The following is a 72,089-nucleotide window of genomic DNA, read 5'->3' as shown; positions in this document are numbered from 1 at the left end:
TGTAGATAGCTCCACACACAGCCCCCTGTAGATAGCTCCACACACAGCCCCCCAGTAGATTGCTCCACACACAGCCCCCTGTAGGTAGCGCCACACATAGCCCCCCAGTAGATTGCTCCACACACAGCCCCTGTAGGTAGCGCAACACAACCCCCTTATACTTTGTGCTACATTGCCGCCAGAGCGGAGAGCGGTACAGGTAGCCAGCCCTACTGCTGCCACTCTCCGCTCTGCTTTGATGTCACTCACCGCAGGGCGCCTGTCAGCAGCGATCAGCTGTTTTGATACAGCTGCAGCGCCCAGCGGGACATTTTGCAGGCCGCCCGGGACGGCGGGAGCCAAAGATGAGAAATAGTATAGAAGTATGCAATAACTCCTCAGACACAATCAATTATTCTCCAAGGATGCAATAACTCCTCAGACACGAGTGATTCTTCTCCAAGGATGCAATAACTCCTCAGACACGAGCGATTCTCCTCCAAAGATGCAATAACTCCTCAGACACAAGCGATTCACCTCCAAGTATGCCATAACTCCTCAGATACGAGCGATTCTTCTCCAAGTATGCAATAACTCCTCAGATACGAGCGATTCTCCTCCAAGGATGCCATAACTCCTCAGACACAAGCAATTCTTCTCCAATTATGCAATAACTCCTCAGACACGAGCGATTCTCCTCCAAGGATGCAATAACTCCTCAGACATGAGCGATTCTTCTCCAAGGATGCAATAACTCCTCAGACACGATCAATTATTCTCCAAGTATGCCATAACTACTCAGACACAAGCGATTCTTCTCCAAGTATGCCATAACCCCTCAGACACAAGCGATTCTTCTCCAAGTATGCCATAACCCCTCAGACACAAGCGATTCCCCTCCAAGTCTGCAATAACCCCTCAGACACAAGCGATTCTTCTCCAAGTATGCCATAACCCCTCAGACACAAGCGATTCTTCTCCAAGTATGCAATAACTCCTCAGACACAAGCGATTCTCCTCCAAGTATGCAATAACTCCTCAGACAGGAGCGATTCTTCTCCAAGGATGCTATAACCCCTCAGACACAAGCGATTCTCCTCCAAGTATGCAATAACTCCTCAGACACAAGCGATTCTCCTCCAAGTATGCTATAACCCCTCAGACACAAGCGATTCTCCTCCAAGTATGCAATAGCTCCTCAGACACAAGTGATTCACCTCTAAGTATGCCATAACTCCTCAGACACGAGCGATTCTTCTCCAAGGATGCCATAACTCCTCAGACACAAGCGATTCTTCTCCAAGGATGCCATAACTCCTCAGACACAAGCGATTCCTCTCCAAGTATGCCATAACTCCTCAGACACAAGCGAATCTTCTCCAAGTATGCCATAACTCCTCAGACATAAGCGATTCTTCTCCAAGGATGCCATAACTCCTCAGCACGAGTGATTCTTCTCCAAGTATGCCATAACCCTTCAGACACAAGCAATTCTTCTCCAAGTATGCCATAACTCCTCAGCACGAGCGATTCTTCTCCAAGTATGCCATAACCCTTCAGACACAAGCGATTCTCCTCCAAGTATGCAATAACTCCTCAGACACTATCAATTCTCCTCCAAGGATGCAATAACCCCTCAGACATGATCAATTCTCCTCCAAGTATGCCATAATTCCTCAGACACGAGTGATTCTTCTCCATGTATGTGATTACCCCTCAGACACAAGCGATTATCCTCTAAGTTTTCAATAACCCCTCTGAGAGGTTTTTGCATATTTGGAGGAGAATTGTTTGCTCCTGAGGGGCCATTGCATGTTTTGAGGACAATTGCTCATGTCTGAGGGGTTGTTGCATATTTTAACCACTTAATACTGAATCACACGCATGTACGTTATTTGCGTCCGTTAGTTGCCACAAAATCCCGTACATACACGTCGTTTTGATCAAGTGGGCACAGAAGCTGATGTGGGCACAGCTTCTGTGATAGCCGTGCTTCCTCTGAAACGGCCGGGATCGAACATAACTAATTTCCCGGTTGTTTAACATATTAAATGCCGTGGTCAATAGCGACTGCAGAATTTAAGTGGTGGACACATGGAGGGGACTCCCTCTGTTACCCTTTGGCGGCCCGCGAATGTGATGCCTGAAAGGTTTCTGCCTCAGTTTTACACTGAGAGACAATAATACTAAGTATACCACAGATCAAAAGATCACATTGTGAAATCCCCTAGTGGAACTACATTTCCTTTAAATAAAGTCAAATTAAGTTTATTTAAAAAAAGTATTCACATAACATAAATGTAATATCATGTTTTCCATTAAAAAAGGTTTTATTTTGTAAGAGTGTAAAAAAATAAAATAATGATACAATCAATAAAGTTGCTAGTTATTTAATGCCGTACAAAAAAGACACAAAAACAGGTCTCTGTCAGGGTCTCAAACACAGAACCTGCATTGTGGAGGAAGAAGGCCGGGATCCCACATAGCATAAAGGCTGCAGAATTCCCGCAACGAAATTCTGCGTGAAAAATCTGCTGCATTTACAGTAGCCTCAAAGTGGATGAGATATTGAACAACTTTTGTTGCATTTTTTTTACATCGAATTCAAAGGGGAGGTAAAAGTCCCAAAATTAGCAAATGTTGCAATTTTTGCCGTGGAAATGCTGGGATTCCGCCACAAATATCGCAAATCTGAAAAAAGCAACAACTTTTTTAATTTAAATTTAATAAAAAGTCTATACCCCTGGCATTGTAATAGCGACGGCTCATTTTTCCTCCTGGCTGTTCTCCGTGAAGTCTAGCTTCCGGTGATGATGTTTCAGCCTATGTGATTGCTGCATCATCACAGGAGGCCGGGTTGCACGGAGAACAGAGAGATGCGTCACTTTGACGAAGCCAGCGAATATAAGTAAGGCTATGTTCACACTGAGTATTTTGCAGGCAGAATTTCTGCCTCAAATTTCCGTTTGGAAGTTTGAGGCAGATTTTCCTCTCCCTGCACGCCGATTTTCACTGCGTTTTTCGCTGCATTTTTCGCCCGCGGCCATTGGGCGCTGCGGCCATAAAACGCTGCAAAATACGCTTTCTCTGCCTCCCATTGAAGTCAATGGGAGGTCAGAGGCGGAAACGCCCGAAGATAGGGCATGTCGCTTTTTTCTCCCGCGGGAGAAAACCGCCCCCGCCTCCCATTGAAATCGACGGGAGGCATTTTCGGGCCATTTTTGACTAGCTATTTGGCGCGGTTTCCGCGTCAAAAACCTCGTCAAAATACTCTGTGTGAACTTAGCCCAATAGCTTTTTTTTTTCCAAAGGCGATTGCAGCCGAAAATCTGCACCACAATTTGGTGCAGATTTTCATCCAGAATTCCCCGCGGGCTCTATGTCGGATACGCTGCATACTTTTATGCAGCGTATCTGACTTGTGAGAACATACCCTTATAAAATGAACCACAGTCTGCGCACTTTCTATGGGACGATTTTCTCTGCCTAAAATCTTGCATAGTTTTCTTCTTCACAGACGTAATGTACTGGTATATATAGATATAAATATTCATATAGATACTGTATATCTCTATATGCCGTACATTATAGGTAGAAAAATATTGAAAAGTGCAATAATCAATTTTTTTTTATATACTGTACATATTATTAAATAAAGGTCACAAATCACTCAGATTTGAATGAATTATTGGTTGCTGTGCTTGACTGAGAAAATGTGCCAATCACAGTCCAGCTTAAGACGAGCCCACAGAAACTGACCAATGGAATGAATGAGTTGCAGCGCATATTAATTAGGCAAACTTTCATGGATGTAATGACTTTTTTGAACATTTACTTATATAGATGAGATTTTATTTAAAGGCTATGTACACCTTTGGAAGCAATTATTATTATTATTATTATTATTATTTTATTAATTGTATGTATTTTGTATTTTTTAGCAACTTGTGAATTGACTTTTATTAAAAAAAATGTTTACTTTTGCGATACATCTTCTATGTATCCTGTATACAAAGAACCTGTATTGTTCTCTCTCAGCCGATTCCATCAGTTCATGAGTTCCGCTAAACTGATGGTTCGGCTGAGAGCATTAAAATGTCTAGAAAAGGGGGGTGGCTTAGCAGGAAAGGGGGCGTGGTTTAAAATGTGCCAAAATGCACCAACGAAAACTAAGTCAAGCAAGAGTTGGTATAAGTAAGACAAAAGTGTCTGGCAAGATGCCCCAAATTTATCATACAGCATGCCCGCACTGTGCTAAATTTGGCGTATCTTCAGACTCCTGGTCTTAGTTTGTGCTGTCTAAGATTTACGTGTGTAAGGCACGAATTAAGGGAGATCATTCTCCACTTTCAAAAGGGAATTTACTATATTTTTTAAAATCTTCCAGTTCAGTCTCCAATGCAGATATGAATGAGGCCTAAAAAATGCCCTAAAAATGTGCAATGTGCAATAGTAGAAGCCTTATATACTGTGGCACAGAGCCAGCGCCTTATCTGTGGTCTGTTTACCAGAGCCCTAAACTCAGATGAATTAAGTAGTCCGAGTAACGTGATCCTTCAGCTGAAAGTTGACTCTGTGCATAGGGTTCATCTTTCTGTCCCTGCGTCCCGCTGTACTTGCACTTAACAGAATCATTTTGTGATTAATACAAATGAAATGCCTGGGTCATAGTCTGTTTGTCTTTTACTTTCCTTTATGATTTCTATTTCCATTATCATTTGTTTTAGTTTTTTTTGCACAAGTCAGTACTACAAGTAAATAGATGAAACTTTGTTAAAAGAAACAAAAATGTTGTACCCTGTTATCTAGTTGATATAAAAGATGTTCAGAAACCCCCTCAGTCACCCAAAAAACTTATCAAGTGTAAAACTGTTAAAGGGGTATTCTGAGTTATTCCAAAAAGTGTCAGGAGTAAGAGGGATGCATTAAAATAAAATGGAGCCATTACTCACCTTACAGATCCCCAGCGTCCATGCGTCGCCACTGCTCCGTCCTTCCCGCCGCTGTTTATTGACTTAGCTGTAGCAGTGACATGCCCGTATAACCACATGTGATCGCTGCAGCCAATCACTGGCCTCAGCAATCCTGTGCCGTATACCCACTCAGACCAGTGATTGGCTGCATGTCATCGCTGCAGCCATCTCAATAAACAGCAGTGGGGAGGACCAGAGAGGCGGCACTGGAACGCCGGGGATCTAGGAGGTGAGCAATGGCTCTTTTATTTTTCTTATGTATCCCTCCTACTCCTGCCACTTTTTAAAATAACTCGAAAAACCACTATAAGGCTCTATTCACATTTCGTTTTTCTCCACATTGAAGGTATACATCACGAGTACTACCTGACCTATACCTCCAACATGTCCACAGGCCCCCATGAACCCAATGTTTGCTAAAAGTGTGTCATACGCTTTTCGCTTACGCTGGCTGGTATGCATTGGCATACCTTTTTTTCACTCTATAGGAAAGCATAGTCTACCACGCTTTCCTATGCAGATGGACACAGTAGAAAATCGCTTTTTTTACATAAGCTCAAAGCGAGATATGAACAGAACCTTATACCAGATAGGAGAGGGAGGAGGGAGATGCAGATGCATCTTCTCACTCAGTGTTTGAAGGGGGAGCAGCAGTGAAAGACATCTGATTGGTTGGAGAACACAGCAAAGCCCGCTCACTCAGCAAGAACGGAGAGAGAAAATGTGCATTTACAGAATTCAGCAGAAATAAGGAAAAAGATCCAAAATCTGGAGGTTACATGCAACATTTCTGTCTGCACTTCGTCTCATACATATTTTGGTCTGTAAAATGTGATATGAAACAAAGTAAAGAAACATTAAACAGTCTTTTTTACCAATGTTTTAATATTTAAAAAAAAAGAAAATCCAAGTGTTTCAAATATATTTAATATAAGGAAAGATGATTTATATTGTTATTAGATTATTTGGATGGTGTCATTTTGGCACCTCCTAATAGATGGCTTCCCTTACAAGACTAGGTGGTTTTTATATTGAATGTAATTTTTATTTTATTTGAAGATAAGATATCTTGGAACAGATAAGATTCTTCAGGCTAAATTGTTTGTCTGTATTTAAAGGAATAACTTATTAAGGGGGTTCACCCAAAAAGACCATATCCCTTTCTATGGACGTCATAGAAAAGTGGTCCCCTGCTCATGATTCACTGCGACATTCTGCCAGGAGATGCAGCCATGATCTTCATTGTATGTGCATATCAAGCACTCTATAAAGCCTTTCACTCTGGAAATCAGTAGTTGTCGAACATTATGGACTTCTTCCTACCAGTGTCTATGACATATCAGAAGACCACTTGACAGGATGTGAAGGCTGAGATCTGTCAGCCATAGGAAGGAGAACTGGAGAAAACGAAGGGGATCTGCCCAGCAGACTCATCTCCTCAAGCCTGGAGTTCTACAAATACCACCTTCAGATAGGGCTGCATGAACATAGTGACAAGCTCCCTTTCGGGTGAAGCCATATGTAGTGGCTGAAGTTCGGCCGAAATCCAGCTTGATATCTTGATAACTATGAGTCCGGTGTATTCTTTCAATGCTCCTATAAGTCAAATGGCCAGTATTTTGAGGTCTGTTTGGGCTAATATGAGTGTGGACCTGTCACTGTAATATACTGCCATAACATATGTGGAAGATCTGTTTTAACTTTTTGCTAGGCAAAGGCCAAAACTGTTCAGACAAGAGGTTGGGGCTTGTAAGTGAAAATATGGAACTCGACTGGTGTTACTGTAGTGCAATAGAATGTTTGGTTCTGGAACCCATCACTGGATTCTGGATCTTTTGTTAAAGGGTAACTAAACTTTTAAAAACTTTTGACATGTCATAGTGATATGTTTTAAGTTTTAAGCAGTGGGGGTCCAAGCATCGAGACCCCCACGATCGCTAAAACAAAGCAGCAGAAGCACTCGGTTTGGCACTGTGCCGCTTTGTTTCTGATCGCTTTTTCTTGGAAAGTCGAGCAAGCAGTGTACAGGCTCAATGGAACGTCGAGGGGGGCGTACACCACTCGCTCAGCTTTCCAAGCAAAGACGTTCAGAAACTAAGCGGCATAGCACTCACCCGAGCGATTCTGCTGCTTTGTTTTAGTGATTGTGGGGGTTTCAGTGTTCGGACCCCCCCACCGATCAAGATTTCTGACATGTCACTATGACATGTCAAACGTTTTCTAAAAGTTTAGTTAACATTTAAGTGTTTACTGATATTTTTTACTGTCTCTCTCCCATGGTGCAGTTAGTTCACTGAGGTCTAAGCAACTTTTTAATATGAAATCTTAATCTTCTGCCATCCATATCTATCCTGCCTAGAACATAAAGAGGATAAACAACCAATAACAAATCCGTTGACTAAATATAATAAATAAGACAACTTATGAGTGCAGTATTTTTGTGGAAGGCTGTGACCTGTCCATGGGTAAGGACAGAACTTCCTATATCAGGGAGGTTTCAGAAGGAGAATAGAAATAAGACCAAATATAAAACCCTATCAGAACGGAGTTGGGTTATAATAATGGGGACTGAAGCTCCATATGAAGCCAGGTTCCTGCATCCAGCTTGTTTCATAAGGTTAGGGTTTCTTTTTAAGATATATTATAAACACATTCTACCCACACATGTCTGAGATTCATCAGCTGTGAAGGATCAGGCCCCATACACTCATGTTCAAAGCAAGAGGTCCATTAATATATCCAAGTTATGGAGAACCACCTGATCCACGTGGAAGGGTCACTTGATACAAGCAAGTCTTTACTACATCTTCGATTGAGCTTCTATACCAAATAAGAAATGTCAGTTCCTATATCGTGTTGTAAAAAAAAAAAAAAGAATCCCATAGGCCTAATACATGATGTCCTCCGCAGTTACATTTGCCTCCTCGGTCTTTGTCTTAAATTTAGGAAGTCGTATCGTACTCGCTGCCATAAGCAGCATGTTAAAAGCATGAGTCGCTCCACTTGCAACACACAACCAGAAAGAGTCTTCATAATGTTCTTCAAGAATGACGATTCTGAAGACGTTTTCACGGAAGTTTGCAATCCTCTCTGTAAGTCGGTGGAGTTGGACAGCAGCAATAAAGCTGGTGACTGCAAATACAATGAACAGACCTGCAATACAAAGTGCAGTATTAGTAATTAACATACTACTATTACTACTAATATAATAGCAATAATACTATTAATAATAATAATACAGTAGTGATAATAATATTACCTTCAATATTACCTTCAATGAGCAGTTTCTGGTAAGACTAGGTGACAACCAATATGGCCACCACTGCCGCTCCCACTAGGCAGCTCACCCAGCAATTATATGGGGGCAGGGCATGTACCAGAACATAACCAGGCAGAATTGCCATTTATGAGTCTTAGAAAGCTGGATGGCAATCCCTATGGGTGCTCTAAAGGTAGACACATTCTCGCCCAACTTTCCCAGAAACGGATATAACTGGCTGATTAAAACTTAAAGGGGTTTTCTCCCAATTGACATTTATCAGCTATCCACAGGATAGGTGACAAATATGTGATCGCTGGGGGCCCCACCACTGGGACCCCTAGACCGGGTGTCCTATTCCTTCTCACTGCATGACCAAAGGGGGAGAATTTTGAATCAAGCGGTGGTCGAGCATATGCGGTGGTGCTCCATTCAAAGTCTATGGGATTTTCAATCACTCCCATAGGCATTAAATGGAGCAGTAGAGCGCATGTTCGACTGCCGCTGTATTAAAAATTCTCCTCACTAGGACCCCCGTTCTAGTGATCTGTGGGGATCCCAGTGGGGGGCCTCCCAGTGATCAGGCATTTATCATCTATCCTGTGGATAGATGATAAATGTCAAATATGGGAAAACTACTTTAATAACTTGCAGAATAGGATGCCCAAAGACTTATATTTTCTGGTGATTTTTATAATTTTAGGGACAAATGATGTTTAACGTCAGATAGATTCTATATGTAAAGCTGACTATAGATGTACATATATCCTGTGCATTTACACAAATGACTGATGTGCTCACAGTAATTAAACATCGGTTTCATACAACTGAACATAATTTCCACTAGTTGCAAAATCAGATATACAGTATTTCCAACACGTTTTGGTTCCTGGTCTTTATTTCTATTGAAGCTATTGAAGTGGTGTTAAACCAATTCATTCAGACTGTAACAAAATATTTCTATAATTTCACGCTATATGGCAAATAATTTGCGGACACCTGACCATCACACCTTTGTGAACTTGTTGGACATCCCCTTCCAAAACCATGCATGTTAAAATGGTGTTAAGCCCCCTTTTACAGCCTCCACTTTTCTTTTTACAATATTTTGGATTGTGTCTGTGGGAATTTCTGCCCATTCAGCCAAAAGAGCATTTGTGAGGTCAGACACTGATGGAGGAGAGGGCCTGGCTCACAATCTCCATTCTAGTTCATTCCAAAGGTGTTGGATCGGGTTAAGTTCAGGGCTCTGTGCGGGCCAGTCAAGTTCTTCTACACCATACTCCTCACACCATGTCTTTATGGACCTCGCTTAGTGAACTGGAGCAGGAAAGGGCTGAACCCCAAACTGTTCCCACAAACTTGTAAGCTACAATTGTCCAAAATGTCTTTGTATTCTGTATCATTAACATTACTCTTCACTGGAAATAAGGGGCCTAAGCCTGAAAAACAGCCCTATATCATTATCCCTCCTCCACCAAACTTTACAGTCAGGCAGGTAACGTTCTCCTGGCATTCGCAAACCCAGAGCTGTCCATCAGACTGCCATATACTAAAAAGTGATTTATCACTCCAGAGAACACGTTTCCAGTGCTCCAGAGTCCAGTGGTGGCGTGCTTTACACTGCTCTGGCTGCCGCTTGGCATTGTGCATAGTGATCTTAGGCTTGTGTGCAGCTGCTCGACTATGGAAACCTATTTCATAAAAATCCTGATGTGTTATTCTTGCGCTGTCACTTCAAGAGGCATTAGTAAGTGATGCAACAGTAGATAGACGATTTTATTAACGCGCCCTACTCAGTGAGTTTGCATGGTCTACCACTTTGTGGCTGAGCTGTTATTACACTTAGATGCATCCACTTCACAATAATAGCACTTACAGGTGACTGGGGCAGATCTAGCAATTAAGAATTTTCACAAACTCACTCGTGGCAACGGTGGCATCCTATGACAGTGCCACGTTTATTGTCACTGATCTCTTCATTATGACTCTTACTACTACCAATGTTTGCCTAAGGACATTGCATGACGGTGTGCTTGATTTTATTCAGCTGTTTACAATGGTTGGGGCTGAGCCACCTTAACTCAGTAATTAGGAGAGGTGCCCATATACTTTTGGCCATGTAGGATATGTTGATGTTTAAGAATAAACCTTCCAGTGAAGAATATATATTGCAATGTTTGTCCTATCAATGTTAAGCCCAAGTGGAGTTCATTGACAATCTAATGTGTATTGGGGCCTCATGATTGTCCCGGAACAGCAGATGTTGGTGGTGATGTCAATCAGGCATATTGGATTTTAATAGGTCTTGTTGACAACCTCTGTTGCAGTTGTGATGCCACCTATCTTGGTTCACACACTCCTTCTAGGGGAGAATAGCTCTGAAAATGGCAACCATTGTAGCATACTAGAATTGGTTTCAGAAAATACTAACAATAGAACCCCATTGAAGTCATAGGTTGTACAGAACTGTAATACGACCATGTGCATGAGCCCTAAAAGGAAAGAATGATCCAGAAATCTCAGGTCAAAAGTTAAAGTTCCCAACCTCCGTGTAGGCAGATAGATGAATATTGCACTTCATAAATTCTTCTTTCCTTGACAGATGACAATAATGTTCTTAAAAGGTGCTCCATCTTTGTAGTGCAATAAAATACCAGTATTAAGGTATGTTCACACACAGTGACCAAAAACGTCTGAAAATACGGAGCTGTTTTCAGGCAAAAACAGCTCCTGATTTTCAGACGTTTTTGTAGCAACTCGCGTTTTTCGCAGAGTATTTTACGGCCGTTTTTGGAGCTGTTTTTCAATGGAGTCAATGAAAAACGGCTTCAAAAACGTCCCAAGAAGTGTCCTGCACTTCTTTTGACGAGCCGTCATTTTATGCGCCGTATTTTGACAGCGACGCGTAAAATAAAGGCTCGTGGGTACAGAACATCGTAATTCCCATTGAAAGCAATGGGCAGATGTTTGTAGGCATATTAAGGGTGCCCGAATTACGTCTGAAAACACTGCGTGTGAACATACCCTAAATGTACAAGTATGTATAAACCTATAGGCGGGCTAGCAATCTGTCAATTTGCAATAATTACCTTTGCCCCCTGAACAGTGGTGCACATAGAAGAGAGGGGGACCTTACAGCAAAGATCAAAATGGTCTCTCCATTATGGTGCAGAGTGTTGCCAAGGACAGAAGGACCTGGCGTTTTCCCCAACAAACCCTTTTCATGACCCATGGGCCAACTTTTCCCCTTTGTTTGGTAACAATGCAATTCCTCTGGAGAGGGGCCCTGCACAGGTTCTCGCCACCCAAAAGCAATAGGGATATGACCAACCAGGCCTGGCCTCTTCTCCCAAAGGGCCCGATAGCAGCCACAAGATATGGCACTATGGTATATATGCCCCTGAAAATATAATGTGGTCTTATGGATTTACCTGCAATGAAATTCCAGAGACATATACCTGCAGGACCCTTAATGGACCGATATGGGACTCTCAGTGCATTATATATACAGAATCCAAAACTGATCAGAGCAAAAGAAATGGCTGCACAGAGGAAGAGGATAATGATGACATGGAGAGCGGTGTTCAGTGTTTTCACCATGTCTGGAAATACTGTAAGTAGAAAACATAACGTTGTTAATATATGACTGGTATTATAATCATTTCTATATAGAAACTACAGTAAAAAAACGCTAATGTTAAACAAAAAAAATACATTTTGGGAAGCCAAAATAAATCCATTTAAAACATTTGGATTTACTGTACTTGTGGGGCTGGTGATATAATAAATATATAGTCTACTTGAACAAAATGGACCTATAGATAAAGTGAAGTGCTGCTAAAATATTAAATAAATATTAAAAGGGTTCTCCCATCTTATACATCAATGGCATATCACTATTTTTACCCGCACATTGGAGCTCCTGCCCAAGGGAACTGAAGCATGCCCTATTCAAGTGAATGGGGCATGCAGCAGTACCTTGCACAGCCGGGTGGGCCGGGAGCACCGATGTACAGGGAAAAACAGTGAAAAGGATGTTGTGGCCCCTTGTTCTTAGCATTGGATAGAGTCCCAACCCCTAGCGATCATGAAGTGATGGCATATCCTAGCGAGATACCATCACTTTATAAGATGGGAATAACCCTTTAAAGTTAATTAATCACAGTTAACAACTCTAAGACTTCCTCAGTTTCACAAGTCCACTGTCTCAGGATGACCCTCAGTCAACCAAATTGCTTGCACATGCTCTCATCATCTCAGACCTAAACTACTTCAACATCCTCTTATGTAACTTCCCATCTAACATTCTTTCACCCAGGGCCGGGCTTAGGATAGATGGCACTCCATGCGAAATTTTATTTTGGCGCCCCATCCCATCATAAAAAAAAATGCCCCATAAAAAGTATAATGCCCACACAGTATAATGCCCTTTTTAGTGCCCCCACACAGTATAATGCCCTTATAGAGCCCCCATACAGTATAATGCCCCCACACAGTATAATGACCCCTTAGTGCCCCACACAGAATATTGCCCCACACAGTATAATGCCCTTTTATTGCCCCCCACACAGTATAATGCCCCCACACAGTATAATGACCCTTTAGTGCCCAACAGAATATTGCCCCACACAGTATAATGCCCCTTTATTGCCCCACACAGTATAATGCCCCTTTAGTGCCTCCCACATAGTATAATGCCCCCATAGCTGCCCCATACAGTATAATAATATTTAATAATATAATATATTAGAACCCCTTTAAAGACATAGTATTTTGTCCTCTAGGTGTGGCCACACAATATAATGCCCCCTAAGTGCCACACATGGTATATTTCCCCCTTTAGTGCCTCTACACAGTGTAATGTCCCCTTATTGGCCCCCACATTGTTTACTGCCCCCCCCACAGTGTATTGTCCCCCCTCCTCTTGGTGCCTCACACAGCCCACCTTGTAGATAGTGTGCCCCCCTGTAGATTGTGCCATACAGCCCCCTTGTAGGTTCTGCCATACAACCCCCCTGTAAATATTGCCATACAGCCCACCTCTCCCTTGTAGACTGTGCCCCCACCTCCACCATGTAGATTGTGCCATACAGCCCCCCAACTCCCCCTTGTAGATAGTGCCATACAGCGCCCCACCTCCTCCTTGTCGGCAATGCCCCCACCTCCCCCTTGTAGATAGTGCCATACAGCCCACCCACATTGTAGACTGTGCCCCCACCTCCGCCGTGTAGATAAAGCCATACAGCCCCCCACCTCCCCCTTGTAGGTTAGTGCCATACAGCCCGCCTCCCCTTTGTAGACTGTGCTTCCACCTCCACCGTGTAGATAGTGCCATACAACCCCCATCTCCCCCTTGTAGATAGTGCCATACAGCCCATCTCCCCTTGTAGATAGTGCCCCCACCTCCGCCTTGTAAACAGTGCCATACAGCCATCCACCCCCATGTAGACAGTGCCATACAGCCTCCCACCTCCTCCTTGTAGACAGTGCCATAAAGCCCCCACCTCCCCTTGTAGACAGTGCCATAGAGCCCTCACCTCCGCTTGTAGACAGTGCTACACAGCCCCCAACTCCCCCTTGTAGACAGTGACATACAGCCCCCCACCTCCTCCTTGTAGGGAGTGACATACAGCCCCCCACCTCCCCATTGTAGACAGTGCCATACAGCCCCCCACCTCACCATTGTAGATAGTGCCATACAGCCCCCACCTGCCCCTTGTAGACAGTGCCCCCACCTCCCCTTGTAGATAGTGCCATACAGCACCCCATCTGCACCTTGTAAACATTGCCCCCACCTCCCCCTTGTAGATACTGCCATACAGCCCCCCACTTCCCCCTTGTAGATAGTGCTATACAGTGCCCCATTTTCCCCTTGTAGACAGCGCCATAAAGCCCCCCACCTCCCCCTTGTAGATAGCGCCATACAGCCCCCACCTCCCGCTTGTAGACAGCACCATTCAGCTCCCACCTCCCCCTTGTAGACAGCACCATACAGCCCCCCACCTCCCCCTTGTAGACAGCGCCATACAGCCCCCCACTTCCCCCTTGTAGACAGCACCATACTGCCCCCACTTGTAGACAGTCCCATAGAGCCCCCCACCACCCTCTTGTAGAAAGTGCTCCCAACACCCCCTTGTAGACTGTGTCCCCTTAACAAATAAAACAAAAACCCTATACTCACCTAGGCCCACGATGAACGGAGCTACTTTACAACGCCGACGGGATCCTTGCGTATGCCGGCGGGATTCAGTGACATCATTACGCCGGCCTGCGCATTTATCCCATGAAAGCTGGGGCATCAACATTTTCTTCAGGCTCCCAAGACCTCTCCTCAGGACAAAAACCCTTCAAAACCACTAGGTAAAAGGTTTTCCCTCCTACTCTCTTGTAGTCCAGGATCTCCTTGACCTCGAAGATGTCAGAAGAACCGCTGGGAGCAGTTGCTAAGCCAAGAGACTTACTGTACTGGTTAAGGACCACAGGCTTCAGGAGGGCAACATGGAAGGAATTGGGAGTAGGGAGTAGGAGGTAGACATAGCTTGAATGACACAGAGTTGATCTGTTGCAGGACTTCAAAGGGATCAAGAAATCTAGGAGTGAATTTGTAGATGGGAATTTACAGACAAATATTTCTTGAAGATAACCAAACCTTAATTCTGGGAAGAAACTGAGGAGGAGGCCTTCTCTTCGTATCGGCATATTTCTTCATGCAATTCACTGCCTTCGGCATCGAAGACTTGGTGTGCTGCCAGACCTGAAGAAAACTTCCGAAATAAATACTAGCTGTAGAAACTTGAGATGTAGCCGGTACAGGAAGAGGGACACGTGGATGTTGGCTGTAAAATATATTTTAAAGTCCAGGGTGTGCTGTGATTGGTCTGGGGCAATATTCTTGGTGCGCGCACTGGCACTTTACGACCGGGGATGAGCACGCCGCACACCCTACGGGCACCAGCCAAAGGAGAGAGCAATGTACACCGGCGTCCCTGGGGAAGGTGACGCCGGCTGAAGTTCACAGTCTTGCGGTCGCGGCAGCAGGTAAGAGGGAGATGCCGGAGATCAGCGACCGCGGGCTTTACAGTAATGGGGAAAAAACAAAAAGTTGAGCATTGATATTGAGTTTTTGAGGGTTTCCACTAGATTTTGGAATATAGTTGCAGAGATTGGCATCCATGCAGCTACAAGAGGTTTAGAGAAATTTGGCTCTGATGTTTTTGGTCATAAGGTCTGGTTTACAGTCATCTTTCAAATTGATCCCAAAGGTGTTTAATTGTGTTGAGCTCATGACTATGCATCTTCTTCCAAGCTTGTCAAACCAATTTTTATGATCTTCCTTTCATGCTGAAACAAGAAAGGGCCTTCTCCAAACTGTTGCCACAAAATTCCAAAGAATGTTATTGTATCCTCTAGTATAAGGCCGGGTTCCCACGTAGCGATAGCGCTGCAGAATTCCAACAACGGAGTTCTGTGCAGAAACCTCTGAAAATCTGTAGGTGCAAATATACTTTGCTATAACCATTGTTTAACACTATATCCGCAGGGTGTGCTGTGATTGGTCTGGGGCAATATTCTTGGTGCGCGCACTGGCACTTTACGACCGGGGATGAGCACGCCGCACACCCTACGGGCACCAGCCAAAGGAGAGAGCAATGTACACCGGCGTCCCTGGGGAAGGTGACGCCGGCTGAAGTTCACAGTCTTGCGGTCGCGGCAGCAGGTAAGAGGGAGATGCCGGAGATCAGCGACCGCGGGCTTTACAGTAATGGGGAAAAAACAAAAAGTTGAGCATTGATATTGAGTTTTTGAGGGTTTCCACTAGATTTTGGAATATAGTTGCAGAGATTGGCATCCATGCAGCTACAAGAGGTTTAGAGAAATTTGGCTCTGATGTTTTTGGTCATAAGGTCTGGTTTACAGTCATCTTTCAAATTGATCCCAAAGGTGTTTAATTGTGTTGAGCTCATGACTGTGCATCTTCTTCCAAGCTTGTCAAACCAATTTTTATGATCTTCCTTTCATGCTGAAACAAGAAAGGGCCTTCTCCAAACTGTTGCCACAAAATTCCAAAGAATGTTATTGTATCCTCTAGTATAAGGCCGGGTTCCCACGTAGCGTTAGCGCTGCAGAATTCCAACAACGGAGTTCTGTGCAGAAACCTCTGAAAATCTGTAGGTGCAAATATACTTTGCTATAACCATTGTTTAACACTATATCCGCAGGTGAAACTGCAGCAGAAAAACCGCAGCGTTTCTACAGAAAAATGCACTATTTGGTGTGAATTTTTTTTGACAGATCTTCCAGCGTTTTTCTTGAGATTCTGCTGCAGATTTTCTTTTGCCGAAAATCTGCAGTGTATCCTGTTTGTGGGGACATAACCGTAAGGCCAGATTCCCACGGGTCGGATCCGACCTGGAAGCTGCAGTACATTCTGTCCAAAAAACCGCACTACGTTATGGTGCAGTTTGTTAGCTGGTATTTCCGTTGCGGAAAGCAGCAGTAGAAAAAAAAAAGTTTATACTTACCGCGGCCGTTGTCCCTCCTTTGACGTGCGGTCCGGCCTCCCTAGATGATGTTGCAGCCCATGTGATGACTGCCGCATGTAATTGGCTGCAATGGTCACATGGGATGAAAATTCATTCCAAGAGGCTGGACTGGAGGAAGAAGCAGGGAGTTCTGGAATTGTGATTTTTGCGGCATATACGTGATTTTGTTCATGAGCAAAATCAATAAAGATTTGTAAAGTCAAAATATAAAGGAAGTAGTAGGGAGTGGCTGCAGTTCTGAGGGGCTTGGCAGGGGGAGGCACTGTTTGTCACATGATCTGGGTAATTTCCCATATATGGTTGCAAAAACGTATACATTTAAAGTATGCAAATGTACACATACATCATCTATACGTTATTCATTGACTTCAATACAAAGTAAAACGTATACATTTGTCATCCGTTTTTGAAAAGTACTGAAAACCGTAGTAAACGACACTTTTTAGGGCTTTAAAAAAAGAAAAAAGGATAGGATGTAAGTGCACAAAACGTATGCACAAACTGCTCTATTGGGGCATCCGTCATCTCCATAGGAATCAATGTACTTTCTGTGGGACACGTTTTCACGCTTTTTTTTATGTCAAAACGTGCACGCCAGACGTACAGTATAAACTAGATGTGAACTGAGCCTTATAGTTTACAGTAGTGACTGAGAGAGCTGCATGGAAACCTATTAATGATGTAAGAATTGGAGGTTTGATGGATGAGTCACACTTTCCCAGGTTTATTAGATGCCATGACATTTCTTTCCTTTCACAGTGCCAAATCCTGTGCACAATAAGGGTATGTTCACACGCAGAGTCAAAAACGTCTAAAAATACGGAGCTGTTTTCAAGGGAAAACAGCTCCTGATTTTCAGACATTTTTTGTGCCATTCGCGATTTTCGCTGCGTTTTTCGCTGTGTTTTTTATGGCCGTTTTTGGAGCTTTTTTCACTAGAGTCTATTGGAAAACGGCTCAAAAAAACGTCCCAAGAAGTGTCCTGCACTTCTTTTTAGCGTCTGTTTTTTTACACGTAAAAAAAACTCTGCGAAAAACGCTCCGTCGGAACAGAACGCCGTTTTGCCATTGAAATCAATGGGCAGATGTTTGGAGGCGTTCTGCTTCCGATTTTTCAGCCGTTTTTCTAGTGTTTACGGCCCGAAAAACGGCCGAAAATAGGCCGTGTGAACATACCCTAACAGTAAGATAAATGGCATCTTCATAGTAGAGGGGGCAAAAGCTATCAATTTGGGGCTCAGTATGATAGGCTTAAACATCCTATACCTTATCAGCGGGCCCTATAGCCATCATTTTTTTTTATGGGTACCTGTTCATTTTGGCATTGATATTGATCACTCAATAACTATTTCCTTTTTTAAATAATCAAGTTAATTTAGAAGGAATTTGATCACGTGACTCATACAAATGTAAAAGTGAATAATATAATTAAAATAATCTAAAAGACTGAGTATTATCTATAAAAGGCTCTGTTCATATAAGCGCCATCACAGCTATGACATACATACATACATTTTCAAACCGATCCCAACTAAACCTGACGGATCCCATTGACTTATAATGGGGTCTGTCAGGTTCCTGTTCCTGTTCTCTTTTTTCAGACCAAGAACACAACTGCAGAAACTTGCATAAAAAAAAGGAAAAAAAGGTAACCTGATGGAACGGAGAACAAATACTTAAACCAGGGCTATTTGTGAAGCTGGAATAACATTGTGTATAGCAGATATGGACAACCTGTAGTTTAGGTCATCACATGGTACCCATTTTGCTTTTCAGAGGCCTCCCTCAATTCAGCCACAATCATGAGATAAGTAATAGAATACTTTTTCACGTTTGAGGTCCCAGAGTGATGGCACATACAGAAATGTGGGTTATCCTCTGTAAAAAGTCGAAATTTCACCATCTCTACGGATGGCATGATCTCTCTGTCTTAGAAGAAGTTATCATACCACCTTCTACTTATCCGTCTTTCTTATGTGGCGGGTGGACTATGGGCCCCAAGGTATTTGGGCCCAGTAGTGTTACCTTGCAACCTCTATAACAACACCACAGGCGATCATTATCGGTCTGGACCTGTCACTTCTGTAGGAGACCAAGATAACTGATTGAACAACTTGAGCTCTGTTCACATCTGCGTCCTGCTTTCTGTTTATAACAGAGACCAGGATTTGGGTCCGGATCTGCCGCGTGACGGATACTACCCAACGAGCCTCACTGACTTATCACAGGGTCCTCCGGGTTCTGCCAAGTTGTCCATCGTTTTGACGGTAGAACTAGTGCAGCATTGGATGCAGCATTTTTTTTTCCTGTCAACTTTGACGGCGCCTCCAACACAAATGTGAACTTCTATTATTTTCTTAATTTCAATGTTACATCATTTAAAAACTAGCTAACAAAAGGACATAAATATATAAACAACAATAAAGCACATTCTTATAAGTACACAATAAATATTTACTCACTTTTGAACGTGAACCTTCGTTTCCCCAATCCACATTGGCGCACTTTGCCCCCCTGGAAAAGTCCGTAGTAGATATCCCCAATAAACTTAACCAGCTCTGGATCTGAGGCATTGACCAAATCAACTCCCGTCTGACACAGTGTCTTCCCAGTCATCCATTTTTGAGTCGCCATGGCAACAATGATCAGCAAGAATGACACGAAACTTAGCGCAGAAGCCAAAGAGAATATCGTTTTCTTGAAGCACCCAGGCATTATAATGTGTTCATGAAATCATACCTGGCACTGCCATGCAGCAATAACCCTGCCTACTACCACTCACACATCTCTGTGGACGCACATCCGTGGAATATGCCATCTTTAGCGTTGTGTTACTTGGCCTGAAAACGTGGCTCAGGGATGATATGCAGTAATCCTTGTCACACGGGCGGCATGCATCTTGCAATGAAGATCTTCAGCAGAGTGTAACCGTGGTGTAGGTTGAATCCTAGAGGCAGTAATCCTATCTCCAGGGCTGTGCTAGTGTTTCATCAGACGCTGTATTGTCTCCTCTGTAAATACTCACGTGACAATTGCCATACAGCAGCACCAGATCAACGTTTCTTACTGTATTTCTTCTTTAGAACATACTGAGGGAAGTTCACATGAATATTGAAATATTTTCTATAGTTTTTATGACTTAGTCTTGAAGGGTTATTCCTAACTTATCCACAGGATATGCCATAAATGTCTGATAGACGCAGATATGCGCCGCTCCCACACAGACAAAAACGAAGCTCGTTCACAGAGCGAAATCCGGCGCCATTTTCATGTGGACCGGAAGCCGCTGCCGGACAGTAAGATGACGACTTCCGGCCGCGGCTTCCGGCCATATGTTCAGACGCAAGGAATAGGAGCGTAGACCAGCGGAGGCAGCGGCGGCTTGGGGTAATTTATGTTCGTGTATGTGATGTGTGTATTATGTTCGTGTGATACTGTCTGCTAAGCCCTGTATCTAATCCTCCTAACTGTGCAGTCGCTCAGAAAATGGCGGCACACAGTGTAGAAGGTTTGAAGATTCAAACCTTTCCTTCTCCTTGCACTAGCCAGAAGAAGGGAGGGGGGATTGTGTGAGGACACTAGAGCAAGTGTGTCCTCCCCAAATTTGCAGCATAAATCAATGAGGTTGCTTTACCACATTGACCATGCTGGAATTTTGGGAACTGCTCCCTCTAGTGGCCAGCACATAGAAATGGTATAAATTAGAATCTAATTTATAATATTTCCTGACTTGTGAAAAAATTTAAAAAAATTAAAACAATGTGTAATCACTCAAATACAAATTGTTTAACTGAAAAAAATAAAATAATTTCTAGCGACACATTCCCTTTAAAGGGGCTCTGTGTTCGCAACATTTAGTATTTTTTAAAGGGGATACGCCCAAGATTTCCATCTGGATTTGCAGGGGAAAAATCTGCAGCGTGTTCCAGTTGCAGCAAAGTGGATGAGATTTTAACAAATCTCATCTACACGCTGCAGAAAAAATCAGTGTGGAAAACAACATGCGGTACGGATTTAGGCTGGGTTCACACGACCTATTTTCAGACGTAAACGAGGCGTATTATGCCTCGTTTTACGTCTGAAAATAGGGCTACAATACGTCGGCAAACATCTGCCCATTCATTTGAATGGGTTTGCTGACGTACTGTGCAGACGACCTGTCATTTACGCGTCGTCGTTTGACAGCTGTCAAACGACGACGCGTAAAAATACAGCCTCGTCAAAAGAAGTGCAGGAAACTTCTATACATTATATGCAGGACACTTCTTTCAGACGTAATTTGAGCCGTTCTTCATTGAACTCAATGAAGAGCAGCTCAAAATTTACGGCTGTCAGAGAAGCCTCGCAAAATGCGAGGAGGAGCATTTACGTCTGAAACGAGGCAGGTGTTTTCTCCTGAAAACAGTCTGTCTTTTCAGACGTAAAAGCCTGCTATCGTGTGCACATACCCTTAATCCACAGCATGTCAATTGATGTTGCAGATTTTTTAACCGTGGCTTTTAGCCTTTTGTAATGCATAATAAAATCTGCATGTCTACAAAATCACTGTGAAATTTGCGGCTAAATCTGCAACAGATTTTTTTGTCTCCGAAAAATACTTAATTCTACTGGCCTTTCCTGATAAATGGATAACGTGAATGTCGCCCCTTAAACACCATACGGTTTGTTTTAATCTAAATAAATACTGTGCTGATTCATTTCATAACATATTCTAAGGCTTCTTTCACATCTGCATCGGGACTCCATTCATGGGTTCCGTCGGACCGTTCCGTCAGGGGAACATATGAACGGAATCCAAACTGAAAACAAACGGAAACCATAGTTTTCCATTTGCATCACTATTGATTTCAATGGTGACAGATCCGGTGCTAATGGTTTGTGTTTGTCACCGTTGTGTAAGGGCTCCATTGTTTGGACGGAATCAATAGCGCAGTTGACTACAGTGATGGTGATGGTTTCCTATGGTTTCCGTTTGTTTCAGTTTGGATTCTGTTCATGGGTTCCCCTGACGGAAAGGTCCGACAGAACCCATGAACAGGGTCCCAACGCAGATGTGAACGAAGCCTTATAGAGGTCTTGGTGCATAGTTCTTTATGCAGCTCACATTGAATTCAATAATAATTCTGTAAGATAATAAGCTCCCTCTAGTGGTGGCTGCAGATATCATTTAAAGGAGTTCTCTTAAGAAACCAACCCTTTTTTAGATGGAAACCAGCTTTTCGAACCTCCGAAATGTAATGCAATGCATGGACGAGCTGGGTCTGCCAGAGCAGGAGCTGCTATTATAGAGTGGCTCTCCGTTCTGGCACATAATGAGGGGTCTCGAGTGGAAGACCGCCCACTATGACGTCTTTATGTCCCAATAGAGCATTTGGAAAGGGATTGACATCACTAATAAAGCTGCGTTACAACCCCTGTGTGAGCAGAAAAACAAATAGAACTAAAAGAGAATTTCTAACAACTTGTCAGTTCATTATGTGAATGATATGTTGGTGACAGAAGGCATCTGCTCTGTGCGGGTCGTTTTCATACAAAGTGTTGGCTAAGGGATTACAGCACGCAGCTGCATCGGTCTTAGCGGGGCTGTCATTATATAGAAATTCCCGGTATGTACGTACGGTCTTTTCCTTGTCACTTATACCTTTTTCTGCCACTAAAACACTAATTTTAAAGAAGAACCATCACAGCAAAACAGTGCGACAACCCAGTGTCATCACTTGTGTAAGTCGTCGGGGCAGTGTATTAGTGAATCCACTGTTATCCCTCCAAGAAAATGTATGAATAAATTGACAACTAGGGGGTTACAAGTTGGGGGTGTGTCCCTACACAGACTGACAATGTCCAATCAGTGCTGAGTGAGACTGTGTATGGACACGCCCATTTGACAATCTATTCATACATTTCTAAGAGGGATAACGTAGGAACAGCACAAAATCACCATTTTTTTTTTGCAGGTCGAATTGTAGTTTTTTATGGCACCATGTATGATACCATATAATGCACTGAGAAACTTCTAATAATTATTTTGTGGGGTGAAATAAAAAAAAAAACAGCAACTCCTCAATAGTTTTTTGGGTTTCATTTTTAGAGAGTTGGCCCTGCAGTAAAAATGGCATGTTAACTTTATTCTGTGGGTCAATACCATTACGGCGATACCAAATTTATATATATATTATTTTGTATTACACAATAAAAACAATTTGTAGAAAAAAACTAAAAAAACTTGTGCTGCCATACATTGAGACCTATTTTTTTTTCCGTCGATGGAGCGGTGTAAGGCCTTTTTTTAGCACTGGGTGAGCTGTAGCTTTTATTTTTACCATTTTAGAGCACATGCGATTTTTTTTATCACATTTTGTTCCATTATTTTGGGGAGGTAAGGTAATAAAAAAACAGCAATTCTGACTTTTTTTTTTTATGGCGTTTACCCTGCAGCTTAAATAAAAATTGTTGTAATAGTTCAGACTTTTATGGAAGTGGCGATACCATTTTTGTTTATATTTTTATCTTTTATATTACTTTAGGGGGAAAAGCCTTTTTTTTTTTTAACATGCGATCATTAGATTTCTGGTACAATACACTGCGTTGGGGGGAGGGGAGATGGTCACCACTGACTGTGGCATCTAAGCAGTTAAACGTCTCTGAGTTACCTAGGATCCCGGCCATAATATGCAACTGACACCGGCGGCGTATGGAGCACAGCCAGTGAGGCTTCTTAAAGAGGCTCTGTCACCACTTTATAAGTGGCCTATCTTGTACATGATGTGATCGGCGCTGCAATGTAGATTACAGTAGTGTTTTTTTATTTAGAAAAACGATCATTTTTGACGGAGTTATGACCTATTTTAGCTTTATGCTAATGACTTTCTTAATGAAGTGTATGATGCTGACCAATCAGCGACCAATCAGCGTCATACACTTCTCCCCATTCATCTCCACAACGCCCACGTGGTCAAAAAGTGAAAACACACCCAGTTGGGCATTAAGAAAGTCATTAGCATAAAGCTAAAATAGGTCATAACTCCGTCAAAAATGATTGTTTTTCTAAATAAAAAACACTACTGTAATCTACATTACAGCGCCGATCACATCATGTACAATGTAGGGCACTTATAATGTGGTGACAGAGCATCTTTAACCCCCCCTCCCCCCACCGATTATACGGTAACCTGAAAAAATTCTCTGGTGCAGAGCAATGGCAAATATGTGTACATTGTAGCATATGATGACGCTATAGTGCTGAAAATAAAGACCCCAGTTGAATTTTATATGTATTTCCCTCTCTTATGATATTTTATATTGATGGCATATCCTTAGGATAGGTTATCAATATCAGATCGGTGGGGGGTCCGAACTCCTGGAACCCTTGCCGTTCAGCTGATTGAAGGGGCCACGGCGACAAATGTCCTCCTTATAGCTTACCAGGCACAGCGCTGTACACATCTGTAGTGGCTGTGCCTGGGATTGCAGTTCTGCTCCCTCACATATGTTCAGCCACTTTGCCACTCATTGTCTGCCTGCCGTACGCCTCAACTTACAGAGTGGGGTTCGGGGGAGACCTGTTCTCCTGATCAGACATTTATATGGATATGCTATAATTGTCTAACCCCTTAGGCTACATTCACACGACAGTGAAAAAAGGCAGTTCTATGGGTGTATTCACATGGTCGTTTTTTTAACGGCCCGTGAATATTGGCTGTCAAAAAAATAGGACATGTCCAATTTTTGGCCGTTTTCATGGCCAGGCGGCTCCCATGGAAGTCAATGGATCAGTTTTTACTGGCCGTTTTTCGGGAAACAATCCTTCTAACGGCCGGTAAAAACTGATCCTGGCCGAGGACTCCCCGCACACAGCGCTAATTTGAGCGCTGAGCCCGGGGAAGCCCTTGACATTACTGTCTATATAAGGACAGTGAAGTCAGGGCTTTCAACAATGAAATCCCTGGACAGAGCATCGCAAGATCTCTAGCCAGGGACTCCAGTCTTGTAGATAGTACCCCTTCATGTAGCACACTGCGGCCTGAAGATAGCAACCCCCCATCCCCCATAGATAGTGCCAGTGTAGCTCCCTGTAGGAGGGAGCGGAATCCCCGGTGGCCAGACCCTGCCCTGGCAGGGGATTCCGCTCCTGGAGAAGACCCCAGCGTCACTATTCATATATGGACAGTGACGTCAAGGGGTTACTCCTGGAGCAGAATCCACAGCCCGCTCTGGCAGGGGATTCCACTCTCCTGACGGCACTGTCCATATATGAGAGCCTACACAGAGCGTCTGGTAGACGCCAAATCCTCCGCACATGACACCTCTTCAAATCAGTTAAGCGGTTGTGACAAATGCCTGGGATAGGCCGAAACGTCTAAAAATATCGCCTGTTATAACTGTATTACTCCTACCAAGAGAAGACATATCTTGAAAATTAAAATCTTTGGAAATTTTGAAAAGAAGAAAAAAACAATCCTTCTCATAATTTATTTTCATACCTGAGTGCTTGGGTTATCTTCTTTGTACAAATTGTGGGTTGACCAGACCCGAACCCCTATAGCACCTTAATATTTCAGCAAGGAGTGCAGTCCATCATTTCTTTTACATATATGGACAGAGACGTCAGGGGCTCCTCTATGGGCGGAATCCCTGGCCAGAGGAATTCTGCTCCTACAGTGAGCTAAAGTGGCGCTATCTACGGGGGAGGGGGGTGGTATCTACCAGGCAGTGGCGGATTAAGTAGACCATGGGCCCTGGGCTGTTACCCAAACTTGGGCCCCCCTTCCTCACCGCCGCCCTGCCGTAACTATTTTTAACACTACTTTTTTGGGCAAGCATTAACAGTGTTACGATTTCCCTTGTCACAGCGCGGTGTCCTTACATACTGACAGTATCACACTGTGCAAGGACACAACCTCCTGACAAGGGGAATTGTCTATCAGTCCTGGACTGCAGAAAGACTTTTTGTGAAATACAAGGATTCCTATAATAAACATGTCAGGAGAGGTGACAGATTCTCTATAAATCTAGTGACTCACAGGTGACGACGTCTCAGATTCTAGTAGTTTTTTTCCTCTTTTCTTCTCCATCCGGTCCAGCGCTCATGACGACTTCTCCCGGCCATGACTCATTTCTGCAGAATTTGCCACTCAGACGTCTCCTCACTTTTCCAACATTTCCACACCTATAAACGAAAATAAAGTTATCATGGTGCGACATACTGTGCCCCTAAATATAATAGCACCAAACACTGCGCGCCTGAATATAATAATACCACACACTGTAAAACACCACATACACACAGCCCCCTGTACACAGTGCAACACACAGCCCCTGTAGATATTACACACCCCCATAGATATCGCCATACACAGCCCCCTCTATATATCACACATCCCCCTGTAGAGAGTGTTACACACAGCCCCATATAGATAGTGCCATACAGCCCTCCCCCTCTTGTAAATAGCACCAAAAAGCCCCCCCTATAAAGAGCGCCACACACATACCACTGTGGATAGCACTACACAGCCCCCCCTTGTATATAGTGCCACACAGCGCTCCCCCTTGTATATAGTGCCACAAGGTTATGTACACATTTAAAAACTTTATATCATAATTTTATATATATATATATATATATATATATATATATATATTTTAGTATGTGTGTGATTGATTGATTTTATTAAAAAATATTTTCACTTTTTGAGATACAGCTGCTTTGTATCCTGTATCCATCAGGCCAGCAGGACTGACAGGATCAGTGACACGCAGGATCCACCTCAAATCTATCACATCTAAGATTATAATTTAGCGCAAGGCCCGTTTCACTGATCCCGTCAGTCCTGCTGACCTGACGGATACAGGATACAAAGCAGCTGTATCTCAAAAAGTGAAAATATTTTTTAACAAAACGGAATTACAAAGTTGCACCAAACACACATTTTTATAAAAAAAAAAAAAAACGACGTGATTTTTGCAACGTTTTTTTCCGTAGACAATGCAGGTTTCCTTTTTTATCGTTTTTATGCACACTTTTTTGCTATTTTAGAATTTTTATTCATAAAGTTTGAAAATAATAGTAAAAAAAATAAGCTTTTTTACGTTTCAGCTATTTTTTTTGGTAATAACATAGTTTTACCCTAAAATAGACCTTTTATTTGTAATCGTCATTGTTTACCGTAAATTTTAATATATTACATGTCTATATTAGAGTAATTGGGTCGGCGCTAGCGTTACAACAATGTTTGGCGGGAGGGGGAACGTTTTTTTTTGGGGTGGGTATTTTATGTGTATTTATTATTTCATTTTTTTTTGCACTTTACTTTATTATTTTTTATTACTATGGTCTGTTCCTCAAAGGTCAAAAAAGACCTTTGGGGAACTTTATATATTTTTTTTCTTTCTTTTACACCATGTTTTTCCACTGTAACTGGAGCTGCACAGCAGCCCCAGTTACAGGGGAAATCAGCCCTCTCATAGTGACGATTGTCACTAATAGGGCTGTGCTGGGTCTAGTAAGACCCAGCAGCAGTATGTTAGTAACGGCACCCGGCGATCATGTGACCAGTCACATGATCACCGGGAGGAATAGAGACAGCGCCGCTGCTGCTGTCTCTATTCCTATACACAGCGTTCATTGAACGCTGTGTAAGAAGACATCGGAGAAGACAGAAGCAGCGAAAGCTGCTTCTGTCTTCTCCTCAGGGTCCCCGGCAGTCACTGACAGCCGGAGACCCGACATTCAGCTGCCGAATCGCGCGGGCAGCAAGTTAAAACCCGAGCCGTAGAAAGTCTATGGCTCGGGTTTTAAGGACCCGTCCCTGACCGCTGGCCGTAAAAATACAGCCAGCGGTCGGGAACCAGTTGGGCAGGAGGATAAGCCGACTAACCTCAGCGCCGGTGAACGCCCGCCCGGGTCTTCTCTTGCAGCTTTAGAGCAACAGAACAGCCGTCCGTTGCTGTTCTGTTACTCATGGCGGCGCCCACACTTGTCAGGGAGGCGTGTCCTACCCCTTTCCCGGCCAATTCCCTGCTCCTCCCCTCCTCATCTTCGGAAGTTAGCAGCGCTGAATAGGTTTGTACGATAATGTGCGGTTCGGGCTGCCATGGGCCCCCTGGGAGCCTCGGGCCCCGGGCGGCCGCCCGAATCGCCCATATGATAATCCGCCACTGCTACAAGGGGGTGTGCTATCTACAGCGGGTGTGCTATATACAGGGGGAGTGGTGCTATATGGGGGGTGTGGCACTATTTACAGGGGACACTGTGACGCTATCTACAATGGCACTATGGCACTATCTACATGGGACACTTGCGCTATTTACATGGGCACTATGACACTATGAGGGCACTGCCACTTTATATGTGGGCACTATGTCACTTTATATGTGGGCACTATGTCACTTTATATGTGGGCACTATGGTACTATGTGGGCACTATCTCTAGTGTGCACTGTGGCACTATGTTGGCACTGGTACTTTATATGTGGGCACTGTGGCACTATCTACAGGGACATTGCAGCACTACCTACATCGGCACTGTTGTGTTTTTAGGGGGTTGCGACAAAAAAAAAACTGACAAATGAAATCCATCCTTTTTTTTAATGGCCATGAAAAACGGATGGCAAACAGATGACAAACGGCCATAAAAACGGACAGACGGACTGGAAATTGATTGAAATTCAGAGACACACTGATGCAAAACGGCCATGAAAAACTGACAGTTGATCAGTTTTTAATGGCCATTTTGCATAAGTGTGTCTCAAAATTTTCATCCATTTCCAGTCCGTCTGCCTGTCTTAATGGCCGTTAAAAAAACGGATGGATTTAATTTGTTGGTTTTATTGTCCAAACCCCCTGAAAACCCCATAGTTCCCATGTAGATAGTGCTGCAATGTCCCTGTAGATAGTGCCACAGTGACCACTGTAGATAGTGCCCACATAGTGCCACAGTGCCCACTGCAGATAGTGCCACAGTGCCCACATATAAAGTGCCAGTGCCCTCATAGTGTCACAGTGCCCACGTAGATAGCATAACACTGTCCCCTGTAGTGTCAAACCCCCATATAGTGCCACAGTGCCCATGTAGATAGCGCTACACCCCTGTAGATAGCACCAACCTCCCCTGTAGATAGCACCCCCCCCACACTGTAGCTAGCACCCCCCCCCACTGTAGATAGCACCACCCCTCACTGTAGATAGCACCCCCACATGTACATAGCACCCCCACATGTAGATTGCGGGGCCCCCTGTAGATAGCGCCACTGTAGCTCCCTGTAGGTGCGGAATCCCTCTGGCCGGGGATTTTACTCCTAGAGGGAGCCCCTGATGTCAGGGGCTTCTCCAGTAGCGGAATCCCCTGGCCAGAACGTCGGCCGAGGATTCCACTCCTACAGGGAGCTACAGTGGCGCTATCTGGGGGGGGGGAGAGTGCCATCTACGGTGGGGGGGCGCTATCTACAGGGGGGTGCTATCTACCGGGGGGGGTTAGAGGGAGACAGGAGTCCCTGGCCAGAGATTTTGCGATGCTCTGGGCGGAGACTCCACAGTTAAAAGCCCGACATAAAGTAGCGCTGTGTGCATGGAGTCCTCGGAGAGGATCAGTTTTTACCGGCTGATAAAAGGATTGATTCCTAAAAAGCGGCCGGTAAAAACTGATCCATTGACTTCTATGGGAGCCATGGGGCCGTCAAAACGGGCAAATATGGGACATCTTATTTTTTGACGGCCAGTTTTCACGGGCCGTTATATAACACGACCGTGTGAATACACCCATAGAATTCTATTGTTCTGAAAACTGCCATTTTTCACTATCGTCTGAATGTAGCCTAAGGGCTCATTCAGATGAGCGTAATACTCGTCCGTGTGCTGTCCGTTCAAATAATTGACAGCACACGGACCCATTAATTTCAATGAGGCTATTCAGACATGCGTGAGTTTTCACGCAGCGAGTGTCTGTTGCGTGAAACTCACTGCATGTCCAATATTGGGGCGTTTTTGCGCACCTTGTCGTCCATTGAAGTCTATGGGTGCGTGAAAACCACGGACAGCACACTGACAACATCCGTATGCTGTCCGTGTTTCACGCATCAGTTACAAAGAAATGCAGAGAAATAAAAAAAAATAAAAAAAAAAAATTGCTTGCACGGACGTGAAAAACACATGTGCAAATCGGACACGCTCGTGTGAATGTAGCCTTGAGGACTGGTTCCCAATAAATGATATGCTAATAAAAACTACAACTAGAAGTCCTCATACAGTCACGCCGAATAAAAAAATAAAAAAGTTGTGGCTGTTGGAAGGTGAGAAGGGAAAAACGAAAATTAAAAAACGAGCAATGGAGGTTAAAACAAAAAACAAACCTTTTGCCATAAATTGTGCTTTTATTAGGCAAACGTATAACATTAAAAAATAAAACAAACGACACATATTTGGTATCGCTACAATCGGAACAACCCATACAATAAAGTTAACTCATTGTTGAGGGTATGTTCACACGATCCTGATTTTCAGACGTTTTTGTAGGAACTCGTGTTTTTCGCAGCGTATTTTACGGACGTTATTGGAGTCAATGAAAAACGGCTCCAAATACGTCCCAAGAAGTGACATGCACTTCTTTTTCGCGGGCGTCTTTTTATGCGCAGTATTTTGACAGCGACGCGTAAAATAACACCTCGTGGGAACAGAACACCGTAAAACCCATTGAAAGCAATGGGCAGATGTTTGTAGATGTAATGGAGCCGTTTTTTCAGGCGTAATTCGAGGCGTAAAACGCCCGAATTACGTGTGAAAACAGTGCGTGTGAACATACCTTTATACTGCACAGTGAACAGCTTGGAAAAATGACCCCAAAAAATGTTAGAATGCTTTTTTTTCCCCATCTCCGACACTCCCAAATAAGAATAAGAGCTCGTCCACACTTAGCGGAATTGCTGCGTATTTTCCGTCTATAATTGCGTACGGAAAAAAATACGCAGCATAATACAGTAGCAGCAAAGTGGGTGGGACTTAACAAATCTCATCCACATGCTGCGTAAATATTCCGAGCAGAAATTGACCTGCGGTGCTTATTTTTTGTTCCGCAGCTTGTCAATTCCTGCTGTGGAAAGTGGCCGGAATTGCTGCGTTTTTCAGAGATGTCTCCATCTCCTAACATTGTGAATAACGCAGCAAAATACACACCATTTTCTGCAGTAAAGAACGCAGGAAATGGTGCGTTTTTCCCGCAGCGGAAAGTCTGCTACTTTCAACTGAATTGCTGCAGAAATTCCGTTACGTGACAAGCCCTTAGTGTTAATCAATATTTTATATGTATCGCAAGACGGTGCCAATGAAAACTTCAACTAGCTGGAAAAATAATAAAGCCCTACATCGATGCTAAAATAAAAATGTTATGGAACAAAAACGAAATTATTTTCAATAAAAAGTGCTTAACCCTTTCACGACCAATGACGAAAATGAACGTCCTGGTCGGCTGCTAGTTCCTGCCCCAGGACGTTCATTTTCGTCAGTATTTAAAACTGTCACTCTGTGTAAACACAGAGTGACAGGCGCGCGCTGACAGCTGTCCTAGATAGCTGACACATCAGTCTTGCCGGACAGCGGACCATCGCCGCTGCTTTCGGCAATTAACCTCTTAAGTGCGGCGACGGATTGCCGTCGCCGCATTTAAGTGGTTTGAAGCACATCGGCAGCCCCCGGGTTGCCATATACGGAAGCCTCGGAGGAGCAGCCTCCAGCCGGTCCTCCTCGGCTTCCTGTCAGAGTGACAGTTACGTCACAATGACAGTTAGAACACATTACACTACGTGTGTAGTGTAATGTGTTCTAGCAGCGATCAGAGCTGCAAGTCTAAGGGTATGTTCACACGAGGGCGTCCGTAACGGCTGAAATTACGGGGATGTTTCAGCCTGAAAACATCCCCGTAATTTCAGCCGTAACGGCATGTGCAGGCGCTTAAACGCCGCGTCAATTACGGGCGTAATTAGCGCTGCTATTCATTGGAGTCAATGAATAACGGCTCCAATTACGGCCAAAGAAGTGACAGGTCACTTCTTTGACGCGGGTGTCTATTTACGCGCCGTCTTTTGACAGCGGCGCGTAAATTATGCCTCGTGTGAACAGACAAACGTCTGCCCATTGCTTTCAATGGGCAGATGTTTGTCAGCGCTATTGAGGCGCTATTTTCGGACGTAATTCGGGGCAAAAACGCCCGAATTACGTCCGTAAATAGGCCGTGTGAACATACCCTTAGTGTCCCCTAGTGGGACAAGTGAAAAAAGTAAAAAAAAGTCATACAAATGTTTTAAAAAAAGTGTAAAAATAAAAGTTATAAGTGACATAAACACAAAATGCTTTTTTTTCCAATAATAAGACTTAGGGGGGATTCACACGAGCGTGTATTCGGTCCGTGCGGGCCGCGTGGTTTTCACGCGGCACGCATGGACCAATACAAGTCTATGGGGCAGTACAGACAGTCCGTGCTTTTTGCGCAGCGTTTGTCAACTGCGCAAAAAGCGCGACAGGTTCAATAACTCTGCGTATTTCGCGCATCACGCACCCATTGAAGTCAATGGGTGCGTGAAAATCACGCGCACCACACGGAAGCACTTCCGTGGGACGAGCGTGATTCGCGCAACAGCAGTGAAAAGGATGAATGAAAACCGAAAAGCACCACGTGCTTTTCTGTTTCCGAACATCCAAACGGAGTGTCTTTGCGATGAGCGAAGCCGGACAAGCGTACCGAACTTCACCGGGTTCGGCCAAACTCGTTTTGGCCGATCCCGGCAAAAAAATTATCGGTACGCGACGTCAGGAGATAGTCACTGTCCATGGTGCTGAAAGAGTTAAACTGTTTCAGCACCATGGACAGTGACTTGCGATCCCAAAATACATTAACCTGTAAAAAAAACCGAAGTTCTAACTTACCGATAACTCCTGTCTCCTTCCTGCAGTCCGACCTCCCGGGATGACACTTCAGTTCAAGTGACAGCTCCAGCCAATCACAGGCCAAGCACAGGCTGCAGCCAATCACAGGCTGCAGCGGTCACTTGGACTGCTGCGTCATCCAGGGAGGTGGGGCCCGATGTCAAGAGAGGCGCGTCACCAAGGACGCGTCACCAAGGACGCGTCACCAAGGCAACGGCCGGGAAGTTCTCGGTAAGTAGGAACTTTATCTTTTTTTTTTACAGGTTTTTCGCTGTTGTGTTCGGCATTCACTGTCGAGGGTGCTGAAAGAGTTAGCTCTTTCAGCACCTTGGACAGTGACGGGCGTTGACAAGCCTCATCTCTATGATGCCGGCTGAGCGAAAATCACGCAGCCGCGCATCAGACACGCATGACACACGCAGCTGTCAAATGGTTTTTGCGCTCGCAAAACGCTGCGTTGTTTGCGCGCGCAAAAACGCAATGTTCGTGTGAATCTGCCCTTATTATAGAAAAAAATGAACACGTTAAAAAAGTACACATATTTTGTATCACCGCGTTTGTAACGACCCCAACTATAAAACTGTAATGTTATTTTTCCCGCACGATGAACACCCCAAAAAAAATCAATAAAAAACTACGACAGAATCACAATTTTTTTGGTCACCACCGCTCCCTAAATAAAGAATAAAAAGTGATCAAAAAGTCGCATGTACCCGAAAATAGTACCAATAAAAACTTCTATCCGTCCCGCAAAAAACAAGCCCTTACACAGCTTTTTTGACAAAAAAATAAAAAAATGATTTCTCTCAGAATATGGTGACATAAATTATTTATTTTTTTTATAAACAAGTCATTTATTGTGCAAACGCTAAAAAAAAAGGACCAAACCTATATACATATGGTATCGCCGTAATCGTACCAACCCGCAGAATAAAGTAAAAATTTAATTTATAGCGTACGGTGAGCGCCGCAAAAAGAAAACCTTAAAAACGGTGTCAGAATTCCTGTTTTTTGCTCAGGATTGCAAAAAAATTGAATAAAAAGTGATAAAAAAAAATTGCATGTTCCCCAAAATGGTACCAATGAAAACTACAGATTGTCCCGCAACAAATAAGCCCTGACACAGCTCCGGTGGTGAAAAAATAAAAAAGTTCTGGCTTTCAGAATATGGCGATGCAAAATGTCCAGAGTGTTCCAAAAGTGGATAAGATCGGGCGCCATTTATCAGTGCGACACTGGCCACACATCTATGAATTATTATTTATTTACCGCATTATTATACGCTCTTATTATGCCCTGATGTACTCCGCACAGATTACATATACCACCACAGTATAAACTGAAATACCAGTAAAACCCCAAACAAAACTACTACCAAGCAAAATCTACGCTCCAAAAGCAAAATGGCATCCCTCCCTTCTGAGCCCTGCAGCGTGCCCAAGCAGCAGTTTGCGCCCACACATATGGCGTCGCCATACCCGAGAGAACCCGCTTAACGTTTTATGAGGTATTTGTCTTCTGTGTCACAAACTGGGCACAACATATTGTGCACTAAAATGGCGTATCAGTGGAAAATTGCAATTTTCACTTTGAACCATCCGCTGTGCACTAACCCCTTTGCGCACTATGACTTAATTGCCCGTCATGGTGCGGCGGTTGATGTATGGAGCGGGCTCACATGCTGAGCCCGCTCCATACGCTGCGGGTGTCGGCTGTGTATTACAGCTGACACCCAGGACTAACGGACAGGAACAGCGATCGCTCTGTTACAGAAGCCTGTAAGAATAACAATATACTACAATACATTAGTATTGCAGTGTATTGTACCAGCGATCCAATGATCGCCGGATCAAGTCCCCTAAGGGGATTAATAAAATATGTAGAAGAATTATAGTTATTAGTAGTGAGAATTTTTTTTTTTTAAAGTTAAAAAAAAACACTTTTTCGCATTTTTCTTCTAAAGTAATGTAAAAAAAATGAACAAAATTGGCATCGCTACGTCCGTAAAAGTCCGAACTATTGCAATATACCATTATTTAATTTGCACAGTGAACACCTTAAAAAAATGTAATAATTGAAACCGCCAAATCGCTGTTTTTTTTTTTTTGTCACCTTTGCTCTAAAAAAAAAAATGTAATACAACTTTTTAATCACTTTTTATGTACCAAAAAATGGTACCAATAAAAACTGCAGCTCCTCCCGCAAGAAATAAGCCCTCACACCGCTCTATTGAATGAAAAATAAAAAAGTTATGGCTCTTGGAAGGCGGGGAGTGAAAATCTAAAATATGAAAGCAAAAAATGGTTCAGTCCTGAAAGGGTTAATTCATTTCTAATGAAAAAAACGTATGATCACATGTGGGGTATTTCCGTACTCGGGAGAAATTGCTTTATAAAAAATGGTTGTTTTTTTCCTCCTTTATCCCTTGTGAAAATGAGAAAATTCAACATTTTAGTGGAAAAAATGTTGATATTAATTTTCGCGCCCTAATTCTAATAAACTCTGCAAAAGACCCGTGGGGTCTAAATGCTCACTATACCCCTAGAAAAACTCCTTGAAGGTTTTTCCAAAATGGGGTCACTTTTGGGGGTTTTCCCCTGTTTTGGTCCCTCCAGTGCATTGCAAATGTGACATGGCACCGAAAACCATTCCAGCAAAATCATAAATCCAAATGGCGCTCCTTCCATTCTGAGCCCTGCTGTGGGTCCAAACAGCAGTTTATTACCACATATGGGGTATTGTCGTAATCGGGAGACGTTGCTTTACAAATGTTGGGGTGCATTTTCTTCGTTATTCCTTGTAAATAATAAAAATGTCTATGTTGTTTCAGAAAAAAAGTCAATTTGAATTTTTACAGATTAATTCCAATATATTTAGCGAAAAACCTGTGTGGTCAAAATGCTAACTATACCCCTAGATAAATACCTTAAGGGGTCTAGTTTTCGAAATGGGGTCGTTTATGGGGAGTTTCTATCGTTCTGGCAGCTCAAAGCCTCTCCAAATATACAGTGGGGCCTAAAACATTTTCAAGCAAAATATGAGTCCTGAAAGCCTCCGGGTGCTCCCTTCCTTTTGGGCCCTGCCGTGTGTCCAGGCAACACATTAGGGCCACAATGTGGGTATTTTTGAAAACAGGAGAAACAGGGTGATAGATTTTGTGGTGTGTTTCTTCATTCTCATGGTCGCTTTACAAAGAAATCGGTCTTCAAACTGATACTTTTATGAAGAAAAGTGTTTTTTTTTTTTTAAATATTATTTATTAAATATGTATTAAATTTAGCAAAAAACTGTGGGGTCAAAATACTTACTATACCCCTAGATAAATACCTTAAGGGGTCTAGTTTTCTAAATGGGGTCATTTGTGGGGGTTTCCACCATTCTGACACCTATGAGCCTCTGAAAACCTGGCTTGGTGCAGGAAAACAAAATGTACTTCAAAATTTATAAAATTATTATTCAATTTGTAAGTCCTCTAAATTGCTGAAAATTTATTTTATTTTTTCAAAAAAAAGTGCTGCCAAAATAGAGTAAAGAGATAGAAATATATATTTAATTAAAAAAATTGTACAGTATGTGTCTACATATGTGGCATATTGCAGTTAAAAATTGGGGAAAATGGTAATTTTTACAAAATTTCTTCCATTTTCTATTTTTTCATTAATTTCCGCGAATTGTATCAGTCTACTTTTACCACTAAAATAAAGTACAACAAGTGACGAAAAAACAATGTCAGAATTACTTGGATATTCAAAACTTTCACAGAGTTATTCTCTGATAAATTCAGACATACCAGATTTGACAAATCTGGCTTGGTCATTAAACAAACATGCCCGGTCATTAATGTAGCCAAACATAAAACAACTGTAAACTGTTGGAATGTGTAGATAAAAAACAAAAACAGATACAATAATTCGGGGTCAGCAACCAGCGGCACTCGTGAAACTACAACATCCAGCATGCCCTGACGGCCTGCAGCTGTGAGGGCATGCTGGGAGCTGTAGTTTCACAACTACTGGAGTGCCGCTTGCTGTTGACCCTTCGGAGAACAGAAACGAAGCAGCAGATCATGTGATCACGTGTGAGCGACTAGCAGCCTGCAGCGTCCAATCACAGCGTGAAACGTCACACCGAGGTCGTTTCAACATTAGCCTGGCGGAGGAGTGTGACAGGCGAGGCGGGGCGGTGACGTCAGAGGGGGCGGGGCGCTCTCCTGCTACTTGTATGACAGGAGTTGCTGGAGAGCTGCTCTTCTTTTCAGGCTGTACAGATGGCTGCTGCTGGTGAAGCTCAGAGAGTGCTGGTGTATGGAGGCAGAGGAGCGCTGGGCTCCAAGTGCGTGGAGTACTTTAAGTCCAAGAACTGGGTAAATGACTTTACGTTATTTCTGTGGATGCTTTAGTGTTATTAGTGCAGCTATTCTAGTGTTAATTTGTGTTACTTGTGTAATTTGCGTGTCACAAGGTTCATTATAATCTAGATCCAACAGGATGTCAGCAGGAATACACATTAGATTTATCTCGGAGTATACAAATGTAGCAGAGCTGATCCCGTTGAGACTGCATTTTAATGCATTGCTTTAAGGTAATGAATTAGGTTCCCCTGTCTCATACCTCCCAAGTGTCTTATTTTTATTTTGGAGGGTCAGTCCCTACTTTTGACCAGAGTCCCTCTTTGCGCCTTAAAGGTCCCTTTGTATTGACCTAGAGAATAGCTTTGAGTTAATCGAAATTGTCTGTCTCCTAACTTTACATTCGACCCCAATGTGTATATTATTTTCATGCTTTGTGTCTCAAACTTTCTATGTCCAGATTTTTGTGCTAATGTGTAAATAAACCATTCAAGTGTATAGATAATTTCACACAATGAATTATAACTTTCCAAAATGTTTGGAGTTATTCTGCAGTCCTCTATAAAAACCAGACCCATCATACGGATATCCTGATGAATCAGAAGCAGAGGTCCCCTGGTGGGGGCCCCCCTGACTAGGACTGGAATGGTGGTGCCCCCCCCCCAACCCAACTATCGGAGATTTGTGTCCTTTTATTCTAGTTATTTCTTATTGCCATCGATCACCAATGTATTCCACTGAGCTGTTCACGGATTGGAAACCTCTCTCTCTCCTACTGTTTCTTAGATTAACACGTATGTCTTTTATTCCCACAGTGGGTGGCATCCATAGACATAACCGAAAATGCAACTGCAAATGCCAACGTTGTTGTCAAGCTGTCGGATTCTTTCACGGAGCAGTCAGAGGAGGTGAGTCAGCGGTGGTCCGTCCGCCCCAGGTCACTGCTTGCTGTACTGTACGCCGCCGGCTCACCAGGAGATGATGATCCGCTCTGTATATAGTCGAAGAATCCGAAACACAGATTATTTCTTATCGTGACTAAAGGTCAAATGTAATGACTGGAAATCTTCCATGTTCCCACATCTGATCAATGTTCCTTTTGTCCTGCATCGGCACGTGGGCATTATCCTATACGTTGTCCTGTGCAGTTGAATATAATGGGCATTTTCCCCTCTTATGTTTCCTTTGCTGAAAGAAACCTGATCAAAGTACGTTACACAGAAAATAGAATGTTCTCGAAGGACCCTTTGTAAACCCAAAAAGAGCAGATCTATATATTTGAAATAAAAAGTAGCGTTGATCTTTATCTGTTGTAATGGGGTTTTGTGAATACAAATTAATTGTATAATGAAAAGTTCTGCAACTTTCTCATGTACTGCTTGAGTTTCTCACTGTTTTCAGGATACAATTTTCTGTTAATGAGTAAAAAATATTCTTGTCTGGCCTCAACTGTTAGGCCTGGGCTGCGCTGAGACTTTGTAGCGCTACTGATTGATTTTAACTATTGATTGACTGCTGCCGTCCACAAGATTACAAGCAACTCCATGTATTCATGTGGACTGCAGCTGTAGCTCAATAGTTAAAATCAATCAGTAGCGCTACAAAGTCTCAGCGCAGCCCAGGCCTAACAGTTGAGGCCAGATCCGCGTCCATAAACCGATAGCCGTGCTGGCACCAATTGGAAATGGGGTTGTCGAAGGCACCAACACCCCTTAAAACATAAAAACCAAAAATCCATTTAAAGCAAAGCCTAGAGGTAGGTAAATCTGTCGGCTGTCTATCTAGTAGGAGATCTTGTTGCTGTGTGGCGATCAGGTCTTTTAATATCCAGTAACCGTGCGCGGGACGTATCTATACAGACGTTGAGATGTGATCTTCAGATGGTGGAGCTTTAAAGCCAGAATATCTTGTGGTAATCTTCCAAGTCTTGGTATATTGTGGAATAAGGGAAGTATGATGAATGGTACTCCGAATACTCAGGGTATCGATCCTTGGCTACATGCAGCGCAAATCATCATTATTATTGCATTATTTGTTTTAGAATTGACTGTGATGTGGATGTGATCTTGGGAAATTTCCTTTTTATACTGCTGGAAGTAACTTTTTTTTTTTTTTTATATATTTTTTTTTTTTTCAGTTAGACTGCAGCTACTATTTTATAATTTTTTTTTAAATTTTATTTATTTTTTCTTTCTCCTAATCTATACATCAGGTCACTTCAGCAGTGGATCAGGTTCTTGGTGGACAGAAGGTGGATGCAATCTTATGTGTAGCCGGAGGCTGGGCAGGAGGATCTGCAAAAGCAAAATGTAAGTAAATGGCTGTTAGGTTTGGTGGTTTCTATGGGACTCCTACAGGTTTTCCACTTGGTTTTACTCCATATTATATTTCCACGGTTGAACAACTTTTTATAAAAAAAAAAATGGGGGTCCAGAATTCTGTAATTATTTATAATAGATCTATAGGGATCGGATGTTCAAATCCTCTACTTACCTTCACACGACTGTACAATTAAAGGGGTTTTGCAGTTACAACAAGTTAGGTGATAACTGCTAGTTTGGTGGGAGCCTAACTTCTGGGACCGCCATCGATGGCCAGATCAGGCAGTTCTCACCTCCTCCAGTGGATCGGTGATAACTTGAAACCACAATACCTCTTTCAAAAAATAGATTCTCTAAAATCCTGCATCCAGCACTTAGGGGGAGCTTAGGGGTTTACAGATTTATGCATTGAACTCTAGCTCTCCCTAGTGGTGACTACTGGCTGTCAGAATTTTATCTTTTATGTGACAAAAAGCAAAATTTGTAGTTCTGTATAGTAAAACGAAGTTCCAACCCCTACACCGTCATATTATAAAAGTAATCGGTGTAAAATTTTGGGCCTAAAAACAAGTCTTTGTTGAAAGGTGGTGATGCATTTGTAGCCTCAGCTTCTTGGTTAATGCTGTCCCCACACCTGTCATTGATTGTGATGCCCAGAAACCATGGGGTGTCACCTGTGGAAGATCCACCATGAATTTGGGTCCTGCTGCTGCAGCACATGATGTAGTGACAGGTTGCACAAGAGAACGTATTAGAAAAACTACCATTCAGAGTGAGTCAGCCGTTTTTGCCACATGTCTGGCATCCATTTATGATAATTGTTTTCATAAGCTCCATATGTATACTGTTTGTGTTTTTATTTTTTTTACTGCGTCCTCAAACCACAGACGTTCTGTGAAGACTGCTTTGTGTTCTGTATTGTGAACCTTGCCGAAAGAGAAAAATAAATGCTGTATTTTTATATCCCTGAGATTGTATCTAATGTATCTCATATTCATCCAGGGATGACATGATAACAATGCTGTGAAAGACTCCCGGCCACTTACTGACTACATGGTCGGGAGTTACGGAAACCGTGTAACCCGCTGAGCTATGTGGTTTCTGTAACTCCCATAGAACTGGATAGTGGTTACGGAAACAGCGTAGCTCGCATGCTACATTGCTTCCGTAACGGCCATTCACTACTATGGGAGTGAATGGCAGCAATTTACGCTGTTTCTGTAACTCCCGACCGTGTAATCAGGAAGTGGTTGAGAGTCGGCATGAGCACAAAAAGCTAGAACGGGGTTTAGGCGGCCCCATTCTAGATGGGTATGGAACCTGCATCTATCTGTGTGATCCTTTGGATATGTCATAAATGTCCCTCATGGGAAAACCCCTTTAAACTATCATTTGATGACCCAAGTAAACATAAAATGCTGTTTATAAATGATTTCAGGAAAAATTCTCTTCAGCCCTACCTGGACCTTTGTGGAAAAGTATTCCCCCCCCCCCCTTGTTACTAAATCAACCAGTAAACCAAATTCAATTGGGTTAAGTTTCACTCACAGCCAGACATGATTACTGCCAGACATGTTGAGTCTAAACAGCACTTAAATAGATCTGGTAATCTGATCTGGCAATGTGAAGCCGGCTAGAAGGTCTCAAAAAGTAGCACATGATGCCACCTCCTAAAGAGAATCAAATACAGATTCCAAACCAAGTCATTGAAATCTACCAATCTGGAAGTCATTGATAATGCTCTGGGACTCCAGTGAATCAGAGTGAGAGCCATTATCCACAAATGGAGAACTTGGAACAGTGGTGAACCTTCTCAGGAGTAGTCGGCCTACCAAAATTTCCCCATCAACAACTCCTCCAGAAGATCAAGGAAGAACCCAGACTAACATCTAAAGAACTGCAGGCCTCAGTTGAAGTCAGTGAACACGATTTCCCAAACACACGGGCCAAAAATGGCATCCATGGGAGATTTGCCATCACAAACCACTGCTGACCAAAAAGAACACAAAGGATTGTTTCACGTTTGCCTAAAAAATGTTTAGATGACCCCCCAAGACTTTTGGGATAATATTCTGTGGACTGATGAGTCAAAGGTAGCACTGTTTGGAAGACATGGGTCTCTTTACAACGGGCATAAAAAAAACCTGCATTCCATCATAAGAACATATCAACAGTTAAAAATGGTGGCGGCATGACGTGGTAGTAGTGTGATGGGCTCACGTGGTAGTGTGGTGTTCTGGAGCGGCTTTGCTTCTGCAAGATCTGGATAACTTGTCATAAATAATGGAACCAATAATTCTTCTCTATCCTGAAGGAGAATGTCCGTTTGTGACCTAAAGCTCAAGCGCAGTTGGGTTATGTAGCAGGACAATGATTCGATGCACACCAGTAAGTCCAGCACTGAATGGCTCTAAAGAAAAAAAATTACGGTTTTGGAGGGGCAGAGTCAGCCCTGACTTGAATCCCATTGAGATGCTGTGGCAAGACATTAAGCAGGCAATTCATGCTCAAGCCCTCCAATGTAGCCAAATTAAAACCATTCTGAAAAAGGGTGGCCCAAATTCCTCCACAGCGATGTAAAGATTCCGCACCAGTTATCGCAAACATTTTTTGCAGTTGTTGCTGCCAAGGGTGGCACAACCAGTTATTAGGTTTAGGGGCAATTCATTTTTCACATGGATGATATAGGTTATGGATAAACTTTTTTCCTCAATAAATGAGCATTTAAAAGCTGCTTTTTTTTTTTTTTTTTTTTTCAATCCTAAAATTTAGTTGGATGATCTGATACCTTTGAAAGTCACAAATTAGAAAAACACCAGGGACACCCTTCATATAGATTCTTCAGCCGCTCTCCTTTTTAGACTGATTCAGAGATCTGTTTTCACTGGTTAATAATTTGTAAGACATAACAAATAATTCTGCTTCACTGTATTGATCGGTCCTGTCAAAGACCAGTAGGCAAAAATGAGTAGTGTCAAATTTCTGTTTTGTTGCACTGAGCATTTTTTTTGCAAAAGTGACGACTGAGTGCAGCCATATTGGACATCATTTATGCTATGCTATGCGCTACAGGTTGAAGATAACTGTACTAATCCTCACAAGATGAGCTGTTTTTTATCCTTTGTCTTCTTAATTGTTTAGCTTTTTATAAGAATTGTGATCTCATGTGGAAGCAAAGTGTGTGGACATCGACCATTTCCAGTCACCTAGCTACGAAACATCTGAAAGAGGGGGGACTTCTCACGTTATCCGGTGCAAACGCGGGACTTTCTGCTACCCCAGGTAAAGGCAGACGGCTTATTAACACTAGTGCAGTGGCGTTGTTGACCATGGCAAACCATTGCGTGTGTGTGTGTGTGTGGATATATTGGGCAGCAAGGGAAGAGTCCTTGAAGTTGATGTGTTGGAAGCCGAAAAAACGGGCAAGGATCAGAGCTACTTTGACAGTCCAAATTTTAAAAACTGCGCCAGAGCATCTCCAAAATGACAGAGTATTTCCAGTATGCAGTGGTAAGTACCAAAAATTTTCCAAGTAGGACAAACGGTGAAGCCGCGACAGGGTCCTGAGTGCCCAAGGCCCATTAATGCTTGTGGGGAGTTAAAGCGATCCGCTCTAGTCCATCTCACAGTAAAGATACTGTACAACAAATTGCTGAAAAAGTTACTGCTGTCTATTATAGAAAGGCATTAGAACACAGATCACTGCAGCTTGCTACGTAGCTGCTGACCTATCCGAGTGCCCATTCTGACCCCATGTCCACGGCTGAACTAGACTTCTATGGGCACGTGACCATCAGAACTGGACCATGGGGAAATGGAAGAAGGTGGTCTGGTATGATGGATCATGGTTTATTTTACATAATATGCATGTGCGTTGTTTACCTGGGGAAGAGTGCATCCAGTTGCCATATGGGAAGAAGGCTAGCTGGCGGAAGCAGTGTGATGCTGTGTTCTGCTGGGAAACCTTGAGTTCTTGCAACTTACCAGATTTAAAGCATCTACTGCTAGTGTCTTCGTGTCAGATACAACAGGACACCTTCAGAGGTCTTATGGAGTCCATGCCTCGACAGGTCAGCTGTGTTGGCAGTATGAGCGGGATATACACCATATTAGACAGATGGTTTTTAATGTTACGGCTGAATGGTTGGACCCAAGTTGGATCCGTTCACGTTTTTCTCCATTATTCTGTTACATTTTTTCCATAAAATCAAATTAAAGAGCAGCTAGAGGTGTGTTGTGTGTTTTTTTTTTTTTTTTTTTTTTTTTTTGTTTTTCTTTTCGGAGCAGACTCGTCAGTTGCTGCACTTCTGGCATAGACTTTTATTTGTATACATGAAATTCTAAGAGAAACAGGAACTATAACCCCCATCAGATATTATCTTCAGCAGTGCTCCTTCACGATTACTACTCTGTAAGGATCTGGACTATAGGTACTCTCTGTGGGTCTCTTCTGTGACTTCTCTTCCACTTAGACAGGTTTATGTACTTGATTGAATGTGTCCTTGTCCTGAGTAAAGAGACCTTTGCCTCCTGTTAGATTTAGCCCTTTGCTCTTGTCTTTTTGAAATGTAGTTTGAGCTTTTCCGGCTTTGATCTCCTGATTGACAAAGTTGTGGGAAACTTGTTGGACAAATTTGCAAAAATTACTGAAATGGTGGAAAGGAGGAAACCTAATATTGTGATGACTCTGCGTGTTTTGTAATGTCAATAATAACTTCATCTTGTTGCAGTCTAGTAACCACATACAGGGGCCCATGTTCCCCTGGAAAGTCTGATGTGTCCATGGGACATGTGCATTTCATTTTGGAGCAGACCATGTTTATTACAGGCGGATTGGGCAATCTCTTCCGCAGGGTTGGCTGGTCTGAATAAAACAAAATACAGGAAGGCAGACACACAGGACATGCCGTCTACTGGAGAATTACATTATCATTATTAATCATTAAATTAGTCTACTGAACTTGGCGCTCTGCCAACCACATCATAGTTAGCTGTACCATGTAAACGTGTATATTATAATTTTTATTCCAGATGTAACGGCTTGTACTGTATAATAGACCTATTGATATAAGTTGGCTGTAGAATCCATACCCAAATTTATTTGTAACTTCAGGCATACCTAACTTTTCAGGTGACCTTAATATAAGCGGTCTTGTATGTACATGAGGAATAACACTATATCTGGACATCATATGACTTAGGCCCCCTGCACAAGGGGCTGTGCCTGTATTCGCGGCCGGTGATTACGGGCACGGCCAGACGTGGCCAGTCACTTGCGGGCTGTGCTCCCGTTACAAAGTATGGAAGCATGGTCTGTAAAATCAAATGAGGTCTGCAAAAAAAATTTCCTTTCTATGGCCCAAACACCTTCCTGTAAATAGGAAGGTGTCCATAGGCAATAAAAATCAACTACTTTGATCCGCAACTATGGTCCGTAATTGTAGAACAAAATTACGGTCGTGTAATATGCCTTAGTCTGCATAATTTTTATTTAGCTTTTATTTTCCCCTCCGAGCTAGTGGGTGGAGCCTAACTGCTATCATGTCTTCTATACACTGCGCACCGAGAAGAGAATCCTGCTCTTCTATCTCTCTTCAGTGGCATAGCTATAGGGATTGCAGTTGTGACCAGGCCCCTAAACCAGGGGACCCACAGGCCCCCCTTAACACACTTTCCACTGTGTAGACCCGCAAACGTGACAACCGCCGAGGGGTCCAATAACTAAGAATTTCGGGGCAGAATTTCAGCAGGCTCTCCTGTCTCCCAGAAATTGCACACAGTAGGGTTGGGAACAAAGTTCGTGATGCTTGCCCAGGTCATGGCCAGGCGAAGATCACGGACTCCACTCCCATCACTTTCTGTGAGTCAGGAGAGCCCGTTCAAGTTTCTGATAGCGCTGGGGGAGGGATTAGACTATTTCTGCCTGCTGGGGCCCTGTATCCAAGCCGATCATGTGGTAGGCTTAGATACAGGGCCCAGATTACTGTCTGCTGGGGCCCTGTACTTAAGCCTACCACAAGGTAGGCTTTGATACAAGGCCTATGTGTGATACGGTCTGCTGTGCCCTGTAGTTAAGCCTAGCATATGCGATAGTCTTCTAATCCACCGTATTTAATCCTAGCCATAGCTATAGGGGTCGTTGCTCTCGCTCTTGCTCTCACCTCCATAGACTTCTATGGGCAGGCTTTGACCAGACATACACCCGCTTCTTGTAGTCTCATCTGCTCTGTAACTAGAGATGGATTTTGCTTGACAACGGGTTGGACAGGAGATTACAGGAAGGGAGACACTTAGTGGGAGTAGCTTCACACAGAATCTGCATGGATAAAATGACATTTTTAAAGTAAGTAAATAGCAGTTGATCTCTGGTATACTAGTACATTAGCATAAATTGTTTGAAAAGTTAGTGTCTATTTAAAGGAGTTATCCGCTGACCGAATATTCATGGCCTATCCTCGGGATAGGTCATCAATATCTGATCGGTAGGGGTCTGACTCTGGACACCACCCACCAATCAGCTGTTTGAAAGGGCCATGGCGACTGAACAATATTACATCTTCCTCCATTCAGTGCCATGGCCTCTTAAAATAACTGATCATTGAGGTTGCTGAGTCTGGCCCCTACCAGTCAGAATAGGCCATCAATATCTAAGGATAGGCTATCCATTTTTGGTCACGGAAGACCCATTTAAAGGCTATGAGCACAGTTTTGTCCAAAAAGACCATGGAAATGTTAGTAAAAAATATTCAGCATTTATTTTTTATTTTTGTATACAGCTCCAATGCAGACCTATGTAATCTTGGAGCAGAATCTGCTACACAGACTATAAAAACAAACTGCATGTAGTCTGGTCCTGCAGTCATGCGTTACTCCCTTCATCTTGTTAACCTCCTCAGCTCTCGAGACATTTGTGTTTAAAAGGAAAACAAATATAAAAGACTGAGTCTTCAGTAGGTAATACCTTTTGAATGGCTTACTGAACAGATGACAAATAGACCGGAGTAGTCATCAGTAGTCTTCTATCAGGCAAGGATTTATAAGGAGTCCCAGATAGTCTTAACAGCTTGCGATTTTGTCATCTGCTTGTCATTTACAATGCAATGGGTAGAGAGGGGAAAAGAACGATCGCATAAACCATGATCTAAAGTGAAAAACCCCCAAGATTATTGTATAACATAAATGCAGGTAAACCAGTGCCGATCTACTTGTTATATCCTCAATCGGCGCTTCTAACGGCCCGTTAATGGGCCTGTAAAAGGACCCGCCATTAATATTATCTATACACCGCATCTTCCAAACTGCATTTTCTTCCAGTAGTCTCAGCTTGTACAGTCATTATCATGTGAAAGGGTACTAAGGGGTAGTTTTTTTTTTTTTTTTTTGTTTTGGTTTTTTTTTAAAATCCGTGGCACAAACTCTCCAAATGAGCACAGCAGGTTTTTTTTTTTTGTTTTTTTTTTTTTCTGCCTCCCATTTATTTAAATGGAAGGTCAGAAGCCAAAACCTCTCAAAAGATTTTTATTTTTCCCCCTGTGAGTGGCCAAAAGGCCCCCGGGGAAAAAAATTGCCTCTGCCTCCTATTAAAATCAATGGTGGACGATTTGGGGAGTTTGTTGGTGCTGATTCTGATGTAGTTTCCGCATCAAAATATGCCGTGTGAACTACCCCATACATGAGGGCATTGAGGAAGGGGAGAGAGGCCGTGCTTCATAGAGAACACACTGCACTGAGAAAACAAAAGAGCAACAAAAGCAATGCAGAAATCAGCAGTTTAGGGTTACTTGACCATTGCTAGTTAAAAATGCATTTCTAAAACCGTTTTCCATGACACAAGTGCACGTAACCTGCTAAATGCAAGTCCGTCTTCAGACCACGACATCGCGGGAGCCGATCAAAATTGATGAATACATTATGTTTCATACTGGAGTATACATGCCCCGCTTTCACATCATGTTTGTCATTTGTGACCGTAATTGTTCCGTGTTTCCTTGTCTTATCTAGGAATGATTGCCTATGGAATGGCAAAAGCGGCCGTACATCAGCTCTGCCAGAGTCTTGGCGGGGAGAAGAGCGGACTGCCAGTGAATGCCGCGGCTGTCGCCGTCCTGCCGTAAGTCACTTACTGTTTGTCTGGTATTGATTTTCTGTGAATGTCCGATTGAATATGTTCCTGATTTACTTGATACAAACGGTGAGGAGCCTCTCCACATGTATTGTCTCAGACTCAAGTGTATTGATCGTAACACAAACACTCAGCTGCTCTGAAGATGGCAAACCTGAATGTACATTTAAACAAACCATTATATTCATGGATGGGCCATATTGTCATGAGAAAAGCAAAAACCCTACACGGCATGATCTGTGCTAGATGCCTAATATTGATGTGAAGAAAAATACCAGGCGATCCACACTCTGATGCAGAGATGCAGTGCGGTCAGCCGCCATTTATTCTGTTATAAAGCAGTGGCCTACAGATATGTGGATGGCTGCTTGGTAAACAGAATGGCTGAACACTCCCGTTTATTTGTTCTCAAACCCTTAAATTCCTAGAGAAGGTAAGGCCATGTTCACATCGCGTATATAATTGACATTTAGCGTATACGCTGGGAAAGCTCCTGGTGTTCATGCTTAAAGTATTCATATGACTCCCTTTAGCCTGACTGAGGCGAAAAGAGTGTCCTGGTATACGTTGGTATATACTTCTGGAAACTATGCGGTGGTCGGTGCTGGAAGCAGATGGCTCCGTACGCTGTATAACGTCCCTGCTGGGTTACTGCAACTCTGCTCCTATTCCTTTGAATGGAAGCGGAGCTGCAGTACGGGTGCGATACTGGAGGAAGAAGTGGGGAGTTCTGGGTAAGTATAATTTGTATTTTTTTTCTGATGCAAAAGTCTCAACACTTGGCTATTTGTGGCAGGTTTTGCATCCTCGTTGAATTCAATGGGAAAAACCCGCAACGAAAAACGCAGCGTAAATGGACATGCTGTAGATTTAAATTCCGCACTGCAGATTTTCGCTGCGTTTTCTTTCTGCAGCGCGGGCATGAGATTTTCAAAATCTCATCCACTTTGCTGCTACTGTAAATGAGGTTCATTGGTATTCAAGCTGTCTCTGCCCCCCCCCCCCCCCCCAATGTTGCAGGGGAGGTGACTGGAATAAAGGGATCTTACGGATTGAAAGTCATGGGATCCATAGAATTAATTCAGTTAATCCAGCCGGGCTGGATGAAAACGTGAGCTTTCGTGTCATTTGAACATGGACGATTGATCCGCTGTCTGTCCTCCATTATGAAGTCTGTTTATAAGTGCTGCGTTGTAGTCCTGTCCTGATTGCAGTTTACACAAATCTGGAATGTTGAAACAAACAGCAGTCTGATGGCTTTACTGGAGCGGATAGCGGAGCTGATGCATTGTGCACAACCCATCAGTTATATGCCATCTTCTTGCCCCGATTCATGCCTAACTAATTGGAGGTATTAATATATTCCTATAGTAGTCTCGCCCCATTCCTTCTATGCCAAACTATTTTGCAACACCATAACATGTATGCACTGAGCGCTCTTGTCACCTGGCCTGACAGCCAGCTGGTTATGCATCGGAGCCTGGGAATGCGCTGCTGGGTTCCTATAGCGACACCACGTCCCCTCGCAGTCGTCTCGTCGTCGTCCCGTCCCCCCCCCCCCCTCCCTGTCTAAGGCTTCATGCACACGACCGTGCCCGTAATTACAACCCATAATTACGGGCACGGCCTGCTGCAGACAGCCGGACGTTTTTACGGGCCGTGCTCCCGTTATAAAGTATGAGAGCATGGTCTGTGAAGTAAAAAAAGGACATTTCCTATTTTTTTTTTTTCCAGCAGGTTTCTACGGCACGGGCACCCGCCCGTAAATATACGGGAAGGTGTCCGTCTGCCATAGAAACGAATGGGCCCGTAATTACGGGTGATTTTATGGTCGTGGGACTTAAGGGAGTAGAGCTGCGTCACCGCACAAGCTGCGCCTGCTTCTGCTGATTGGATGTGAAGGGGAGGTGTGTGTGATTTAAGGGTATTTAAAGGGAACCAGTCACCAGAATTTCACCTATTAAACCAGCAATACATAGTGGTAGTGGGTGAAAAATCATTTCTATATAACCTATAATTATCTTCTTAGTTGGCTCTGTAGCTTTCGTATTCAGTTTTTTTTCGTGTTCCCACACCGTATGCGATTGAGCATAAGGGTTAAATCTTCGTTTGAAAAGGGTTAAATCTTCGTTTGAAAAGGGTCAAATCTTCGTTTGAAAAGGGTCAAATCTTCGTTTGAAAAGGGTCAAATCTTCGTTTGAAAAGGGTCAAATCTTCGTTTGAAAAGGGTCAAATCTTCACTCCAAGTCTTTCCGAGTTTACCCCGCCTCCTTACTTTTGATTGACAGCTCCTCGCCTTCCCCCAGCACACAAAATCCTGCGCTTGTGCATTGATGTCCTCTTCTGGTGTGTTTGCGCACAAAGGGACACCGGATTATTACAATAAAAGGCACGAAATGCTTGCAGACTGTTTACAGTCGGAGGAGGAGTTTAGGGGAGGGGATAACGGCAATGAACATTTGATAGCAGCGGCCAGTGAGGTATAAGTAAAGTTCAATATGTGAAATGCCGGTGACTGATTTCCCTTTAACAGTGGAAACGCTGAGCGATCTTGGCCACTGACCATTTTGAATGCATCCCGTCATATCCGTTTGCTTCCTGATGAGCCAGCTAAAACTCTGGCGAATAGTGTTGAGGCTGGATCATAGGGATATGTAGACTAAGGGGCTCCGACTCAAATCAACAAGGGGTTGCTCTTTACAGAGCGTGTGAATAGCCTTTGGTTGGTTACTATCAGGGACAGTATCTATACAGGTGTGAGTGCGACAGCCCAAACATCCATACGGCTTATGTTTAGGAGGATAAATACCACTCTGCCTGAGAGAACACTGGACGATAGGGCGCACTTGTCTTAAATATTTAGAATCTAGTATTGCTATACTTTTTGAGTCTTCGGTACATCCTGAATTACCGAAGGCTGGGTTCACCCGGAGTTTTTTGCAGGCAGAAAATCTGCCTCAAAATTCCATTAATTTTGGCTGTTTTTTTTTGCCCGCAACCATTGAGCGCTGCGGGCAAAAAACACAGCGAAATACGCTTTCTCTGCCTCGCATTGATGTCAATGGGAGATCAGAGATGTAAACGCCCGAAGATAGGTCATGTCCCTCTTTCCCGTGAGCCGTTTTTTGGGAGGCTTTTTTGGACAGTATTTTTTAACCCCATTATCTGAGTGTTTGTTTTTTTTTCCCTTTTTCATATTTTATTTATTAAAAGTTCCGTTTTAGAGAAGTCACTAGAAATAAATACTGTAAATGCTGCGGTATTTCCACACAGAATTTTGTCGCAGAAATTCTGCAGCGTTTACATGCGAACCCGGCCTCGGGCGTTGCTCACATCTGCTTCCTGTTTTCGTGCTCTCATACGAGCCGAACAACAAGAAAAAAGGAAACGCTGGATTTCACACCCGACGGAACGCATTGACTAATGTGTTCCGTCATTTTGCCGGACAAAATTGAGCTGCATGCTGCACTATTGTCTAGAAAAAATGGCAGAATCTACAATGAAGGCTCTTAACGTAGCCTTTGACACAGATGTGAACAGAGCCTTGGGCCACATTCACGCTTCAGTGTTTTTGGTCCGTATTTGCAAGTCCAAAATGCCGAAGTGGTGTGAATCTTTCCATTGGGCCAGGATCTCACACACGCGTTTTTTGGCTCAGTTTCTATTGCCAAACACAGGAGTGGGCAAAGAAGAAAGATTTATTTTATTTTATTTATTTTTTTCTTTATACCCTTCCTGCTGGATCCACTTCTGGTTTTGGCAAAAAAAAAAAACAGCAAAAAACTGCATCAGAACTGTGTGTGCGATCCCGGCCTTATACGGTTTTTGTTTCACTCGTAGTTTTGGCTTACAATTACTGACCAAAATACTGCGGTGTGAAAGTGGCCTTAGCCATATAAAGAAGGAAAAGGGCAGTGTAGTATAGGTGTAACGGTGCCAGGCTCCGGAGGAACAGGAACGAGGCTCGGTGAGTTGGATCAAGGTGATCTATTTATTCAATCGATGACGCGTTTCTGGACCGGACTGGTCCCTTCGTCAGGTCAGTTTACAATTTTTGCACGTGTAAGGTGCCACTATATACAATGAAAGAACCGGTGCACAGCAGTTGATTTTTCATTTACAATCACAAAAGCCGTTGCGGGATTAAAACCCTCTATATGGCATTTAAAATTAACACCAAGTTTGCTCAAAGCCGTACAACACATTCATATTTTTCAATTATCAGTAGACCTTTATGCATTCCACTGTTTCCAACTCTTGGAATATAATTAACGCCCGAGTTTTTGTTGTGATGGATTATCATCCAAAGTTTCCGTTTAGTTGACTTTTATAAATGGATGTACAAGCATATATTTCTAAAAGACTGTTTATTATCGTAGGTACACTTTTGTGTTGTCAGTACTTTGCATTGTATTTATGCTTGATTAGAATAAACTTGTATCTCGTTCCATATTGCTCCTCCGTATATCTCGTTTTACACGCTCAGGCGGGTGGAGTAAGAAGGAAATTTCATTTTCATAGCCCATATTCCATTTCTTCGCAATTAGGGCGGGTTCACACATAGCGGAATTTCACTTAAATTCCGCTGCGGACACTCCGCAGCGTTAATCCGCAGCGGAGCCGTTTCTCCATTGACTTTCACTTTAATTTAGCAGTGTTCGTTTACACGATGCGTACAATTCCGCTGCGGAGCATAGGCTGCGGAGCGGAATTTGGTGTCCGCAGCATGCTCTGTCTGTTGCGGAGCAGTGGCGGACTGGTTGCGGACTCATGGCGGAATTTCTCCATTGACTTCAATGGAGAGTCAAAATTCCGCAATGAAGTCCGCAGATCTTATGTGTGCTGCGGAGCGTATTGTTTTTACTACCATGACATTTCTTCATTCTGGCTGGACCTATGTATTTCTAGGTCTACAGCCAGACTGAGGAAGTCAATGGGGCTCCCGTAATGACGGGAGCGTTGCTAGGAGACGTCTGTAAATAGTCACTGTCCAGGGTGCTGAAAGAGTTACGCGATCGGCAGTAACTGTTTCTGCACCCGGGACAGTGACTACCGATCTCAATATACATGTATCTGTAAAAAAAAAATATAAGTTCATACTTACCGAGAACTCCCTGCGTCTGTCTCCAGTCCGGCCTCCCAGGATGACGTTTCAGTGTAAGTGACGGCTGCAGCCAATCACAGGCCAAGCACAGGCTGCAGCGGTCACATGGACTGGCGCGTCATCCAGGGAGGTCGGGCCGGATGCCGAAAGAGGGACGCGTCACCAAGACAACGGCCGGTAAGTATGAATTTCTTTGACTTTCACTAGGGAAAGTGCTGTCCCTTCTCTCTATCCTGCACTGAATAGGGAGAAGAGAAGCACTTTTCCTGCAGTCCGCAGCGGCCAGTCCGCATCAATTTTCTGCACATTTTGTGCAGATCCGCTGCAGAATCTGCAACGCAGATTCTGTGCGGCATTGATGCGGACAGTTGCGGAGGAATTCCGCCATGTGTGGTCATGCCCTTAAGAGGAACAAAAATATAAAAACCTTTAAAAGTTTATTTTTAGAAAAATTAGTAACCAGGGTGCAGGACTGCTTGTCATGCGATACCTATAAATGATCGCCTTTTTTCTGTGCCGGAAGTATAAGATCGCCTATTTATATGCATGACGCAGGCGTATATTCGGGGGAAAGCAGGAATCCTTTAAAGGCACCTTCCACCTTTTTAGATCCATTTACTTGTGTGTGTGTGTCACTTTTTGCACGTTTGCTAAGTACATTGCTTTGTTTTCTTATGTATTTCTTGTGTAAATTTTTAACCATTTGTTTTTATTGCTTAGGGCATGTTCACATCAGCGTTTTGGGGTTTCCGTTCATCTATTCAGTCAGAGAAATTAATGAACGGAAACTATCGCTTCCGTTTGCCTTAGCATGAATTTCAATGGTAATGCTTCAGTCTCAGTGTTTCTGTTTCATGGAAACAAGGGTACTGTCAACAGATGAGCAGATGATATTTTCCCTGAAGAAGTCCCAAAACCGGTCGGATCCATTTTATATCAATTTTTGTTTTAGCTAGTTTTATGCTTTCCAACTCTGACTTGTTTTTTGTTTCAAAAACCAAATTAGGCTTTTTATTTATACCTCCTGCCCAAAGTGGAGTTTTATTACTAGCTGCACCAGAATAGATGAACGGACCTGAACGCTGATGTGAACAGGCCCTTAGCTATTTATTTGTCTCTATTACTTTTCCTTTTAATATTATTTGAGTGTTTGACAAGTATCAGGCTTCATGCACACTTCCATCACTGTTTTCACGGCCGTTTTTGACTGGTCCGTGAGCCCGTTTTAGCGGCCGTGAGATTTCCGTGTGCACTCCGTGTTTCCGAGTGCCGAGCATGGTACTGTCCAGGGTGCTGAAAGAGTAGGGTTGTTCAGCGCTAGTCACTGTACAGGGTGCTGAAAGAGTTAATGGGCTGCACTGATCGGCGGTAACTCTTTCAGCACCCTGGACAGGGACTAGCGCTGAAGAAAGACCATGCTCAGCGCTCGCCAAATACAATTTATGAAATAAAAAAATTAAATAATTTCATACTTACCCAGAACTCCCTGCATTTTCCTCCTGTCCGGCCTCCTGGGATGACTTTTCATCCCATGTCACCGCTGCAGCCAATCACAGGCTGTAGTGGTGATCACGCAAGTCTGGATGACGTCAGAAGCCCGGCCTCCTGGGATGACTCTTCATCCCACGTGACCACCTCTGCAGCCAATCACAGGCTGCAGCGGCCTCTGCAGCCAATCACAGGCTGCCGCGTCATACAGGAAGGTCAGACTGGAGGAAGAAGGGACTCGTCACCAAGACAACGACCGGGGTACGTATGAACTGCTTTTTATTTTATTTTTAATCAGCAGCCTCTTCTCTCTCTCAGTGATTGATAGAGACAAGTGGCTGCCGATTAGTGTAATATATCACTGATTTCTTGACTTTCCTGTTTCTTGCTTTGCATTCATCTAGCCTCTATCTCTATTATCAGGACTTTGCTGAACTTTACATTGTGATAAATGTGACAAGGTTCCAAAACTCTTGTGTACAATTATATATTATATATTTTTTTTGAGAAGGGTTAACACTACGCAGCTGCTCTGTATATTGTGCGTGTTTTTTTTTAATAAGCCTTATCTCTTCCATGGCAGTGTTACCTTGGATACACCAGCGAACCGAGCCTCAATGCCTGATGCAGACTTTACATCCTGGACATCATTAGACTTTATCGCTGAGTGAGTACACAATATCTGACTCGTGCAACATGCTATGATTTTATTATTTTATTACTTTCAGGGAATTATTTTGAGATTTACAACAGTTCTTTGGCATAAAAAAGTTGGACGTTTTGATGCATGCCATAGTTGCATTAAAATTTGAGACCCTTTTTAACCTTTCTAAAAGCGGTGAGAAAAGAGGCAGGACATAGCCAAAGGTGGCGGGGCCTATGCCGCAACAACCATCTTATTATCTTATGCTAGAAAACTGGAATAAATTATAGCAGAAAGCTATGCCTGCTCCAAGCTTTGGGGCGTAGCAAGGTAAAGGTCAATGCAGGGCCTCTACCTTTTAAACCCCCTCCGGTCTGAGTTCCTCTTTACCCATCGTGCGTGCGTGCGTGCGTTGCAAAGTAAGAGTGCTTTCAATAATTATTATATATTTTTTTTTTTTTAAATGAATGAACAGAAGAGAAATCTAAGTGAAATCAATATTTGGTGTGACCACCCTTTGCCTTCAAAACAGCATCAATTCTTTTAGGTACACTTGCACAAAATCATGGATTTTGTAGGATTATAGACAGGTGTATGATAAACCAATTTATATCAAACCGGTTTCAGTTTGTCTTTCCGTTGAGGGGTTAACCCGACAGAAACCTCCGAGGTAAACCCTCAGCGGAAAGGAACGCTGATTTGAACACCGCCATAATGATCGTCATTTTTATATGTAGGTTGAAACACTAATTACATTAACTGTAATAGAAACCGCTGTGTAGGAGTTTTAAAACTGGATGGGAACAGCCAAACTGCTACAAAGGTGAGGTTGTGGAAGGCTGTTTCATGTCATAGGCCCACCATGAGAAGACTGAGCACAGCAACAAGACACAAGGTATTTACAATGAATCAGCAAGGTCTCTCCCAGGCAAATATTTCAAAGCAGACTGGAGTTTCAAGATGTGCTGTTCAAGCTGTTTTGAAGAAGCACAAATAAACGGGCAACGTTGAGGACCGTAGAATCATTGGTCAGACAAGGAATATTGGTGCAGCAGATATCATGCTTGCTTCCCTTTGAAATTGGAAGATGTCCAGCAGTGCCATCAGCTCTAAACTGGCAGAAACCACTGGGACCCAAGTACACCCATCTACTGTTTGGAGAAGTCAAGCCAGAACTGTTCTTCATGGAAGAATTTCAGCCAAAAACCATACCTTCAATGTGGAAACCAGGCCAAGCGACTCAACTATGCATGAAAACACAGGAACTGGGGTGCAGAAAAATGGCGTCAGGTGCTCTGGAATGAGTCCAAATTTTAAATGTTTGGCTGTAACAGAAGGCAGTTTGTTTGCCGAAGGGCTACAGAGTGGCACAAAAATGAGTCTGCAGGCAATAGTGAAGGATGGTAGAGGTTCCTTGCATGTTTGGGGCTGCATTTAGCAAATGGAGTTGGAGATTTGGTCAGGATTAATGGTGTCCTCAATGCTGAGAAATACAGGCAGAAACTTATCCATCATGCAATACCATCAGGAAAGCATCTGATTGGCTCTGAATTTCTTCTGCAGCAGGACAATGACCACAAACATACAGCTAATGTCATTAAGAACTATCTTCAGCAAAAAGCCCTGGAAGTGACATCTCCCCCCAGAGCCCTGATCTCATCCTTGAGTCTGTCTGGGATTACATGGAGAGACAGAAGGATTTGAGTAAGTCCACATCCACAGATCTGCGGTTAGTTCTCCAAGATGTTTGGAAGAAACTCCCTGCCGAGTTCCTTTAAAAACTATGTCCTAATGTACCTAGAGGAATTGATACTGTTTTTAAAGGCAAATGGTGAAATATTGATTTTGATTTAGATTTGTCTTCTGTTTATTCACTTTGTGTTTCTTCCTTTTACCTGCATGGCAGCCCCACAGGAGTTTCCTATTAGTCCAGATATGGACAGGAAAACATGAGCGGTTTAAAAGTCCCACCCCTCCCCCTCCTCCAGAATTTCCCTGTCCCTACCGGAGCTATGACAGAGGTTAGTGGGTTGATGCAATCTCCGCCTTACCACCATAAAACGTGTGTGTGTGTGTGTGTGTGTGTGCCCCTAAGATTGATGCACAGGTAGCAAAGAAGACCACGCTACCTTTTTAGGATTCATCACAACTAAAATACCTGGTGGATATGAAGGCTGAAAGCCTGCTCAAACGTTCAGAATTTTCTATATTTTTGCATAAATTTGACCTAAAACTACATCTGATTTTCACACAAGTCCTAAAAGTAGATCAAGATAACCAAATCAAACGAGTCAATATTAAACCTGGTCATTAATTTATTGAGGGAAATATCCAATATCACATATCTGAGTGGCAAACGTATGTGAGCCTTTAAACTTTTAAGCACCACTATGTATGTAATACTAAATTATGGCTTTTTTTAATTTTACTATTGCAGGACATTTTTTAACTGGACGACTGGGAATAACCGGCCCAAATCTGGCAGTCTTATACAGGTGATCACCGAGAAGGGGAAAACAGAGCTTGTTCCAGCTCAGCTGTAAGAGGAAGGCCTACTCTGATCTGTAAACTGATCCTGTTATGGCTTAATCTTGTTTTTTTTTTCCACTATTCCATTAAGTGCAGTTACAATATAATTGTTATGCTTATTTGTATTAAAGGCTGAGTATGGATTTCAGATAACTCTCTGGACATTATGTTGCTATGAAAATTAAAATCCTATATAATACGGTTTACAATATATCTAAGTTTTATGTATTGTCTGGTTGTATTCAAGAGGGTGTTCAGGGTATTTCAGTTGAAGGGGACTCGTCCGCAACATCCTGCTGCCTAAACTTACATTGCAGTACTGCCCTCTGTCCGAGGTCATCGTGAAAACTCCTGATGTATACCTCAGATGGAAGGCTGCAATCTATCCCACTGTATAAGTATACAGTCGGTATACAGCACACTCCCCCTCTCAGAGCTCTACCTGATGCTCTGCCAGGAGACACTAGCCATGGAAAAACTCCTGAGTTCCTGGCTTATTTGAATCCCTCTGCCTCCATACAGCGATGGGGCTGCCCTAGGATTTAAAAAAAAAAAAGGGCTCAGACTGCTTTGATCGGTATAGTAGGGTTGGTTGGTGGGTGGGATCAAGAGGTGAGTCATCTGACTTCTTCTGGTGTGTGGAGGCTGGAGTGCGGGCAGCATTGGTGAGGACAGTGGTGCTGCCTGCGGCCCTGTGCAGAACGCTCCAGCAATATACTGTCCCTATATAGACCGTTACATCACTGGAGCTTCCTGACATACCGTATATGTCTAGCGCATACCTGTGACAGATGCCATGTAGTGGCATCCGTCACCCATAGGCTGCAGTGTTAAAGACTTATGCCAAGTGAGAATTTTTTTTTACATTTTTTTAGTTTTTTTGGTGGTATCCCAGAGAATGGAATCTCATAGTAGGCTACAATATTCCATTCTTCAAAAAGAAGGTATAGTAGGCCAAAAGTATACACTTTTGGCTAAAGGAGCGATATCGACATGTTTATCGTGCGTGCCAGGAGCTTTTCCTACGCACACAGTAGACGTAGGGCAGAAACCTGATCTTAAGGGGGCCTTATGACCTTTTACTATGATCAAAGGGAGGCATGTGTTAGAGAAGACATGACTTTAACACTGGATCACAGCCAGTGTTTTGTGCCTGGCTTGGAGAGGAGTGGTCTCTGGATAGAACCCTGACCTGCTCACTATGATTGACAGGTCTCTCCATAGAAATAAATAGGGCGAGGCCTGTCTATCCTACTGAGGTGGGTGGGAAAAGCAGCTTAGGCCTCGTTCACATTTGCATTGGGGTCCTGTTCCGTCGGAGCTTTCCGTCAGAACTGGACCCTGAACAGACACAAACTGACAGAGGGAAACCAGAGGTTTCCGGTTCCATCACCTTTGATTTCAATGGTGATAGATCCGATGCCTATGGTTTTCTGTTTGTCTCTGTTGTGCACCAGACCTGTCGTTTTGCCGGAAGCAATAGCATAGTTGACTACGCTGAATATCAAAAAATTTTACGCAAAAAAGTTGACTTTTTTTCATTTACACAAGAGATAAAGGAGAAAAAGCCACCCAACATTTGTAAAGCAATTTCGCCTGAATACGGCAATACCCCACATGTGGTCATGAACTTCTGTTTGTACACATGGCAGGGCTCAAAGGCAGGAATGCTATTTGGCATGCAGATTTTGCTGGATAAATTTTTCGGTCGCATTTTGCAAAACCCTGAGGTAACATAGTTCAGTGGAAGCCCCCAAGAAGTGACCCAGTTTTGGAAGCCCGCACCCCTGAAGGCATTTATCTTTTACCTGGACATATGACAGAGCTCAGAAGTGAAGAGCACCATGTGCATTTGAGGCCTATTTTGGTGATATTCACAGCATTGGCCTACAATTGCAGCGCCCTGAGGTCAAATAGTAAAACAAACCCCCAAGTAGTGACCCTTAATTTGGAAACTACACCCCTTAAGGCAGTTTAAGGGGTGTAGTGAGCATTTTCAGGGCTGGCTCCAGGTTTGTGGGTCCTTGGGCGACACAGATTTACCGGGCCCCTTTGCGAGGGAACTCACAGCGTCAGTAAAATGCCAAAAATCTTCACTATGTGCCCCCCATATAGACGTTAGGCCTTGTTTATGCTCATATATAGAAGTTAGGCCCCCAGTTTGTATCCACATAAATTTAGTGCCCTCTGTAGATGGTGCCACACAGCCCCCTCCTCCCAGGTAGTGCCACACAGCCCCTGACGTCACTGCCCATATATAAACAGTTGTCAGGGATGCCTATGCCCAGCTGCCTTGCCCGACAGTGTAATGCTCCCCATAGCTGCTCCCATACAGTATAATGCTCTCCATAGCTGCCCCATATAGTATAATGCTCTCCATAGCTGCCCCATACAGTGTAATGCCCTCCATAGCTAGCTGCCTCATACAGTATGCCATATACAATATAATACCTCCATTGCTGCCACATACAGTAGAATGCCCTCATACAGTATAATGCTCTCCATAGCTGCCCCATACAGTGAAATGCCCTCCATAACTGGCTGCCTCATACAGTATAATGCCCCATGCAGTGTAATACCCCCATTGCTGCCACATACAGTACAATGCCCTCCATAGCTGCCACATACAGTAGAATACGCCATTGCTGCCACATATAGTATAATGCCCCCCATAGATGTCCCATACAGTATAATGCCCTCCATATGCACATACCTAATAGAAAAATAATAACATAATTACTTACCTGTCCCCGTTCCCACGATGGGTGGAGGATCCTTCTCGGCACTGTGCTGCGAAAGACTCGGTGTAGACAGGTGAGATGTCACTACATCGCGCCTGCCTGTGCCGAACCGCTCGTGGCAGAGTGAACGTTGGAGCAAGGCTCCAGCATTCAACCCAACTGAATCTGCATACTGCGGACGCAGGCTCAGTTGAAAGTGGGACCAGCGCGGTCAGCACTGTGGCAACGGGGAGGGGTACTGCGGCCCCCCAGGCTAAGGGGCACCGTCGCAGTTGTGACCCCTATAACTATGCCAGGCCAGAACACTGCTCTGGTCCTGACATCACTGTCCATATATGGACAGTGATGTCAGGGGCTTTCCCAGAGACTGAGTCCTAGAGCAGAGCCGCCAGCGCTCTGCCTGGGACTCCTCCTTCTTACAACACTGTCCATATATGGACAGTGATGCTGTGAAGACAGCAGCGTCAGCATCCGGCAGCCGAGTGGGCGCTGACGCCGGACAAGAGGGTTTTGCTCCCACAGTTGTTTTTTTTTTCGTTACTAATTACCGGTAATGCACAGCGGATGGTGAAAATTGCAATTTTCTGCTGATATGCCATTTTAGTGCTTAATATGCACACACCTTGCAAACTGCTAAGCTGGTTCTCACCGTAATGGCAATGCCGTATATATTTTGGCACACTGTAGGGTTCAGAAGGGAGGGAGGGTCATTTGGCTTTTGGAGCATGGATTTTGCTTGGTAGTTCTGTTTGGGATTTTGCTGGTATTTCTGTTTTATAACGTGGGGGGTATATGGAAGCTGGGCAGAGTACATCAGGTTATATGGAAGCTGGGCGGAGTACATCAGGGTATATGGAAGCTGGGCAGAGCACATCCGGGTATAACAATGCGGTAAATATTTCAGAGATGTGGCCGATCTTATCCGCTTTTGGACACTGCACATTTTCTGTCGCCGTATTCTGAGAGCCAGAGCTTTTTTCATTTAGTCAAAAAAGCTGTGTAAGGGATTGTTTTTAATGTTACTATTTTGGGGTACATGGGACTTTATGATCACATTTTATTCCATGCTTTGGAAGGGGTGGTGCTAAAAAATAATAATAAAAAAAAAAGCGATTCGCTTATTTTTTTGCGCTTTTCACTGTGGGAAAAATAACTATTTATAGATTGGGTCGTTGCGGACGTGGCGATACCACATGTGTACTTATTTATTTTTTACTTTTTTTTCCTATTATAAGACTTCTTATAGGAAAAAAACAGTGTTTAACTTGAAACTTTTATTTATTTTTTTTTTTTTTTTAATTTTTTTTTTTTTTCCACTGGAGACTTGAGGGCCTGCACCTCCGATCTTTACTCTAATGCATTGTGCTACCCACGTAGTGCAATGCATTAGAGCTGTCCTTCACTGACCGCAAGCCTATTAGGTCCCATCTGTGGGCGGGGCCTAATAGACTATCGTACGTGGCAGACCAGGAGGCCATTATTAGGCCTCTTGTTGCCATACCAACAATCTGCATCCTCACGATCACATCGTGTCTATGCTGATCGCTGCAAACCACTAAGATGCTGTGATCGCTTTTGATCGCAGCATCTAAGGTGTTAATGGCAGGGATCGAAGCTAGCTCCATTCCCTGCCGTTACAGCACGGTGTCAGCTGTAATATACAGCTGACAACAGCGGCTGATGGCGCAGGCTCAGCTTCTGAGCCTGCGACATCTTGTTACTGCGGCCGGATGCCTTTTAGGCCCCACCCCTGGACGGTACCTAGCAGGCTTTCGTACTTGGCAGACAGGAGGCCATTGTTAGGCCTGTCTGATCCTGTCTGATCTGCTTGTAAACACCATAGATGCAGCGCTCGCTTTTGAGCAGTGCATCGAAGGGGTTAATCAGCCAGATCAGAGGCTAGCTCTGGTCCTGACCCTGAAGCAATGATCGCGTTAAGTTATCACTGCTTTAAAGCTGTCTACAGACACAGTACCCTGTTAATGCTATGGCGTAATAGTCCGTCAGTTTGCGTCAAGAACTTTTATGTCACATAGCGTTAAGGGGTTAATAGTTGATCTCATGGATGTTTATATTACACCAGTGGGAAACAATTGACCGGCCATGTATTACTTGTTAGCGGTTCATAGAGGGCGGTAGTAAGCAGGGGATCGAAAGTATCCTGAAAGTGGTTACCCCAGAATTGTCAATTTATCATTTATCTACAGGATAGGTAATTGTCTGATTGCTAGGAGCCTCACCAATCGTGAGAACGGGGTTCCTGAACCCCTAGATCTTCCTCACTACCCCCTACAGTGAAGAGAAGCTTGAATGGAGTGGCGGTCGAGCATGCGCCCGCTGATCCATTCAACGTCTATGGGACTGATTTGAATCAGCTGAGCGATGTACTCGCCTGTTTCCATCATTCCTATAGACTTTGGCGCCATAGCTGTGTATAGGTAATAATTGTCGATTCTGGGACAACCCCTTTTTAAAGTACGTAAAAGCCATTGTAACAAATTTTTAAACATGTTCTCATGGTAGCCATATTGGAGAAAGCAGTTTTACAAAAATTACCGCCCATTTATTAAAGCTGCTATAAAGCACAAGTGTTTATCTACTAATCCAGTCTTCAGGAAGAGATGTGTACTACCCCTCGTGACAAGAGTTGTATACAGAGCCTTATCTGTGTATAGTGTTAGGGTATGTTCACACGCAAATTCAAAAACTTCTCAAAATATGGAGCGGTTTTCAAGGGAAAACGGCTCCTGATTTTCAGATGTTTTTTTTAAGCCACTCGCGATTTTCGCAGCGTTTTTGGAGCTGTTTTCTATAGAATCGATTGAAAAACTGCTCCAAAAACATCCCAAGAAGTGACCTGCACAGAACGCAGTTATTCCCCATTGATATCAATGGGCAGATGTTTGGAGGTGTTCGTCTTCTGATTTTTTTTTTTTTTTTTTACGGGCCGAAAATAAGCCGTGTGAACGTACCCTTTCAAACAATACTACTCTTTATTAAATCCCCATGTCTTAATGATCAGGCAATGAGAGAGAGAGAAAGAGATATTTAAATTAGGCTTTTATTCTAAACATGTAATTTTCTGATGATACAGTCTCTATTTTGGGCCACCAGGATTTTTTTTTTTTTTTTTTTCATACCTTCCTTACAATATAATATATTGAAAAACTTTTATAAAAATCCTTTGTGGAGGTGGGGGAAAAAAAAGCAAAGCAGCAATTCCACTAGTTTTTTTGGGTTTCATTTTCATGGCGTTCACCATGCGGTATAAATAAGTGTGTTTGTAATTGGCTGCAGCGGTCACATGGGATGAAACGTAATTTCAGGAGGCTGCGGTGGAGGGAGGAAGAAACAGACTTATGGGTAATTAGAATATATTTTTTGTTATGAGTTGCATTTTTTTGTGGTGGAATTACTGCGAACCCGCTGCAAAAAAAAAAACTGCTATTTGTTGCGGGTTTTACCTCCCTATTGAATTTAATGAAGAAAACCCGCAACAAATAAGCAGCGTTTACGCAAATACAATTCACAGGCTACGGAATAAAGTTCTGCACTGCAGTTCAATTTCTGAGCGGTTTTACTGCTCACTATTTATGCAGCGTGTGCATTATATTTGTTATATATTATATATATTAATCCGTTGCAGAAAAACCGCAATATTTACGCTACGTGTGAACTTACCCTAAGGCCTAATTCACACGACCGTGTTCGGTCCGTGATATACGGACCGCATGTCTGGTGCATTTCCCGGATCGAACACTGTGCAGGGAGCTGAGCTCCTAGCATCATAGTTATGTATGACGCTAGGTGTCACTTCTTACCTGCGAGCATACTCTCCTGTACTGAAAACATGATTACAGTACGGGACAGCTTTCCTGCAGCAAGACCGGTGACTCCTGGCATTGTACATAACTATGATGCTAGTTGCATTCCTCCCTGCACTGTGTTCTGTCTGGGAAATACTGTTGACATGCGGAACGTATATCACGGACCGAACACGCTGTGGGAGGCCTAAATGTTATGTGTGGGGTGTAGGGCTGTCACAACACCAGAATTTGGACTTCGATACTGATACTACGTGTAGTATTGCGATTATCGATACTTTGCCAACAATAAAAAAAATATATATATATACCTTCCATTTTCTGAACATAAAATTTTTATTGGATTGAATCTGATCGGGGATACGTGTGATTGCTGAGTGTTGGCCGCTGGAACCCCCAGCGACTAGGAGAGTAGAGACCGAAAGTCCCCCGACGTGCTCAATGAGAATGGAGCGTTTGTGAGCGTCCTCGGCCAGCGCTCCGTTCATTTCTATGGGTCTTCCGGGACCGCTGTCTCCATCAATGGAGCTCTGGTTGAACATGCTCACCAATGCTCCATTCTCGTGGAGCACTTCAGGGGACTTTTGGTCTCCATTCTCCTCATCGCAGGGGAACCAGTGGCCGACTCCGTAGCAATCACAGGTATCCCCTATCCTGTGAATAATGGGAAAAACTCTTTAAAAGTCATGGCAACATTAGGGTTAATGTGGGTCACATTAACCCCAATGTTCCTTAATGCTGGCTGAAACAAATACTAGTGCCTTTCTTTTAGGCTTTTGTTCTGCTCTAATACCTGCCTGGGGCTTTCTTCTCACTTACTCCACTGCAGTTCGGTCCTGTTTCCAGACTTAGGGCGCAAGCGACACAGGCACGTCAACAGGAACCCACTACCTGTGCTGCTCCAGTCATTCTCCTCCCTCCCTGCCCCCACACAAACAAGCAGATCATCGGTGGCAGCGGAAACAGGAGGATTCAGCTCATCATTGGTGGCAGTGGGAAAGGCGGGAAGAGCGTTCCTTCCTACTGTGACGCGCCCAGGACTAATGATGAGTGGGGCGGTCACTGAAGGAAGAGAACATCGCGTGTGCTGTACTGTGTGCGCGCCATGTTCTCTTCACGTATTTCAATAGTAAGCTGTGCGGACGCAACTTTGCAATTACATTTTATTAAAAATTATTTTTACTTTTTGACATACAGCTACTTTATATCCTCTATACATAGCAGCTCTATCTAGTTCTGAGACCTAAATCCGTCAGGTCAGCGGGACACTGACGGGTTCAGTGACATCGGTCGGATCAAGCTGTTATCGATCACATCTTTGTTCATAACTTAGATGTGATCGGTAAGGGCGGGTTCCCACGTAGCGTAAACGCTGCAGCATTTGCAGTAGCAGTGAAGCGGAGGAGATGTTGTAAATCTCATGCCCACGCTGCGGAAAAAAACTGCAGCGTAAACGTTAATAATTTGACCTGCGGTGTGGAATTTAAATCTGCAGCATGTCCATCTGCTGCGTTTTTGTTTTCTGTTGCTGGTTTTCCCCATTGAATTCAATGGGGATGCGAAACCTGCAACAGAAAGCCAAGTGTTGTGACGTTTGTGGCGTAATCGCAGCGTTTATGCTGCAAAAATTGCAACATACCCAGAATTACTCAGAACGCCGCCCTTCTTCCTGCAGTCCGGCCTCCTGGGATGACGTTGCATCCGTGTGACTGCTGCAGCCAATCAGAGGCTGCAGCGTCACATGGCATGCAATGTCATCCAGGGAGGCCGGAGTGGACGTCAGAGGAGGGGGAAGTATGAGCACTTTTTTTGCGCAGTGGAATTTCCGTACTAAAAACCGCACCATAATGTGGTGCAATATTTCAGATGGAATGTCCTGCGGGTTCCAGGTCGGACATGCTGCGTTATTTTTATGCAGCGTATCCGACCCGTGGTAAACCAGCTGTCCTGCTGACCTGAACGATTTAGGTCTCAGCGCACGATACAGCAGCTCTGTATACAAAGCAGCCGTATCTCAAAGTAAGTTAAAATAATTTTTTATAAAATGTAATTGCAAAGCTGCACCAAACACACTCATTTTTATTATTATTTTTTTTAAATAAAAATGTCTTTCAAACGTGTAGCCTTTAACCCCTTAAAGGACGAGTGTCGCGTAAATTTTTTTTTTATATCAATTTGCTTTTAGTGTTTTAATAAAAAATGTTTTATTTGTGTTTTTACTTTTTTTTTTTTTTTAACTTTTTCTTGTCTATGGGGACTGCCATTTTTTTTTCCATCTCTGTATGTGTCGATTAACGACACATACAGACATGGAATACGGCACATACAGCCCCATAGTGAATTCGAACGGGGCCCGTTCTATCCACTATGCTGTACACCGTCTGTGTGGGAACGGTGCATGCGCCGCTCCCACACAGTCCAAATTGAAGGTCTTTGACCGAGCGACGTCCGGCGCCATTTTCTTGTGGACCGGAAGCCGCGGCCGGACAGTAAGATTACTTCCGGTCGCGGCTTCCGGACTTGTGCACTTGGAGCGGAGGGAGCAGACGGACCGGAAGGAGCAGCGGCGGCAGGAGCAGGTAAGTTATTTCTGTGTATGTACGTGTTTTAGTGTGTGATTACTACTGTATGTAAGCGTACTACACTGTGTGTTAGCTCAAAAAATGGCAACACACAGTGTAGGAGGTTTGACCGTTCAATCCCCTCCTTTCTCCTGGCACTAGCCAGGATAAGGGAGGGGGGATTCTGTGAGCTCACTAGTGCGAGTGTGTATTCTCAAATTTTGCAGCATAAAGCAATGAGGTTGCTTTACCACATGCCAATGCTGCAATTTTGGGAATTGCTCCATCTAGTGACCAGCACTGGGAAATGTTATAAATTAGAATCTAATTTATAATATTTCCTGACTCGTGAAAAAATTAGAACAATGTTTAATCATTTGTACACTAACTGTTTTAACTAAAAAAAATTAAAAATTTCTAGCGACACATTCCCTTTAACGACGTGTCACGTACATGTACGCAGGAGCTGTTAAGGGGAAGTATAGAGCGAGCTCACATCTGTGTTACACAGCCGACACCTCACTGCAATGGACGGAATCAAAGATCACTTTGATTCTGCCTGTTTAACACCATAAATGCCGCGGTCAATCGCGACCGCTGCATTTAAATTGTTAGAATCAAGGGGGGCGCACTCTCAAACACGCCATCGTGCCCGCCCCCCCGCGGCACAATCGGTCGTTTACAATTGTTGTTATGGCAGCCTAGGGCCCTAATAAAGTCCTCCAGAGTCAAATATATATATATTTTTTCGGATTCCCAGTACATTATGCAGTACAATAAATGGTGCCAAGAAAAACTACAACTTGTCCCGCACAAAACAAGACCTCATACGGCTATGTCGACGAAGAAATAAAAAAGTTACTGCTTTTGGAACGCGCGGATGAAAAAACGAAAATGAAAAACTCATTGTCCTGGTCTTTAAAGAGGCTCTGTCACCACATTATAACGTTTGTGTGGGACTTACAGCACATCGAGATCACGCTGTGCTGTCATTTACAGCGTGATCTCATGAGATTACGCTTGCTGTGCTGTAAGTCCCACACAAACGTTACCGAAGTGTCAGGATTCTGAATAGACATCACGTCCTGACTGGAGGTGATGTCTATTCACTCTCAAGACACTTCAGTAACGTTAATGTTTGAGCAAGTGACAGATCACGATGTCTGAGTACATGAATGGAGAGAAGTGTATGATGCTGATTGGTCACTGATTGGTCAGCGTCATACACTCCTCTCCACGATGCCCACTTGGTCAAAAAGTAAAAAATGGCAAGTTGTCTATTATGAAAGTCATTAGCATAAAGCTAAAATAGGTCATAACTCCGTCAAAAATGATCGTTTTTCTAAATAAAAAACACTGCTGTAATAGACATTACAGTGCCGATCATATTATGTACAAGATAGGCCACTTATAATGTAGTGACAGAACCTCTGTAAGGGGTTAAATAGTTTTTGTGCGGGAGAGGGAATTTGACTGTAAATGCCCTGTTTGTAGGAACTTATTTAGCATATATTCACAGGTTCCGGTCATATTGCGTTGTTTTTTTTTTTTTGCAGAGATATTCGCAAAACCATGGCAAATTACATGGTTATAAAGCAAATCTACGAAAACTGTTGCAAAAACATGATTTGAACTCGACGTGTGAAGAGACCATTGCAGTTAATTTGTGTAAACAGTTTAGTTATAGTTTTTGTGCGGGGGAGGCTATATTCCCATGTAGCGTTTGAGGTACAGTTAAAAAAAAATGCATCAAAACCACGCTATTCATTCTGTTAAAATAACGGAAACCTTACAGAAAGGTGACAAACGGAAACCATTTGCAACAGATGCGTTACCATTGAAATCAATGGTGATGCAAATGGAAAGCTATGGTCTCCATTTGTTTCAGTTTGGTTTCGGATCATGGATTCCCCTGACAGAAAAGTTTGACGGAACCGTGACGCAGATGTGAACAAAGCCTTACATATATGGACATGAGGAACAGCCACAGAGTCCCATATATATATATATATATATATATATATATATATATATATATATATATATATATATATATATATATATATATATACTTGTACAATAAAAACACTGGGGGAAATTTTTTTATTTTTTCAACCGAGCTAGGTGGGTTTGTTTTTTGTGGGATGAGTTTACATTTTCATCATACCTCCCAACCGTCCCGGATCCGGCGGCACAGTTCCGGTTTCTCACCGCTGTCCTGCAGTCCCGGGCAGTCTGTAAATGTCCCACTGGGCACTGCATCAGAACAGCTGATCGCTGCTGACTGCAGCAGTGATCAGAAGAAGGCAGGAGTCTTGCGGCGGTGTTCTCACTGGGATCTATGCGGGCCATGAGTGGACCAGTCCAGTCACCTGATCTGTCACCTGACCTCACCAGTCAGGTGACTGGACTGGTTCTTTCCCGGGCCGGCATCGACACCAGTGAGAACGCCGCAGCAAGACTCCTGCCTTCTTCTGACGGTGAGTGATGGGGCTATTCATACGACCGAATTTTTGACGGCCCGGGAAACCTGGGCGTCAAAAAATGGGACATGCCCTAAGTCTATGGGGCCGGGTAATACATGGCCATCACCGGATGTGTCCCGAGTAACGGCCGTGTCTTCCGTCGCTCGCGCTTTCTCTCCTCCTCCTCACAGTGCAGAGAGCATGTGAGGAGGAGGAGGGTCTTTTTTTGCTCCCTTTAGGAGTCGGATCTCCAATCCCCGGCCGGGGATTGGGGATTCCGCTACAGGAGAAGTGAGTGACTACACTGGCATATATGGACACAGCGATGTCACTCACTTCTGAAGCGGAATCCCCGACCCTGTGGCTGGGGATTCCTCTCCAGGATAAGTCAGTGACTACACTGTCCATATATGGACATTGAAGTCAGTGACTTTTCCTGGAAGGGGGGGGGGGGTGCATCCTACAAGGGGCTGGGTGGCATTACCTACAGGGGGCTGGTTGGCGTTACCTACAGGAGGGTGGGTGTAATTACCTTCAGGGGGGTGGGTGTAATTACCTTCAGGGGGGTGGGTGGCATTACCTACAGGGGGGTGGGTGGCATTACCTACAGGGGGCTGGGTGGCATTACCTACCAGGGGGGCTGTGTGTGGCATTACCTACAGGGGGCTGGGTGGCATTACCTACAGGGGGCTGGGTGGCATTACCTGCAGGGGGCTGGGTAGCATTACCTACAGGGGGCTGGGTGGCATTACCTACAGGGGGCTGGGTGGAATTACCTACCAGGGGTGCTGTGTGTGGCGCTATCTACAGGGGTGCTGTGTGTGGCGCTATCTACAGGGGGCTGTGTGTGGCACTATCTACAGGGGGCTTTATCTGACGCTATGTACAGGGGTTCTCAAATATGTAAGGATGCACACCTTCTATGGACGTGATATTGGTGCTATGAAGGTTCGGGCTGGATGACCCACAATAGTGATCAACAAAACCTAGAAGCACTCCAATGATTTTTCCGAAATATTTTCAAGATGATTTTATTATGAAATAATTCATACACGATTTTCTTTTTCAACTTTTCCAAGCGATATTTCTGATAATCGTTAGGATGTGGAGTGGACGGCGTCTACCAGACGCTCTCAAAATGCAGTCTGCATGTACAGGGGGGGTTGCATGCTATGTACAGGGGGGGTTGTGTGTGGAGCTATGTACAGGGGGGCTGTGTGTCGCGCTATCTACAGGGGGCTGTGTCTGACGCTATCTACAGGCGGGCTGTGTCTGGCGCTATCTACAGGGGGGCTGTGTCTGCCACTATCTACAGGGGGGCTGTGTGTGGAGCTATCTACAGGGGGGCTGTATCTGGAGCTATCTACAGGAGGCTGTGTCTGGTGTTATGTACAGGGAGGCTGTGTGTGGTGCTATCTACAGGGGGGCTGTGTGTGGCACTATCTACAGGGGGCTCTGTGTGGAGCTATCTACAGAGGGGCTGTATCTGGCGCTATGTACAGGGGGGCTGTGTGTGGAGCAATCTACAGGGGGGCTGTGTCTAGTGCTATGTACAGGGGGGCTGTGTGTGGAGCAATCTGCAGGGTGGCTCTGGTGGATGATTTTTCCATTGACCGGTAGCAGAGTTACACAACTGGAAAAAAAAAATCCCCATCATGTAACTCTGCTACCTGTCAATTGAAAAGTCATCCACCATAGGGTCTCCCTCTTGATTTTCATTGTTCTCAGCCTTTTGGTTTGTCCTGCAGCTGCCGCTGTGATGAGGAAATGTTATACCCAAGATAGGAAAAGTAACACAAAGACGATATAACCGGATCCATAATATCTGTAATATCCAGACAGTCTAGAGATCCGCAGTGAGAATGTGCGCGCGTTATTTGCAGAAGGATCTGGCCGTGCTTTGATGTGTTTATGCAGAATATTGGGCATGGTTAGGGCGCGTGGCTTAAAAATGTCCCTCTTTTCCGAATTCAAAAGTTGGGAGGTATGTTTTCATTAATGCCATTTTATTGAACAATTTACTTTTTGCTCACTTTGTTTTTTGTTCATAAAGGAAATAGTGTCTGTGCGTGTGTGTGTTTTTTTTTTATTGGTGCTCACCATGCGAGTTAAATAATATGATAATTTTATAGTTTGTGGTTACACCAATTATGTGTTCGTTTTTTACATAATGCATTTTTAATTTGGAAAATATATCTTTTTTTGTTCGTGTTTCTTCTTTTTTTTTTAATTCACTAACCTTCTTAAATATTTTAATTACCTTTTTCTTTAGTTCCACTTTTTTATTGCAGTGTATTATGCCAGTCAGAGTAAGGGGGGATTCACACGAGTGTGTATTCGGTCCGTGCGGGCCGCGTGGTTTTCACGCGCCACGCATCGACCAATACAAGTCTATGGGGCAGTACAGACAGTCCGTGCTTTTTGCGCAGCGTTTGTTCGCTGCGTACAAAACGCGACAGGTTCAATAACTCTGCGTATTTCGCGCATCACGCACCCATTGAAGTCAATGGGTGCGTGAAAACCACGCAGGTTGCACGGAAGCACTTCCGTGCGAACCGACTGAAACAGCGCACCAGCTGTCAAAAGGATGAATGTAAACAGAAAAGCACCACGTGCTTTTCTGTTTCCGAACATCCAAACGGAGTGTCTTTGAGATGAGCGAACCCGGACAAGCGAACCGAACTTCACCGGGTTCGTTTTGGCCGAACCCGGCAAAAAAAATGTCCGGTACGCAACGTCAGGACATAGTCACTGTCCAGGGTGCTGAAAGAGTTAAAATGTTTCAGCACCATGGACAGTGACTACCGATCCCAATAAACATGAACCTGTAAAAAAAAACGAAGTTCTGACTTACCGATAACTCCCGGCTTCTTCCTCCAGTCTGACCTCCCGGGATGACAATTCAGTCCAAGTGACAGCTGCAGCCAATCACAGGCCAAGCACAGGCTGCAGCGGTCACATGGACTGCCGCGTCATCCAGGGAGGTGGGGCCCGATGTCAAGAGAGGCGCGTCACCAAGGATGCGTCACCAAGGCAACGGCCGGGAGGGCAGATCTCGGTAAGTACGAACTTTTTCTTTTTTTTAACAGGTTGCTGTATATTGTGTTCGGCATTCACTGTAGAGGGTGCTGAAAGAGTTACTGCCGATCAGTTAGCTCTTTCAGCACTTTGGACAGTGACGGGCGTCGACTAGCCTCATCTCTATGATGGCGGCTGCACGAAAATCACATACACGGATGACACACTAGTCCTTTTCAATGAATTAGAATATCATCA

At 43.6% G+C, this 72,089-nt stretch overlaps 2 protein-coding genes across 2 annotated transcripts; one reads left to right on the top strand and one right to left on the bottom strand.

Moving 5' to 3' along the window:
* Nucleotides 1-7,157: 7,157 nt before the first annotated feature.
* Nucleotides 7,158-19,732, bottom strand: CLRN2 (clarin 2). The gene is made up of 3 exons (XM_075849385.1): nt 19,220-19,732; nt 11,646-11,825; nt 7,158-8,105 (listed from the first exon to the last, which is right to left on the bottom strand). Exons 1-3 carry the CDS (start codon nt 19,470-19,472, stop codon nt 7,840-7,842), a joined length of 699 nt encoding a protein of 232 aa, XP_075705500.1. The 5' UTR covers nt 19,473-19,732; the 3' UTR covers nt 7,158-7,839.
* Nucleotides 19,733-36,876: 17,144 nt separating this feature from the next.
* Nucleotides 36,877-57,431, top strand: QDPR (quinoid dihydropteridine reductase). The gene is made up of 7 exons (XM_075858434.1): nt 36,877-37,030; nt 37,831-37,923; nt 39,228-39,324; nt 42,478-42,618; nt 47,338-47,446; nt 54,634-54,717; nt 57,131-57,431. Exons 1-7 carry the CDS (start codon nt 36,935-36,937, stop codon nt 57,234-57,236), a joined length of 726 nt encoding a protein of 241 aa, XP_075714549.1. The 5' UTR covers nt 36,877-36,934; the 3' UTR covers nt 57,237-57,431.
* Nucleotides 57,432-72,089: the final 14,658 nt, after the last annotated feature.

Source organism: Rhinoderma darwinii, chromosome 1 (assembly GCF_050947455.1).
Source record: "Rhinoderma darwinii isolate aRhiDar2 chromosome 1, aRhiDar2.hap1, whole genome shotgun sequence".
Taxonomy (NCBI): domain Eukaryota; kingdom Metazoa; phylum Chordata; class Amphibia; order Anura; family Rhinodermatidae; genus Rhinoderma; species Rhinoderma darwinii.
This window is presented reverse-complemented; position numbering and strand designations above follow the sequence as displayed.

Bases quoted from the DNA above. Each gene is read 5' to 3' on its own strand.
- CLRN2 (XM_075849385.1), bottom strand. From the start codon at position 19,472: ATGCCTGGGTGCTTCAAGAAAACGATATTCTCTTTGGCTTCTGCGCTA. The intron at 11,826-19,219 runs GTGAGTAAATAT...TTCTACTTACAG, and splicing joins ACGAAGGTTCACGTTCAAAA to TATTTCCAGACATGGTGAAA. The intron at 8,106-11,645 runs GTAAATCCATAA...TTTGTATTGCAG, and splicing joins TCTCTGGAATTTCATTGCAG to GTCTGTTCATTGTATTTGCA.
- QDPR (XM_075858434.1), top strand. From the start codon at position 36,935: ATGGCTGCTGCTGGTGAAGCTCAGAGAGTGCTGGTGTATGGAGGCAGA. The intron at 39,325-42,477 runs GTAAGTAAATGG...TTAATTGTTTAG, and splicing joins AGGATCTGCAAAAGCAAAAT to CTTTTTATAAGAATTGTGAT. The intron at 42,619-47,337 runs GTAAAGGCAGAC...TGTCTTATCTAG, and splicing joins GGGACTTTCTGCTACCCCAG to GAATGATTGCCTATGGAATG.